This window comes from Coregonus lavaretus, assembly GCF_964263955.1.
Source record: "Coregonus lavaretus genome assembly, contig: HAP1_SCAFFOLD_2576, whole genome shotgun sequence".
In the NCBI taxonomy this organism is placed as follows: Eukaryota; Metazoa; Chordata; class Actinopteri; order Salmoniformes; family Salmonidae; genus Coregonus; species Coregonus lavaretus.
Window position 1 is genome coordinate 1 of NW_028164348.1, and position 72,089 is coordinate 72,089.

Below are 72,089 nucleotides of genomic sequence, written 5' to 3' on the forward strand. Positions count from 1 at the left end.
GCCCGGCAAGGGACCTCTGGCAATCGCCCTGGCACAGGTGTATTCCTCGCAATTGGCCGCCCAGAAAGCCCAGGATGTCAATATTAGCGGTAAACGTGTCAGCATGTTGGAAGGGATCGCATGATCACATAATGAGTAGTTATTTGAGATGCAAGGTGATTTGTAGATCAGTGATTCTGTGCAGCCTGTCTGCAATCTAGTCAATCTCAAACACGCATGGTGGAATCTACTTCAGGCTTTAGACCATAGAGATGCACCCATGGAAAAAGCTTCTCTTTACTGATCCATCCCTATCCCCTTCTCCTTTTCCTTAGACTTCACTGAGTACGTGCTCACCAAGACCGAGGAGGAGGGCGGGGCATTCAACGAGCGCTGCGTGGTGGGTGCATCGTTCTGCGGCGGCACGGGGAAGTTCGCCGAGGTCACGGCCTACTTCAATAACCAGGGCTACCACACGGCCGCCACGGCCCTGATGATGGTGGACAATACCCTGTTCAAGATGCTGGCCGGGCCCAACGCCGCGATTATGACGGGAAACATGCCAATGCCCCGCAACGTCTCCGAGAGTGCTCAGAGTCAGCTGACAGAGTGAGTGGAGGATGGCAGGGATGTAGGGGAGGAAAGGGGAGAGGAAGTGGGGAGGGAGGGATGGTTGGATGGGGGAATGGAAGTGGAGCGGGTGTTATGAAAAGAGAAGAGAAGTTGTAGGGACGGAAAAGAGGGTATAGAAGGAGCACAGGTGTTTTCTTTAACAAATTTGAGAAGAGGAGGGAATGTTTAGTTGGGTACTCTGCATGAGTCACTCTGACTCAGTCGATTATCTTCCTTATTGTTGTTAGATAGAAGTTGACTTTTCCATCAACCACCTTGTTTTGGGTCCCTATTATGGTCTCTCCTTTAAACACCTGCGGTTGACACTTCCGTTACAGCCACTAAATCCCAATTAAACCAGGGAATGTCCCAAATGGCACCCTATTCCTTATATAGTGCACTACTTTTCACCATGGCCCATAGGGCTCTGGTCAAAAGTAGTGCACTATGTAGGGAATAGGGTGCCATTTGGGATGCAGTCCAAGTCAATGAGCTCCCGGCCCTGCTGGCTGGATCGATGGGGAAGCAACAGAGGTTGATGATAAGTTAGGGTCTGAGGGGGAGATATTGACCAACACCATTCATCAGGAGGTGTTTTTTAGAGGTGAGAGGATAGAGAGAGTGGTAGTGGTTCGGTCAGGGAAGGTATATTGATAGGAGGAAGGACTGAGTGAGAGAAGGATGAGAGGATAGAGGTCTGATGAAGATGTTCTCCTGGCTATCAGAATATTTCTAGTTTCATAATACTCCTCCATCTCTCTCTCTCCTTTTCCCTTCTGCCTGCCTACCTCACCACTCAATACATCAGTTGTCTCCTCCCTTACTTTTCTTTCTCTTTTTCTGTCACTCATCCCAGCTCATCCCCTTCTTTCTTTTCCTCCCGTCTCTTTCTCACTTGTTTACCCTCCTCTCTCTTTCATTGCGCTCTCTCTTTCGCTCGCTCTCTCTTTCGCTCTCTCTCTCTTTCTCTCTCTCTCCCCCTCACTCTCTCAATTCAAATTGCTTTTTTGCTTTAGGGACAGTTTAAATAGTAATCCCCCCCCCCCTCTCTCTCTCCCTCACTCCTTCCCTCCTCGACACAGAGGTCAGACGGGATTCGCCATCGCCATCAACCTGATGTACGGTATGGCGTCCCTGTCCAGCACCTTCGCCCTGCTCCTGGTCACCGAGCGCTCAATCAAATCCAAGCACGTGCAGCAGGTCAGCGGCGTCTACCTCTCCAACTTCTGGTTCTCTGCACTGCTCTGGGACCTGGTCAACTTCTTCCTGCCCTGCGTGCTCATGCTGGTCGGTATACCATCTGGATTTACTGAAAGGCCCAATGCAGCTGTTTTTATATCAATATCAAATCATTTCTGGGTAACAATTAAGTACATTACTGTGATTGTTTCCAATGAAAATGCTCAAAAGGAAACAAAAATAGCTTGTCTGTGGAGTGGTCTGAGTGGGGAGGGTAAACTGAAAAATAGCGGCTATCCCCCCCAAACATCCCTCCCTCCCAACAGGTGGTGTTCCGGGCGTTTGCGGTCAAGGCCTTCGTAGCGGACAACCACCTGGTTGACGTGTTATTACTCCTGCTGCTATACGGCTGGGCCGTCGTCCCCCTCATGTACCTGCTCAGCTTCCTGTTCTCCACTGCCGCCTCCGCATACACCCGCCTCACCATTTTCAACATCATCAGCGGCACCGCCACCTTCCTCACCGTCACCATCATGACCATCCCAGGTGAGAGCCAAGGCCAGGATACTAGATACTAGCGTTTCACACTACCGTGCCGACCCAAACCAAACTGTGCTGGCTCTGATATTTTCAGGATGGTCCAGCGACTGTGGGGATGCGTAGCCAGTGCCAGCCTGGTGCTCTTATTTGCTTCACAACTGGGGATTAGGCTGGCAAAATACGCTGTGGAAATACATTTGATGAATTTCCCTTACCTTGATTCTCTTTTCTCATTACCTCTCCTCCTTCCCCTCCTTCCTCCTCTCCTCCTCCTGTTTCCCCTCCTCTCCTTCTCTCCTCTCCCCTCCTCCCTCCTCTCCTCCTCCTGTTTCCCCTCCTCTTCCTCTCCCTCTCGTTTCCCCTCCTCTCCCTCTCCCCTCCTCCCTCCTCTCCTCCTCCTGTTTCCCCTCCTCCTCTCTTCTCCCCCTCTCAGAGCTAAAGCTACAGGACCTGTCTCGTATCCTGGACAAGGTGTTCCTGCTCTTCCCTAACTACTGCCTGGGCATGTCCTTCAGCCAATTCTACCAGAACTACCAGTTCATCACCTTCTGCACCTCCAACCCCATGGCCACGGGCGTCTGCCGTTTATTGAGTGAGTAGTGCACGATGCTCTGCTACAGCAGGGAGAGAGAAACCGTAGCTGTATTACATTTACATTTTACATTTTAGTCATTTAGCAGACGCTCTTATCCAGAGCGACTTACAGTTAGTGAGTGCATACATTATTTTTGTTTGAGTATTTTTATTTTTTTCATGCCCCCCCTTGGGAAACGAACCCACAACCCTGGCGTTGCAAACACCATGCTCTACCAACTGAGCTACATCCCTGCCTGCCATTCCCTCCCTTACCCTGGACGACGCTGGGCCAATTGTGCGCCGCCCCATGGGTCTCCCGGTCGCGGCCGGCTACGACAGAGACGAAAAGGGGGAAAAGGGGGGCCGCTTTCAAGCCGAAGAACACCATCCCAACCGTGAAGCACGGGGATGGCAGCATCATGCTGTGGGGGTTCTTTGCTGCAGGAGGGACTGGTGCACTTCACAAAATAGATGGCATCATGAGGAAGTAAAATTATGTGGATATATTGAAGCAACCTCTCAAGACATCAGTCAGGAAGTTAAAGCTTGGTCGCAAATGGGTCTTCCAAATGGACAATGACCCCAAGCATACTTCCAAAGTTGTGGCAAAATGGCTTAAGGACAACAAAGTCAAGGTATTGGAGTGGCCATCACAAAGCTCTGACCTCAATACTATGGAAAATATGTGGGCAGAACTGAAAAGGCGTGTGCGAGCAAGGAGGCCTACAAACCTGACTCAGTTACACCAGCTCTGTCAGGAGGAATGTATCACAGTGTCCGTAGTTCAGTAGGACTACCTATTGTATTAGTAGTTTTTTGGGGAGTGGGTGGGGACCAAAAATTTAGAGTATTATTTTATTGGACAATATACAAATGTTATTGAGAAAGATAATTTGAAAAATGTAATGTTATTGCATAAATATATGTATTGGTTCTCTTAATTTTGATAGGAGAGATACAAATGTAATGAGTAAAAGGTTGTTTGTTGAAATTTGTTGATGTGAAAATAAAAATTTACAGATTTTAAGGTTGTCGTTAGATTTGGGGTGGGGTGGGGTCGCCACAATAAAAAAATAAAAAAAGGTGTCTCCAGAAATTCCTGCGTAAAAAATAAATAATGGGGTCCCCGCTGAAAAAGTTTGAATACCACTGTGCTACATGATATGTAGTTGTAGGAATATTGTGTTGATGATGATGATCACAATAATGTTGATGAGAATGATTCTGACTACGATGATGGTAATGAGGATGATGAAGAACCTGTCCTGCCATTTTCTATTTAACCCTTCGTAGCCCTGACTAGTCTTGTTGCTCCTCCCTCCTCCAGACATCACGTACCAGGAGAACTACTTCTCCATGTCGGAGCCGGGGGTGGGCCGTTTCCTGGTGGCCCTGTCCCTGCAGGGTGTAGTCTTCATCACCCTCCTCTTCATCATCGAGATGCAGTGTGTCAAAACCCTCCGCCGCTTCCTCACCCACCTCGCCAGGAGACGTAAACAGGTCAGCAGGGGAGGGGCCAGAGAGTTGACCATAGGGTGCTGCCTCATGCCCCAGGTGGGCGGAGTTTTCACTTTATGACCAATGGAATTGTCGAAAATGTGCATACTCCGCCCACCTGGTGCCCTGAGCGAGATGAAACTAATGCCCCCTTTGTTTCTGTAGGGCTGTATACAAGAGGAAATTATACACATTTCTTTGAAGAATTTCAGATTTCTGAAAAGCTGGTATATTTTGGTGTGGTTGGGTACAAAATTCAACATAATGTTCCCTGTTGCAAATTCTTACAGCTGTATTATGCCAGTAGTATAAAAAGAGCCAATTGATAGTAATAGTCTGTATGTGTCTCCTAGCTGCCTCTGATAGGGGATGTGGCCCTACTGCCGGAGGACAGGGACGTAGCGGAGGAGAGGAAGAGGGTTCTGGAGTGTCAGCCCATAGTAGAGTCTATGGTGGGGAGCCCTCTCATACTGCAGGACCTCAGCAAGGTACAGCACCTGTCTGTTAGTCTGTTCTCCCTCCCAGAGGCATCCAGTAGTGGTGAGGGTCTCTCTCTCTGTCTGTCTGTCTCTCTCTCTCTGTCGCTCTCTCTGTGTCTCTTTCTCTCCTCTCCCTCCAGGTCTACAGCAGTGATCTCCCACCCTCTCCTCTCCCTCCCTCCAGGTCTACAGCAGTGATCTCCCACCCTCTCCTCTCCCTCCCTCCAGGTCTACAGCAGTGATCTCCCACCCTCTCCTATCCCTCCCTCCAGGTCTACAGCAGTGATCTCCCACCCTCTTCTCTCCCTCCCTCCAGGTCTACAGCAGTGATCTCCCACCCTCTCCTCTCCCTCCCTCCAGGTCTACAGCAGTGATCTCCCACCCTCTCCTCTCCCTCCCTCCAGGTCTACAGCAGTGATCTCCCACCCTCTCCTCTCCCTCCCTCCAGGTCTACAGCAGTGATCTCCCACCCTCTCCTCTCCCTCCCTCCAGGTGTACAGCAGTGATCTCCCACCCTCTCCTCTCCCTCCCTTCCTCCAGGTCTATAGCAGTGATCTCCCACCCTCTCCTCTCCCTCCCTCCAGGTGTACAGCAGTGATCTCCCACCCTCTCCTCTCCCTCCCTTCCTCCAGGTCTATAGCAGTGATCTCCCACCCTCTTCTCTCCCTCCCTCCAGGTCTACAGCAGTGATCTCCCACCCTCTTCTCTCCCTCCCTCCAGGTCTACAGCAGTGATCTCCCACCCTCTTCTCTCCCTCCCTCCAGGTCTACAGCAGTGATCTCCCACCCTCTCCTCTCCCTCCCTCCAGGTCTACAGCAGTAATCTCCCTCCCACCCTCTCCTCTCCCTCCCTTCCTCCAGGTCTATAGCAGTGATCTCCCACCCTCTCCTCTCCCTCCCTTCCTCCAGTTATACAGCAGTGATCTCCCACCCTCTCCTCTCCCTCCCTTCCTCCAGGTCTATAGCAGTGATCTCCCACCCTCTCCTCTTCCTCCCTTCCTCCAGGTCTACAGCAGTGATCTCCCACCCTCTCCTCTCCCTCCCTCCAGGTCTACAGCAGTGATCTCCCACCCTCTCGTCCCCCCAGGTCTACAGCAGTGATCTCCCACCCTCTTCTCTCCCTCCCTCCAGGTCTACAGCAGTGATCTCCCACCCTCTCCTCTCCCTACCCCCAGGTCTACAGCAGTGATCTCCCACCCTCTCCTATCCCTCCCTCCAGGTCTACAGCAGTGATCTCCCACCCTCTCCTCCCCCCAGGTCTACAGCAGTGATCTCCCACCCTCTCCTCTCCCTCCCCCCAGGTCTACAGCAGTGATCTCCCACCCTCTCCTCTCCCTCCCCCCAGGTCTACAGCAGTGATCTCCCACCCTCTTCTCTCCCTCCCCCCAGGTCTACAGCAGTGATCTCCCACCCTCTCCTCTCCCTCCCCCCAGGTCTACAGCAGTGGTGAAACAGTATTGGCGGTAGACAGACTCTCTCTAGCAGTGGGGAAAGGAGAGTGTTTTGGCCTGCTGGGTTTCAATGGAGCAGGGAAGACCACCACCTTCAAGATGCTCACAGGGGACGAGACCGTCACCTCTGGTGATGCCTACATTGACGGCTACAGCATCCTGAGGGATGTCAAGAAGGTAGGAGAGCGAGAGGGAGGTAAGGAGAGGGAGAGAGAGAGGGAGGGGGAAATTAGCACTTTCGAAAAATTATTTAAATTGTTTTTGTCACATACACCGGATAGGTGCAGTGAAATGTGTTGTTTTACAGGGTCAGCCATAGTAGTATGGCATCCCTTGAGCAAATTAGGGATAACTACCTTGCTCAAGGGCACATCGGCAGATTTTTTATCTTGTCGGCTCGGGAATACTCAAATCTCTAAGCTAACTGCCGCCCTTACTTGAAAGTTCATTAGGGCACACCATAACAAAGCATTTTGCAACAGAAAACAACAACTAGCATTTCCTTTTGAACACGTACAGATAGGACCTTCTCAATTAGGGGCTGTTTTCTTACGCTTTGTGCCTCCTGAACACGAACCAGTTCTAATATACGATGAAACTCACAAAATCACCTTGCATGACACCACCCTCTCTCCCATGTGTCGTAGGTACAGCAGCGGATTGGCTATTGCCCGCAGTTCGACGCTGTCCTGGATCACATGACAGGAAGAGAAACGCTGTGCATGTACGCTAGGCTCCGGGGGATACCAGAGAAATACGTGTCGGGCTGCGTGGAGAACGTGCTACGGTCCTTACTACTAGATCCCCATGCTGACAAACTGTGCCGCAGCTACAGGTCAGCATTCAGGGGAGAGATTAGGGGGGGAAGGGGTTGGGTGTGTGTGTGTTGGTTTTGGGGGTGAGGGGACAGAGTGTGTGTGTGTGTGGGGCAGTTGCTGGTCATGGAGTCCTTTTCTTGCTCTATATTTGTTGTGCTCCTTCTGTCCCTCTAGACATAGCATGTCCCATAGTGTACACTCCTCCTTCTGTCCCTCTAGACATAGCATGTCCTATAGTGTACACTCCTCCTTCTGTCCCTCTAGACATAGCATGTCCTATAGTGTACACTCCTCCTTCTGTCCCTCTAGACATAGCATGTCCTATAGTGTACACTCCTCCTTCTGTCCCTCTAGACATAGCATGTCCCATAGTGTACACTCCTCCTTCTGTCCCTCTAGACATAGCATGTCCTATAGTGTACACTCCTCCTTCTGTCCCTCTAGACATAGCATGTCCCATAGTGTACACTCCTCCTTCTGTCCCTCTAGACATAGCATGTCCTATAGTGTACACTCCTCCTTCTGTCCCTCTAGACATAGCATGTCATATAGTGTACACTCCTCCTTCTGTCCCTCTAGACATAGCATGTCCTATAGTGTACACTCCTCCTTCTGTCCCTCTAGACATAGCATGTCCTATAGTGTACACTCCTCCTTCTGTCCCTCTAGACATAGCATGTCCTATAGTGTACACTCCTCCTTCTGTCCCTCTAGACATAGCATGTCCTATAGTGTACACTCCTCCTTCTGTCCCTCTAGACATAGCATGTCCTATAGTGTACACTCCTCCTTCTGTCCCTCTAGACATAGCATGTCCTATAGTGTACACTCCTCCTTCTGTCCCTCTAGACATAGCATGTCCTATAGTGTACACTCCTCCTTCTGTCCCTCTAGACATAGCTCACGAATGTCAAGAGATTGCGGAGTACAAACACACTCCCTTTCCTCCTTCCTCCCTCCTACATACATCTCTCCATCTCGCCCCCCTCCCTCTCCCTCCCCATCCCTTCCTATCCCTCTCGCTCTTTCCCTCCTTTACCCCCTCCCCTCTCTCTCTCTTCCCCCCTCTCTCGCTCTCTCCTTCCATCTTTCCCTTCCTATCCCTCTCTCTTTTTCCCTCATCACCTCTCTCTCTCCCTGCAGTGGGGGCAATAAGAGGAAGCTGAGTGCGGCTGTGGCTCTGATTGGCGGACCCCCGGTCATCTTCCTGGACGAGCCATCCACCGGCATGGACCCAGTTGCTAGGCGACTGCTGTGGGACGCCGTGACGCGCACCCGAGAGTCTGGAAAGGCCATCATCATCACTTCTCACAGGTGAGCATAGCGCGCACACACACACCATCCTCTTCATCGCTAACATGATCATCCTAATTTCTTCATCATCTTCCACCTTCCAGTACAGCCATTACTGTGTTTCAGGAAGGAACAGAGAGACTCAGAGATTAAAATAGATGTTGTCATGCTTGGTGTCTTCTTTTTATCTTTCTCAATCTTTCTCCCTCTCCTCTCTTTTTCCCACTGTTCTTCCCCTTCTGTCTTGCTCTCTCTGCTGTAGTATGGAGGAATGCGAGGCCCTGTGCACCAGGCTGGCTGTGATGGTGAACGGTCAGTTTAAGTGTCTGGGCAGTCCCCAGCACCTGAAGAGTAAGTTTGGCAGCGGCTACACACTGCTGGCTAAAGTACGAGTCGACAAGGAGGTGGAGGACAGCGACCTGCAACTCTTCAAGGACTTCATCGAGAGCACCTTCCCAGGTCAGAGACAAACACACACACACACACACACTTTTCCCACATTTAGTTACGTTACAGCCTTATTCTAAAATGTATTACATTGTTTTTTCCCCTCATCAATCTACACACAATACCCCATGATGACAAAGCAATTTTTTTTATTTTTTTTATGTTTGCTAATAAAAAATTTATAAAAAACTGAAAGTATTCAGACCCTTTACTCAGTACTTTGTTGAAGCACCTTTGGCAGCATCGAGTCTTCTTGGGTATGACTCTACAAGCTTGGCACACCTGTATTTGGGGAGCTTCTCCCATTCTTCTCTGCAGATCCTATCAAGCTCTATCAGGATGGATGGGGAGCGTTGCTGCACAGCTATTTCCAGGTCTCTCCAGAGATGTTTGATCTGGTTCAAGTCCGGGCTCTGGCTGGGCCACTCAAGGACATTCAGAGACTTGTCCTGAAGCCACTCCTGCGTTGTCTTGGCTGTGTGCTTAGGGTCGTTGTCCTGTTGGAAGGTGAACCTTTGCCCCAGTCTGAGGTCCTGAGCAGGTTTTCATCAAGGATCTCTCTGTACTTTGCTCCGTTCATCTTTCCCTTGATCCTGACTAGTCTCCCAGTCCCTGCCGCTAAAAAACATCCCCACAGCATGATGTTGCCACCACCATGCTTCACCGTAGGGATGGTGCCATGTTTCCTCCAAACGTGACGCTTGGCATTCAGAACAAGGAGTTCAATCTTTCTTACATCATTTACATTTACATTTTAGTAATTTAGCAGACGCTCTTATCCAGAGCGACTTACAGTTAGTGAGTGCATACATAATTTTTTTGTTTTTCATACTGGCCCCCCGTGGGAATCGAACCCACAACCCTGGCGTTGCAAACACCATGCTCTACCAATTGAGCTACATCCCTGCCGGCCATTCCCTCCTCTACCCTGGATGACGCTCCCGGTCGCGGCCGGCTACGACAGAGCCTGGATTCGAACCAGGATCTCTAGTGGCACAGCTAGCACTGCGATGCAGTGCCTTAGACCACTGCGCCACTTGGGAGGCACATCAGACCCGAGAATCTTGTTTCTCATGGTCTGAGAGTCTTTAGGTGCCTTTTGGCAAACTCTAAACAGGCTATCATGTGCCTTTTTACTGAAGAGTGGCTTCCGTCTGGCCACTACCATAAAAGCCTGATTGGTGGAGTGCTGCAGAGATGGTTGTCCTTCTCCATAGAGGAACTCTAGAGCTCTGTCAGAGTGACCATCGGGTTCTTGGTCACCTCCCTGACCAAGGCCCTTCTCCCCTGATTGCTCAGTTTGGCTGGGCGGCCAACTCTAGGAAGAGTCTTGGTGGTACCAAACTTCTTCAATTTAAGAATGATGGAGGCCACTGTGTTCTTGGGGACATTCAATGCTGCAGAAATGTTTTGGTACCCTTCCCCAGATCTGTGCCTCGACACAATTCTGTCTCGGAGCTCTACGGACAATTCCTTCGACCTCATGGCTTGGTTTTTGCTCTGACATGCACTGTCAACTGTGGGACCTTATATAGACAGGTGTGTGCCTTTCCAAATCCTGTCCAATCAATTGAATTGACCACATGTGGACTCCAATCAAGTTATAGAAACATCGCAAGGATGACTAATGGAAACATGATGCACCTGAGCTCAATTTCGAGTCTCGTAGCAAAGGATCTGAATACTTATAAGGTATTTCTGTTTTTTTTTGTTGTTTTTTTTTTACATTTGCAAATATTTCTAAAAAAACGTTTTAGCTTTGTCATTATGGGGTATTGTGTGTAGATTGATGAGGGGAAAAACGTATGTAATCCATTTTAGAATAAGGCTGTAACGTAACAAAATGTGGAAAAAGTCAAGGGGTCTGAATACTTTCCGAAGGCACTACACGCACGCACGCACGCACTCACCCCACCCCCCGAGGCGATCCAAGATGTATGACTGTCAATGGTTTAGGGGGTTGGTCTAACATGACATCAATTCCTTCTCTCCACAGGAAGTCTACTGGCAGATGAACACCAGGGTATGGTGCACTACCACTTGACTGACAAGACTCTCACCTGGGCACAGGTAACTATCTCTCTTTCTCAGCCGGTCCCTATTCACTCCTTAACCCTTCTCCTTGGCCCTAACATGTCAGCCAACCTGCCTTTTTAGATTTTAGATAGGGCTCCCGAGTGGCACAGCGGTCTAAGGCACTGCATCTCAGTGCTTGAGGCGTCACTACAGACCCCCTGGTTCGATTCCTGGCTGTATCACTACCGGCCGTGATTGGGAGGCCCATAGGGCGGCGCACAATTGGCCCAGCGTCGTCCAGGTTTGGCCGGTGTAGGCCGTCATTGTAAATAAGAATTTGTTCTTAACTGACTTGCCTTGTTAAATAAAAGTTTAAAAAAGACAAAGAGTGTAATGACTCTAGGCACTAAGTGTATTTGCAATTGATTTGTGTCTGACTGCTCCAGACTATTGAAGTTGTCAGAAACAGCTTGTGATTTCAGTCTAAGCACTGACTCACCCTATGTGACTCACCCTGTTACTCACCCTATGTGACTCACCCTGTTACTCACCCTATTGTTACTCCCCCTATGTTCCCCATCTTTCTCTCCCCTCTCTTTATCCCCCCGTTCTCCCCCAGGTGTTTGGCACCCTGGAGGCAGCCAAAGAGAAGTACAACATCGACGACTACGCTGTGAGCCAGATCTCCCTGGAACAGGTGTTCCTCAGCTTCGCCCAGTTCCAGCACTGCAGCAGGAAATAGATGGAGCGAGGAGGAAGAAGAGGGGGGGAGCTCCATCTCTCTGTTTCTCTCTCTTTCTCTCTGTCCATCCGTCGTGTGCATCTCTCCACTCTGTGTGGATGACCTGTGTACATGGACTCGACTATGTGACGCGCCACTGAGCTATGCTCAGCTCTTGATCTACACACACTTACATACATATACACAGACAGACAGACACTGTGCAGTGATGGAGCAGAGGTTGAATCCCTGGACACCTGGACTTCAACGTGGCCGTGTTCTTGGACCGCCACACAGACTGGACACGTTGATCCAAGCCTGGGTCTTAACCATCAACCACTCCTTTCTCTTCTGTTCAATCAGTTTGTGTGTGTTGGACATTTAGGCCAGTCCAGAGGGAATGTTAGGGAGTTTGGTTTAGGGGGGGGGGTCTGCTATATGACCAAGTAACCAATCTTAGATGTTACATATTTCTTGTCTTTGACGTTAAAAGACCATGTATACCACTGGATACCACTGGATACCACTGGATACCACTGGATACCACTGGATATGAGTGGTCTACTGAGAGTCTACTGTGTGACAGACAGGGTTGCCTCCTTTTGTGCACTTGTATGCAGTGTTGTGTTATTTATGATTTTTGTCTCCTCATATGATTCTTACTTTGGTCCTAAAGAATTGTGCCCAGTGGGTATTGTTCGTCACTGATATGATTGAAATATACAATGAAGCATTTCAAGTGAGGCAATTGTAAAACAAATCAACACAATGGTAGTAGCCCTTATAGCCTTATCAGAAACGATTGAAAGGGTGGATTTTTTTTTTTTTTTTTTGGGTAAATGCCATGCGCTAACGCTTGCTCATCCTTTTTGGTCAGATGTAAATGATGTAATAGATTCATGGTACTGAAGCCACTTCCTGTAGGAAATCATTAGATTGGTTTGCAGAAACGTTGCAGGAACGTTAGCTAACAATTGCATATCTGAAATAACAACAACCTCTCTGCACTGCATTGCATGGCACAAAAAAAATTTGCTTGGTATTGAGATGCCCTCAAACCATCATCAAAATTCCTAATTGCAAGATTCACAAAGAAAAAATGTCTCTCGAAGGATTTGAGCATGTTGGACTGTTTGGTTCCTATGCTTAGCATTGGGTCTGTCCACTGACTGAAGCACAACTTCCCTTTCTAAGGGCTACAGTAAGTTTGATGCAGTGTCATAGTTACAGAATCACTAAATACACCTGTTGAGTTATATATTGGTGAACATGTTGTCATTCCTGACCTATAACAGTTAATTATTTGACTTTAAGGGATAGGTCAACGACTTTGTAAAATGTGAAATCGCTGAACTATCCCTTAAAGTGAGGCATATTTTGGTTTGTTTACCCACACAAATGTAACTGCAGCTTAAGCATTCCATGTTAACTTTATTTGTTTGTGTGCTGTCCCTTGACTGCTGTCAATTATACTACTACAGTACTACAATGTTATTCCTGAAGGCTGAAACAAAATGACGTTTTTGCTTATGAATGTGTAGATGCATTACAGCTATGGACCAATGCACTGTTACATCCTCTTAATATAGAGCTTGGAGTACTTTACTATAGAGTAAAGTAACACACCGTCCACTCAACAAATCAGTCACCTTTTTCCGTCCATTGGCTGTTGTTCTTTTCATTTGCAAAGCCTTTCTTAATGTAATTGAATGAAGAGGTTGAATGAAGCGAATGCAAGGTTTAAAGACAGTAGCTTCCACTGGAATGAAAGTATTTCTGTCCAGACAGAGAATTCCTGCTTCTTCTTGTCCCAGCATTCCATTTATTTATTATTTTTGCTTTGTGGAAAATGATTAGGCCTAGTCCAATATTTACTCCTCTTGTGTCTAGACATGCTAACTCTCCTATGTTATCCCAATGCTACACTGGTCGATGTGGTTATGTATCTGAACTATCAACAGTAATTATGGGAGAATAGTGTAAACGTCTTAAAGGGATAGTTTACTTTTTTTGTTGACGTTTCTTACAAAAGTGAACTGTCCCTTTTAAAATAATGTTTCTGATAATGGTTAACTTATCAATGCAACTGACTGTAAAACAGCCTCACACATGTGAGAGTCATTGTAACTTGTGAAGAAACGACCATGGTCTTGTATTGCTTTCTGAACTGATGTTATTGTTAACAAACACCTATGTATTGCTGAAGGTGACATTCCTACTCATAGCTCACTCAATCTAACGAGTTGACGCTGTCTTTTTTTAAAAGCACTCTTGAAGTGAACCACTGTAACAATAGCTGTTTCTGGGATGGTTGAACTTAAGCAACTGCGTAGGATAGTTGACAAACTGATAGTTAGGTGTTACAGACAACACTTATTTAGAGGCAGACGTTCATGCTTGGAAGACAAAAAGTAGGGCTTATTGATTATACAGGGCTCTGTCCTGACAAATTATGTTTTTGTTACGTTTCTACATATCATATAGATGCACAGTTCACCTATATGGACATGTCTTACATCTACTTCTTGAGAATCAACCCAAATGTCACATTTTGAGTTAAGTTAAAGAGAACTTGAAAACATTGTGATGATGATGCAAATGATTAGGATAAAGTACAATGTATCATATTTAAAAAAGGGAATCTTCATCATTGAAATCGTATGTACTGTATCATGGAACTAACCTTGTCTACTGTATAATACTGCTATTCTTTTTTTAATTAAATTTGCTCTATGCAAATAGAAGCAAAAACAAGTATTCCTTTACTTTAGAAACACCAAACCTTCATTATACATGATCAATTATGAGGTATTTCTCATTTTAAGACAGCGGTTCTATAACCTTATAAAACTGGACCTGCTGGACTCAGCCAGGAGTACACTGTGGTCATACAGTGAGGGAAAAAAGAATTTGATCCCCTGCTGATTTTGTACGTTTGCCCACTGACAAAGACATGATTAGTCTATAATTTTTATGGTAGGTTTATTTGAACAGTGAGAGACAGAATAACAAAAAAATCCAGAAAAACGCATGTCAAAAATGTTATAAATTGATTTGCACTTTAATGAAGGAAATAAGTATTTGACCCCCTCTCAATCAGAAAGATTTCTGGCTCCCAGGTGTCTTTTATACAGGTAACGAGCTGAGATTAGGAGCCCACTCTTAAAGGGAGTGCTCCTAATCTCAGCTTGTTACCTGTATAAAAGACACCTGTCCACAGAAGCAATCAATCAATCAGATTCCAAACTCTCCACCATGGCCAAGACCAAAGAGCTCTCCAAGGATGTCAGGGACAAGATTGTAGACCTACACAAGGCTGGAATGGGCTACAAGACCATCGCCAAGCAGCTTGGTGAGAAGGTGACAACAGTTGGTGCGATTATTTGCAAATGGAAGAAACACAAAATAACTGTCAATCTCCCTCGGCCTGGGGCTCCATGCAAGATCTCACCTCGTAGAGTTGCAATGATCATGAGAACGGTGAGGAATCAGCCCAGAACTACACGGGAGGATCTTGTCAATGATCTCAAGGCAGCTGGGACCATAGTCACCAAGAAAACAATTGGTAACACACTACGCCGTAAAGGACTGAAATCCTGCAGCGACCGCAAGGTCCCCCTGCTCAAGAAAACACATATACAGGCCCGTCTGAAGTTTGCCAATGAACATCTGAATGATTAAGAGAAGAACTGGGTGAAAGTGTTGTGGTCAGATGAGACCAAAATCGAGCTCTTTGGCATCAACTCAACTCGCCTTGTTTGGAGGAGGAGGAATGCTGCCTATGACCCCAAGAACACCATCTCCACCGTCAAACATGGAGGTGGAAACATTATGCTTTGGGGGTGTTTTTCTGCTAAAGGGACAGGACAACTTCACCGCATCAAAGGGACGATGGACGGGGCCCATGTACCGTCAAATCTTGGGTGAGAACCTCCTTCCCTCAGCCAGGGCATTGAAAATGGGTCGTGGATGGGTATTCCAGCATGTTAATGACCCAAAACACACGGCCAAGGCAACAAAGGAGTGGCTCAAGAAGAAGCACATTAAGGTCCTGGAGTGGCCTAGCCAGTCTCCAGACCTTAATCCTATAGAAAATCTGTGGAGGGAGCTGAAGGTTTGAGTTGCCAAACGTCAGCCTCAAAACCTTAATGACTTGGAGAAGATCTGCAAAGAGGAGTGGGACAAAATCCCTCCTGAGATGTGTGCAAACCTGGTGGCCAACTACAACAAACGTCTGACCTCTGTGATTGCCAACAAGGGTTTTGCCACCAAGTACTAAGTCATGTTTTGCAGAGGGGTCAAATACTTATTTCCCCTCCATTAAAATGCAAATCAATTTATAACATTTTTGACGTGTTTTTCTGGATTTTTTTTGTTATTCTGTCTCTCACTGTTCAAATAAACCTACCATTAAAATTATAGACTGATCATGTCTTTGTCAGTGGGCAAACGTACAAAATCAGCAGGGGATCAAATACTTTTTTCCCTCACTGTATATACTATGTTAACACCTATATGCGTCGTTTGCTAATCAGAACATGACCCGTCTATATACCCTCAGTAGTTACAACCCATTTATTTCTCTGGTGTTTTCAGAGGCGAAGGCACAGAAACTTTGACTAGGGACATAACTCTTGCAGGACCAGTTATCTGACCTCCCTATTCCATGCTGTATTGCCAGATTAGCATACAGTGGGGAGAACAAGTATTTGATACACTGCCGATTTTGCAGGTTTTCCTACTTACAAAGCATGTAGAGGTCTGTAATTTTTATCATAGGTACACTTCAACTGTGAGAGACGGAATCTAAAACAAAAATCCAGAAAATCACATTGTATGATTTTTAAGTAACAATTTGCATTTTATTGCATGACATAAGTATTTGATACATCAGAAAAGCAGAACTTAATATTTGGTACAGAAACCTTTGTTTGCAATTACAGAGATCATACGTTTCCTGTAGGTCTTGACCAGGTTTGCACACACTGCAGCAGGGATTTTGGCCCACTCCTCCATACAGACCTTCTCCAGATCCTTCAGGTTTCGGGGCTGTCGCTGGGCAATACGGACTTTCAGCTCCCTCCAAAGATTTTATATTGGGTTCAGGTCTGGAGACTGGCTAGGCCACTCCAGGACCTTGAGATGCTTCTTACGGAGCCACTCCTTAGTTGCCCTGGCTGTGTGTTTCGGGTCGTTGTCATGCTGGAAGACCCAGCCACGACCCATCTTCAATGCTCTTACTGAGGGAAGGAGGTTGTTGGCCAAGATCTCGCAATACATGGCCTCATCCATCCTCCCCTCAATATGGTGCAGTCGTCCTGTCCCCTTTGCAGAAAAGCATCCCCAAAGAATGATGTTTCCACCTCCATGCTTCACGGTTGGGATGGTGTTCTTGGGGTTGTACTCATCCTTCTTCTTCCTCCAAACATGGTGAGTGGAGTTTAGACCAAAAAGCTCTATTTTTGTCTCATCAGACCACATTACCTTCTCCCATTCCTCCTCTGGATCATCCAGATGGTCATTGGCAAACTTCAGACGGGCCTGGACATGCGCTGGCTTGAGCAGGGGGACCTTGCGTGCGCTGCAGGATTTTAATCCATGACAGCGTAGTGTGTTACTAATGGTTTTCTTTGAGACTGTGGTCCCAGCTCTCTTCAGGTCATTGACCAGGTCCTGCCGTGTAGTTCTGGGCTGATCCCTCACCTTCCTCATGATCATTGATGCCCCACGAGGTGAGATCTTGCATGGAGCCCCAGACCGAGGGTGATTGACCGTCATCTTGAAATTCTTCCATTTTCTAATAATTGCGCCAACAGTTGTTGCCTTCTCACCAAGCTGCTTGCCTATTGTCCTGTAGCCCATCCCAGCCTTGTGCAGGTCTACAATTTTATCTCTGATGTCCTTACACAGCTCTCTGGTCTTGGCCATTGTGGAGAGGTTGGAGTCTGTTTGATTGAGTGTGTGGACAGGTGTCTTTTATACAGGTAACGAGTTCAAACAGGTGCAGTTAATACAGGTAATGAGTGGAGAACAGGAGGGCTTCTTAAAGAAAAACTAACAGGTCTGTGAGAGCCGGAATTCTTACTGGTTGGTAGGTGATCAAATACTTATGTCATGCAATAAAATGCAAATTAATTACTTAAAAATCATACCACGTGATTTTCTGGATTTTTGTTTTAGATTCCATCTCTCACAGTTGAAGTGTACCTATGATAAAAATTACAGACCTCTACATGCTTTGTAAGTAGGAAAACCTGCAAAATCGGCAGTGTATCAAATACTTGTTCTCCCCACTGTATGTCATACAACCTGGAACCTATGGGCCGGTTTCCCAGACACAGAGTAAGCCCTAGTCCTGGACGTAATAGCATGTCTAATGGATATTTTTTTGTCTAGGACTATGCTAAATCTGTGTCTGGGAAACCGACCTATGTCCTACAACCTTTATTTGGCTTGGGTTATTCTTTCACTCCCCTGAATAGAAAAGTAGGGGTTGGTCATTCATATTACCAGGAAGCGTGGAGAAAAGTCTTTAATAGTTGTGAGCGGGATTTGTGTCAGTTCTTTGTTCATGTTGTCGTGACGTGCCTTTCTCACAATCTGCTAATTGCTTCTTCAGAAAGTGAAACACATTCAGACCTAAAAGACAATCAAGATTAACCTGTATTGCTACTTCCTCTTATTCAGTTTTGTGATTACATTTAATCAGTGAGTTCTCTGTTTCTCATTATAGACGGATAACTAAATGAGATAATTACAGATAACTCCTGAGTGGCACAGTGGTCTAAGGCACTGCATCGCAGTGCTAGCTGTGCCACTAGAGATCCTGGTTCGTGTCCAGGCTCTGTCACAGCCGGCCGCGAACATGTATGCATTCACTAACTGTAAGTCGCTCTGGATAAGAGCGTCTGCTAAATGACTAAAATGTAAATGTAATAATGATATTGACGTGATATCCATGTTCTAAATTCTGTTGAGAGGCTGTTCCGTTATGTTGAGCAATATGGTCAGCATATACAGTGCCTTCGGAAAGTATTCAGACCCCTTTCCCACATTTTGATATTTTACATCCGTATTATAAAATGGACTAAATGAATAAAAATCCTCAGCAGTCTACACACAATACCCCAGAATGAAAAAGCAAAAACAGGTTTTTAGAATTTTTGCAAACGTATTAAAACCATTTGCTATGAGACTCGAAATTGAGCTCCGGTGCATCCTGTTTCAATTGATCATCCTTGAGATGTTTCTACAACTTGATTGGTGTCCACCTGTGGTAAATTCAATTGATTGGACATGATTTGAAAAGGCACACACCTGTCTAGATAAGGTCCCACAGTTGACAGTACACGTCAGAGCAAAAACCAAGCCATGAGGTCGAAAGGAATTCTACGTAGAGCTCCGAGACAGGATTGTGTCGAGGCACAGAGCTGGGGAAGGGTACCAAAAAATTCCTGCAGCATTGAAGGTCCCCAAGAACACAGTGGCCTCAATCATTCTTAAATGGAAGCAGTTTGGAACCACCAAGACTCTTCCTAGAGCTGGCCGCACGGCCAAACTGAGCAATCGGGGGAGAAGGGCCTTTGGTCCTCTAGAGTTCCTCTGTGGATATGGGAGTTCCTTCCAGAAGGACAACTATATCTGTAGCACTCCACCAATCAGGCCTTTATGGTAGAGTGACCAGACGGAAGCCACTCCTCAGTAAAAGGCACATGACAGCCCACTTGGAGTTTGCCAAAAGGCACCTAAAGACTCTCAGACTATGAGAACCAAGATTCAACTCTTTGGCCTGAATCCCAAGCTTCATGTCCGGAGGAAACCTGGCACCATCCCTACGGTGAAGCATGGTGGTGGCAGCATCATGCTGTGGGGATGTTTTTCAGCGGCAGGGACTGGGAGACTAGTCAGGAATGAGGGAAAGATGAACAGAGCAAAGTACAGAGAGATCCTTGATGAAAACCTGCTCAGGACCTCAGACAACGACCATAAGCACACAGCCAAGACAACGCAGAAGTGGCTTCGGGACAAGTCTCTGAATGTCCTTGAGTGGCCCAGCCAGAGCTCAGACTTGAACCTGATCGAACATCTCTGGAGAGACCTGAAAATACAGTTGAAGTCGGAAGTTTACATACACTTAGGTTGGAGTCATTAAGACTTGTTTTTCAAGCACTATAGTTTTGGCAAGTCGGTTAGGACATCTACTTTCTGCATGACACAAGTAATTTTTCCAACAATTGTTTACAGACAGATTGTTTCACTTATAATTTACTGTATCACAATTCCAGTGGGTCAGAAGTTTACATTCACTAAGTTGACTGTGCCTTTTAAACAGCTTGGACATTTCCAGAAAATGATGTCATGGCTTTAGAAGCTTCTGATAGGCTAATTGACATCATTTGGGTCAACTGGAAGTGTACCTGTGGATGTATTTCAAGGCCTACCTTCAAACAGTCCCTCTTTGCTTGACATCATGGGAAAATCAAAAGAAATAAGCAGAGACCTCAGAAAAAAAATGTAGACCTCCACAAGTCTGGATCATCCTTTGGAGCAAATTCCAAACGCCTGAAGGTACCACATTCATCTGTACAAACAATAGTACGCAAGTATAAACACCACGGGACCACGCAGCTGTCATACCGCTCAGGAAGGAGACGCATTCTGTCTCCTAGAGATGAACGTACTTTGGTGCAAAAAGTGCAAATCAATCCCAGAACAACAGCAAAGGACCTTGTGAAGATGCTGGAGGAAACAGGTACAAAAGTATCTATATCCACAGTAAAACGAGTCCTATATCGACATAACCTGAAAGGCCGCTCAGCAAGGCTACGGTTTGCAACTGCACATGGGGACAAAGATCTTACTTTTTGGAGAAATGTCCTCTGGTCTGATGAAACAAAAATAGAACAGTTTGGCCATAATGACCATCGTTATGTTTGGAGGAAAAGGGGGGGGGGGGGCTTGCGAACCGAAGAACACCATCCCAACCGTGAAGCACGGGGGTGGCAGCATCATGCTGTGGGGGTGCTTTACTGCAGGAGGGACTGGTGCACTTCACAAAATAGATGGCATCATGAGGAAGGAACATTATGTGGATATATTGAAGCAACATCTCAAGACATCAGTCAGGAAGTTAAAGCTTGGTCGCAAATGGGTCTTCCAAATGGACAATGACCCCAAGCATACTTCCAAAGTTGTGGCAAAATGGCTTAAGGACAACAAAGTCAAGGTATTGGTGTTGCCATCACAAAGCCCTGACTTCAATCCTATAGAAAATGTGTGGGCAGAACTGAAAAAGCGTGTGCGAGCAAGGAGGCCTACAAACCTGACTCAGTTACACCAGCTCTGTCAGGAGGAATGGGCCAAAATTCACCCAACTTATTGTGGGAAGCTTGTGGAAGGCTACCCTAAACGTTTGACCCAAGTTAAACAATTTAAAGACAATGCTACCAAATACTAATTGAGTGTATGTAAACTTCTGACCCACTGAGAATGTGATGAAATAAATAAAGCTAAAATAAATAATTCTCTCTACTATTATTCTGACATTTCACATTCTTAAAATAAAGTGGTGATCCTAACTGACCTAAGACAGGGGATTTCTACTTGGATTAAATGTCAGGAATTGTGAAAAACGGAGTAAATGTATTTGGCTAAGGTGTATGTAAACTTCCGACTTCAACTGTAGCTGTGCAGTGATGCTCCCCATCCAACCTGACAGAGCTTGAGAGGATCTGCAGAGAAGAATGGGAGAAACTCCCTAAATACAGGTGTGCCACGCTTGTAGCGTCATACCCAAGAAGACTAGAGGCTGTAATTGCTGCCAAAGGTGCTTCAACAAAGTACTGAGTAAAGGGTCTGAATACTTATGTAATACTGTTTTTGCTTTGTCATTATGGGGTATTGTGTGTAGATTGATGAGAAAAAAACAACAAATTTAATCAATTTTAGAATAAGGCTGTAACCTAACAAAATGTGGAAAAAGTCAAGGGGTCTGAATCCTTTTGAAGGCAGTGTAAGCTCATGCTTTTCTTTTCTGTATCGGGGGATAGGTGTGCTTCATGTTTCCCTGGCTAGGTCCATGGCTGAAAAAGTGGAAACTTATGTTGACATCAACAAGAAGGAGATAAAGGAGTTGATCAAGGGCCTAAATGAGACTCGCAACCCTCAGATGTGTAGTGGCTTTGTGGACTTGTTCCTTGTCCGAAAGCAGACCCCGGAGGTATGGAGAGTTAACGCAGTAACTTTCATCAGTGGCATCACATATTGCCTAGGGGCCCTAGTTTCACTTTTAGTTTCATAGTTCAGTTTCAGTTTTTATAATTATTTCAGTTTACTAGCTAGTTTTAGTTTACTATAATAACCTTGGAGTTGTCATCATCATGTGTGTTCTTTGAATCAGCCATGTGACTTCTATATGTTATCTGTGGGTCTGTGTCTGTCAGGATGCAGGCCCCATGGACTCCTTCTACCACGACGATAACCTCATGTATTCTGTGATGAATCTGTTTGCTGCTGGTACCGGCACCACAGGGACAACCCTTCGATGGGCGCTGCTGCTCATGACCCACATACAGTGTAAGGACCAATAGATACAGCCAGATACAGATTGAAGATCATGCATAACTACGACAAATAACATTTCTGTCACATACAACAAAACACATTTCTGTGTAGCTTTACCTATGTAGTTCTGCTTTAGAATTTCACAGACCTTCCTAGTTCTTGTTTGAAGGTCCCTTGAGGTTGAGGTTTAACTTTATAGTAACTTTGGTCCTCCCTCCTTTCTGTCTCAGACCGGGTCCAGGAGGAGATCAGCAGTGTCATAGGAAGTCGTCAGCCCTTGGTAGAGGACAGGAAGAACCTGCCCTACACTGATGCAGTGATCCATGAGACCAAGAGACTGGCCAACATTGTACCCATGTCCATGACTTACACCACCAGCTGAGACGTCACCTTCCAGGGATACTTAATCAAAAAGGTCAGATACCTGGTTTTCCTCATACATTTGCATGTAAATCCCATGACTATAATGTATTGGTTATTGTAAAGACAAATCTCTTACACTGAAACTGCACTGTCATACTAGAAACACCAGATATCTGATTTTAATCTGTAATGTTTAAAAAATGTATACAATTAGAGATCATTGAATTGCTCTGTAAGTAACCCCATCTTTTAGCAAATGTTGTAATGTTGATGTCAATCATCTCTTATACTCTGGATTTGTCTCTAATTCTATTGGTTGTAAGGGACGTCTGTGTTTCCTCTGCTGACCTCCGTCCTGCAGGACAAAAGCGAATGGGAGAGCCCCCACAGCTTTAACGCCGCTCACTTTCTGGATGAGCAGGGACGATTCATCAAGAGGGCCGCCTTCATGGCCTTTTCTGCAGGTATTAATAACTCCTTCAATGTACCTTTGTAGCACGAGGCAGGAAGTAGTTCTAGAATAATCTATTGGACAGACTTCATGTTATCTCCCATGTCTTTTTCTCACAGGTCGTAGTCTGGCCAGGATGGAGCTCTTCCTCTTCTTCACCTCCCTCCTGCAGCGCTTTCATTTCTCTCCTCCTCCTGGAGTAACAGAATATGATCTGGATCTCACACCATCTGTGAGGTTCACCCTCAATCCTTCACCTCACACCAGCTGTGTGCTGTGAGCTGGGTCTAAGGAGAGAGTTTGAGGAGTGAATCTCGGTCCAATGCACATAAAGGACAAGACACACCATAATAAATATCGATCATGTGTAGTAGTTCACCTGTTGGGTATTGATGAACATTGACGATTTTAACATGTTGAATCATTAGGAAATTAACAGAACATTACAGCTGATGATCAGGTCAGAGGCAATATAGTGCTTTAACCGTTCAGCTGATGATCAGGTCAGAAGCAATATAGTGCTTTAACCGTTCAGCTGATGATCAGGTCAGAGGCAATATAGTGCTTTTAACCGTTCATCAGGACAGCATTTCTATTGTTGTTGCTAGTTCTACTTCCTGTGATGCCCTTATTGGAGATTACAATCATTATAATGGAAAAACAAGACATTTACTTTTAAGAAAATGCCCCATGGGGACAAATAAAGTTTATTAAATGCAATTGAATGTTGAGAATTCCTTGTCATTGGATGACACCTCAGTAATATAGATCTGCACTTGATCAGGGGCCATAGAGTGCTTGTCATCATTATCAGGTTCAGTCAAAACCTTGCTGCAGTCCTTGGTGACCGCTAAATTAATATCAGTAGAGTGGGCATCACTGTTTGGCTCAATCTCCGAGGGAGGGATGTCGACATCCTCCCTGGCCAGGAGGAGTTGGATGGTGGCAGTTAAATATCTGTGTGCCAGGGGTTGCCATTCGTTGGAGTCAGGGAGCTCTCCCTCTGGGCTTTTACAGAGGAAGCTTCCACCATGTTTGCCAGTCTGTGGGGTGACAGTGAATGGAATATCTCCTGTGGTGGAGTCAAGGTCCTCCATGAGTTGGTCCACCATGAGGTGTTGGTAGGCCAATGAGACCCCATGGACAATTGGTTCCCACTGGTCCCATTGGTCAGAGGACTCTACTCCTGAGCCTCCAGTGTTGAAGGTTCCACTACTAAAAAGTGGGGAGGACGGGGAGCAGTCATGGACCCATTCAGTGTTGTAAGATAGTGCAGACGCGTATTTGTCACCAATGATCTTGTGCCAATTTTGATAGAGATTTGATTCTTTCAAAACCCTCAGCATACTTCCTGTTGTCCCTTCTGAAAGAGACACCATGGCAACACAGTATAAGCAAACAATTGAGTTTCACCTGTTTTTTTACGAATGAAGTGTGAAAGTTATTACTATTCTATAAGTCTCAGTGCTGCTGTTTGAGACAGCCTATATAGCATTAGTAAGATCTCGAGGTCGAAATGAAGTAAAACCAGTAGTTAACCAAATACTAACTAGGCCTAAATGGATACAATCAAAATCCTCACATGATAGGGAAATGTGATGTGTGGCCCGGTGGACAACATTGAGCGTACCCACAGGAGTAAACAAGGAAGATAAGCGCAGGAAATTCAGTATAAAATGTTGTGCTTTACTGTAATGTTGACATTAAATCAAATCAAATCAAATCAAATTGTATTGGTCACATGCGCCGAATACAACAGGTGCAGACATTACACTGAAATGCTTACTTACAGCCCTTAACCAACAGTGCATTTATTTTTAACGAAAAAAGTAAAAATAAAATAACAACAAAAAAAGTGTTGAGAAAAAAAGAGCAGAAGTAAAATAAAATAACAGTAGGGAGGCTATATATACAGGGGGGTACCGGTGCAGAGTCAATGTGCGGGGGCACCGGCTAGTTGAGATAGTTGAAGTAATATGTACATGTGGGTAGAGTTAAAGTGACTATGCATAAATAATTAACAGAGTAGCAGCAACGTAAAAAGGATGGGGTGGGGGGGCAGTGCAAATAGTCCGGGTAGCCATGATTAGCTGTTCAGGAGTCTTATGGCTTGGGGGTAGAAGCTGTTGAGAAGTCTTTTGGACCTAGACTTGGCAATCCGGTACCGCTTGCCGTGCGGTAGCAGGGAGAACAGTCTATGACTAGGGTGGCTGGAGTCTTTGACAATTTTGAGGGCCTTCCTCTGACACCGCCTGGTATAGAGGTCCTGGATGGCAGGAAGCTTGGTCCCAGTGATGTACTGGGCCGTACGCACTACCCTCTGTAGTGCCTTGCGGTCGGAGGCCAAGCAGTTGCCATACCAGGCGGTGATGCAACCAGTCAGGATGCTCTCGATGGTGCAGCTGTAGAATCTTTTGAGGATCTGAGGACCCATGCCAAATCTTTTCAGTCTCCTGAGGGGGAATAGGCTTTGTCGTGCCCTCTTCACGACTGTCTTGGTGTGTTTGGACCATGATAGTTCGTTGGTGATGTGGACACCAAGGAACTTGAAGCTCTCAACCTGTTCCACTACAGCCCCGTCGATGAGAATGGGGGCGTGTGTCACGCCCTGGCTCTGGGGACAATGTTATGTTGAGCCAGGGTGGGTAATTCTATGTTTGTATATCTATGTTGGTCTGATTGGGAGCCATATTTAACTGTCTGTCTTTTCACTTTGTGTTTGTGGTTTCTTGTTCGTGTTGGTTTGTGTTGAAACCATAGACGTCACGTTTTTCGTTTGTTGTTTTGATCGTGTGATCAGTAATAAATATAATTATGTTCACCTTCAACGCTGCGCCTTGGTCCTCCTTAGACGATCGTGACAGAAGAAACCACCTAAACCAGACCAAGCAGCGTGTCCAGGAGCCATCGCTGGCAGATCTCCGTGGCAACCTCGACTGGGTCAAGCCTAGTGAGGAGCAGAGAGGGTGGACTTGGGACCAGTTGAGGAGGAGCTTCGACTGGGTCAAGCCCATTGAGGAGCTGAATGGCGGGAGTTGGAGACAGAGGAGCGAGAATTGGGCGAGAACGATGGAGGCCTGGCCCACGGAGAGGAGAGACCCCCAGAGAATTTTTAGGGGGGGGCTCACGACGTCGGGGCAGCAGGAGGCCGCGATAGAGCGGTCCAGCGGGTTGGCAGAGGAGGCCGCCAGGTTACGAGAGTCACTGGTCACCAGGGGGAAGGAGGTTGTAGAGGCACGGCGAGAGGTACTGGCGTGTGTTGCCAGTCCGGTCCGGCCTGTTCCGGATCCCCACGTAGGGCCAGTGGTGTGTGTTCCCAGTACGGTCCGGCCTGTTCCTGCCACTCCCACCAAGTCTGTGGTGCGTTTCGTCAGCCCTGTCCGGCCCGTTCCTGCTCTCCGCACCAAGTCTGTGGTGCGCGTCGCCAGCCCAGTCCGGCCCATTCCTGCTCTCCGCACCAAGTCTGTGGTGCGCGTCGCCAGCCCAGTCCGGCCCATTCCTGCTCCCCGCACCAAGTCTGTGGTGCGCGTCGCCAGCCCAGTCCGGCCCATTCCTGCTCTCCGCACCAAGTCTGTGGTGCGCGTCGCCAGCCCAGTCCGGCCCATTCCTGCTCCCCGCACCAAGTCTGTGGTGCGCGTCGCCAGCCCAGTCCGGCCCATCCAAGCTCCCCGCACCAAGTCAGTGGTGCGCGTCGTCAGCCCGGTCCGGCCCATTCCTGCTCCCCGCGCCAAGGCAGTGGTGCGCTTCGTCAGCCCGGCTCGGCCCGTTCCTGCTCCCCGCACCAAGTCAGTGGTGTGCTTCGTCAGCCCAGTCCGGCCTGTCCCTGCTCCACGCACCAAGCCTACGGTGTGCGTCGTCAGCCTGGTAAGGCCCGTTCCTCCTCCACGCACCAAGCCAGGGGTGCGCGTCGTCAGTCCAGCACAACCCGTGCCTGGGTCATGTCCGGAGCCGGATCCGCCGCCGAGGCGGAGTGCCCACCCGGTCCCTCCCCTGTTGTGGTTGGTTGGCGCGGTCGGAGTCCGCGCCTTTGGGGGGGGGGGTACTGTCACGCCCTGGCTCTGGGGACAATGTTATGTTGAGCCAGGGTGGGTAATTCTATGTTTGTATATCTATGTTGGTCTGATTGGGAGCCATATTTAACTGTCTGTCTTTTCACTTTGTGTTTGTGGTTTCTTGTTCGTGTTGGTTTGTGTTGAAACCATAGACGTCACGTTTTTCGTTTGTTGTTTTGATCGTGTGATCAGTAATAAATATAATTATGTTCACCTTCAACGCTGCGCCTTGGTCCTCCTTAGACGATCGTGACAGCGTGCTCAGTCCTCTTTTTTTTCCTGTAGTCCACAATCATCTCCTTTGTCTTGGTCACGTTGAGGGAGAGGTTGTTGTCCTGGCACCACATGGCCAGGTCTCTGACCTCCTCCCTATAGGCTGTCTCATCGTTGTCGGTGATCAGGCCTACCACTGTTATGTCGTCGGCAAACTTAATGATGGTGTTGGAGTCGTGCCTGGCCATGCAGTCATGGGTGAACAGAGAGTACAGGAGGGGACTGAGCACGCACCCCTGAGGGGCCCCCGTGTTGAGGATCAGTGTGGCAGATGTGTTGTTACCTACCCTTACCACCTGGGGGCGGCCCGTCAGGAACATTACATTACAAACAATGCATTCCATTCTATGGCATGAGCCGCTGTGCTTTACTCTGCATCATTTGAATGAACATTCTATGTTCCCATGGAAATCCAGCATTAGTTGATAGAACATTCCAAATTACAATGCTGTATGCTATACAGTTACTAGAGGGCCTGTCATAAACCCTCAACATTCCAGAATGTTTTGAAAATGGCAGCCATATTGATCAGGGAGAAATCCTACCAGTCTAATTGGAATAAATTGCAGTAGAGGGATAATCTTGATTTTACTTCTGCAGGAAAATAATATTAAGACTTGATATATCAGAAAATGTGTAATAGAATTGTCAACCTGAAGTGTTGTCATATAATTAGAAATACTGTTCATACAGGTTTTATATCAATTTTCTGTATAAATAGCCTCTAAAATACAGTATATGTAAACAGACCATAAATGTCTTATTGTTTTATTGGAATGCTTTGAGTGCTATTATATGATACAATATCAGTACTTGTTGCATTTACAACTAGTCCAATTCATATCATCAACTGATTTCACCCATTGTATGGCTGTGGATTGACTGCATTGTTTGAATGGAATTTCATATTGGCAGTTAATTTGAAAAATGTATGGAATTGTTCCATTAAAACTGGCTGGCTAGCTAGCTAACAATAATACAGAGCAGATAAATTATTCAAATTCATTATTTTACACACTATCTTATCCAGTGGCAATTTTAGCATGTAAATCTTGGTGGGGCAAAAAAAATATGCATGCCAGCAAAGCCACTGCACAACACAACACAACACTAAACAATACATGAATTGCACTATAATGGTGACAAATTGTGCCCACAAACTGTTCGGGCCTGAAGCTGTCCCAACAGCAGAGTCCAAACAGCAGTCCCAACTCCTTACCACTGCTACACCTGGCTATCAGCGGAGCCTTGTCTGGCAGCGAAACAGTTCATTCAGCCTCATTTACTGCCTTTTAAAAATATATAGCTGATATGGCTGACTTGCTTAACCAAATGTGGTTTCTACTGACAATTGAGATGTACAAACTATGGCATAAGGGGACGACAAGAGGATAAGAGGAAATCCGTAATTTCGATTAAGACATTAATGAGCGAGCTAGGATAGACGTCGTCAATATAACTACTTGTTCAGCACTTTTGAAATGTACAGCGACAGAATTCAGAACATGGGCCTTTCTTACAGTATTCTCCCTGTACACCAAGTCAGAACCGTAGGATACATAAAGGGGACATATAAGCAGACAATGAAAGCTCTTACAATTTTTTATGATTACATTTCTCTAAAACAGGCTATAGGCTACATGTGCACCATCAAGTCAGAACAGTAGGCTAAGTTATGGGGGGGAAAGGGACCAAATGATTAGTGTGAGGCACATGGGCTACTAACAGCTTACTACACAACCTACACCTAGTATTACTTTCTTAGCTACAGTATAAATATCTCCCTGGCATATTACATAATTTATGCAGCAGCATACAATACATTTTTGGACTCACCTTGTTGTGCTGTGCTCACTTGAACAGGAAGGTGGCGCGGCGGTCCTTCGTGGGAAAATCTTGTCATCAAAGTCTGGTGTTCTCTGGATTTATGGTGCTTTCATGACAACTGGAAACTCTGAAAAAAACAAGGTCGAATCATGATGACGTCAGTGATCTTCAGGTCGTAGCTCAAGAAAGAGGCCCGAATTCCCGATTTACAATTCCGAGTTGGATGAACGTTCAAAACGTATTTTCCCAGTCGGAGCTCGTTTTTTCCCGAGTTCCCAGTTGTCTTGAACTCACTGAAATCAGATTTCCCAGTTCCGAGTTCAGTTGTTTTGAGCGTGGCAGAAATCATGCTTGATTGACAGCATGGCTAATGCTGAATGTTTATCATTTTCAACTTGGAAAAGAGACCCTTAAACCCAGACTTGGGACCACACACCCACTCAACTGAATAGCAGGCTAGTGAGTGCTTTGCAATGCTTGCAGTTAGCCACTCATTCCATTGTTGAATTTACGATTTCCAACTTGTTGTGTAATGTTTATGTCCAATGGCCGATGAGCATCGATACGTTTTATCTATAATTTCTCTTCATTATTTATCTTTATATGACAAGGATTTAAAAGCATTTGCCAGTAGATTGTCGACTTGATTCATAATGATAACTTAAAAAATATTACAATAAATATTACAAATTACAATACAATAACAAAAAACCTAGGACATCACTGCACGTATATTTTCTCTGAAGAAACATAAAATAACATTTAAATAAAATAAGGTCAGGGGTTAGAGTTGTACAAACCTATGATAGAGTTACAGAATACAGTGTTTTTTCTGTTATTGATTAATTCTAGTGATTTTATTATATATTGGATTTCAAGTAAAATATATATTGCATTTGTGGACAGATTTCAAATATTTGTTTTTGTGTATATAACATTTATCGGAGCGAATGAAGAAATTAATGACTAATTCAGTAGTTTGTTTTCATTTGATTAACAACATATTACATCTTTCATTGTAAATACATGGGTCTTATTGATGAAATAAAAAATGTAAATGCTTAACTCGCTCCAAAATAACTTCACAGAGTCACACATAAAAAATAAAGTATAATAGTTTCCCCTTCTTTGTCACAGAAAAGGCATATGTCCTCTTAAGTCCATGAATTTAGACAAGTTATTGCAAGGGTATATTTTGTGCAAGATTTTAAAGCGAATTTCTTTCACCTTGTTTTATATACAAAATGTGTGAAGGAGCAACCAAGCTTTCTTCCATTCAATTTCAGTAATATATGCATTCCAGAAGAATTTCCCTCTAGAAGAGATCTTGTTCTTGGAGTTAAAGATATCTTATGAATATATTATTACATTTATTATCCAGCAGGGGGCAACCTCCTAACATAAATTGTGCATCTAGCTTGACATGTTCTCCAAAACTGCCTAAACATCTGAGTGCAAACACACCAAATAATGTGCATGACACAAGTGATACAAGCATGGATAATAAGTGTGTGTGTGTGTGTTTGTTGTGTGTGTGTGTGTGTGTGTATATAAATAGCGGTATAGCTTTATACATTACCAGAGGGTTTCGCTCCTGGTGTTTGTTTTCCCCTACCGTCTTCATTGAGATAAACATTGTCCCCAGATATCTCCATGGTCTACCACTGTCTCAATTTGACAGTCGTCCAGTGAGTCTGGGACTTATATATGACAGTAATCACGATGCACAGGAAACTGCAGGGTTGGTTAGGAATGGATTACATGTTACAGGTATTACGTAATCAGATTACAGAAATGAAGTAATTTATCAACCCAGATTACTTTTAAAATACAGTTCCAGTCAAAAGTTTGGACACACCTAATCATTCAAGGTTTTGTCTTTATTTTTACTATTTTCTACATTGTAGAATAATAGTGAAGACATCAAAACTATGAAATAACACATATGGAATCATGTAGTAACCAAAAAAGTGTTAAACAAATCAAATTATATTTTATATTTGAGATTCTTCAAAGTAGCCACCCTTTGCCTTGATGACAGCTTTGCATACTCTTGGCATTCTCTCAACCAGCTTCACGAGGTAGTCACCTGGAATGCATTTCAATTAACAGGTGTGCCTTGTTAAAAGGTAATTTGTGGAATTTCTTTCCTTCTTAATGTGTTTATGCCAATCAGTTGTGTTGTGACAAGGTAGGGGTGGTATACAGAAGATAGCCCTATTTGGTAAAATACCAAGTCCATATTATGGCAAAAACAGCTCAAATAAGCAAAGACAAACGACAGTCCATCATTACTTTAAGACATGAAGGTCAGTCAATCTGGTAAATGTCAAGAACTTTGAACGTTTCTTCCAGTGCAGTCGCAAAAACCATCAAGCGCTATGATGAAACTGGCTCTCATGAGGACCGCCACAGGAATGGAAGACCCAGAGTTACCTCTGCTGCAGAGGATAAGTTCATTAGAGTTACCAGACTCAGAAATTGCAGCCCAAAAAAATGCTTCACAGAGTTCAAGTCACAGACTCAACATCAACTGTTCAGAGGGGACTGTGTGAATCAGGCCTTCATGATCGAATTGCTGCAAAGAAACCACTACTAAAGGACACCAATAAGAAGAAGAGACCTGCTTGGGCCAAGAAACACGAGCAATGGACATTAGACCGGTGGAAATGTGTCCTTTGGTCTGGAGTCCATATTGGAGATTTGTGGTTCCAACCGCCGTGTCTTTGTGAGACGCGGTGTGGGTGAACGGATGATCTCCGCATGTGTAGTTCCCACCGTAAAGCATGGAGGAGGAGGTGTTATGGTGTGGGGGTGTTTTGCTGGTGACACTGTCTGTGATTTATTTAGAATTCAAGGCACACTTAACCAGCATGGCTACCACAGCATTCTGCAGCGATATGCCATCCCATCTGGTTTGGGATTTGTGGGACTATCATTTGTTTTAGGATGATGCCGCCAACACAATACTTAAAAATAGAGAGGGTTTCACTCTGTGTTGTGTTGCATTGGATTTGACCCAACCCTGTAGTTTTTAATTTAGGCCAAAAAGTTAATTGATTTGACGTGTTGTCTTGCAGTGTTATTTAAAAGCCTTGTTGCAAACAGAATGGGCAATTTGGAGTGGATTTTTTAACAGAGGCTTCTTTCTTTTCACTTTGTCATACAGGCCAGTAATATGGAGTTAATACAATGTTGTTAGCCCTTTGTGTTTTAAAGTATTGTGGTGGCAGCATCATGTTATGTGTCTGGAGAGTTTGTTAGGATCGAAGGAAATACCTCAGTCTTCTGAAAACCTAACCCTGGGATAGGGTTCCATTTTTCTGCGGGCAATTACACACATTTTTATGCAAAAGACACACCAAAATGGCTTTCCAAGAGATGTCGAGTGTTCCTGAGTGGTGTAGCCTGTCCTGACTTAAATCTGCTTTAAAAAAATCAGAGACAAAGTTTAAATATCGCTGTCCATCAATGATCCCCAACCAAATGTACTGATATTGAGCAATTTTGACAGAAATTATGGCTATATGTTGCCCAAAGAGTCTTGCAAAGTTGATTGAATCTTAATGAAAACGATTCACAGCTGTAATGGCTGCCACCAAGTATTCACTCAGGGGAGTGGAGACTTATCCAATTATGATATTTCAGTTTAAAAACATATATTATTATTTATTTTTTCTTACACTGAAACAGACATGATTTATTGAGAAAACAGAGTCAAAACAGAGTGGCCTGAATAAGCAGACTGTACCTGAATTGATGCGGTGCCTAGAAGGCATATGCTCTTATAGGCCCTATCTGCCATGCCTGTGAATAGGGGGTCAGTGTATTCAAACCTGCTGCCATAGACAATGGCCGAGATTATGTTGGAGACGACATAAATCACAGGCTGGGTGGTGTCAAATGCCTTACCTGTGATAGACAAAACATTGAAATCAATTGCAAAACAAGCTTTCCAGAACCCACACGATCACTAAACAAGCCAATTAGCTATTTAGTAATACTATGATTTGCATAGCCAGATTTGTACCTAGAAATCACCTAGAAATACATCATGCTACTTCTACTACTACAGTGTAGAGATACCTATATTGCTTTTACCGTCATGTTTTTCAAACACTTCAATCAGGTAAGGGATTTCCTCTAAGATTTTGTCTTCACTCCCTTTGTTGCCCATCCCAAAGTCTCTAAGGTTCGTCAGGGCAAAGCGCCTCATCTCTTTCCATGAGTCTCCATTGGCAAACAGAATCCCTGTAAAGAAGGTAGTTTGTTTCCATGACAATTCAAAGTGTAATAATAATAATAATAATATAGTAATATATACATTAATAAAATATATGCCATTTACTATAATGTACCAAGAAAATTCATAATTTTCCAAATGATCCCTGCAACCTTTCTGGTAACCAGTTAAGTCATCATAGACATATATATATTATTTGCAGAGGATTAGAATAAGACCATTTGTTGGAATTGTGGAACCAGGCAGATCGCTGCGTTCACCATTCTATTTCACCTCAAGTATCTGGCATTCCTCCTCATTGAAACCGTTTGAGCCTACAGTCCAATGTGACAAATCTGTGGTATTATTCAAAACTAACTTGTTAGCGATTGGATCACTTTCAACCAATCAGACGACAGCCTGATTGGACCAGACATTTTCTGGCTTATTCCAAACACCCTATTGGTCCAAACTGATACATATACACAGTAAACAAAATGGTGAACGGAGCAATCAGGCTAGAAAAATACTTTCAATAGCTTGTAATGCATTTCATATCCAAATCATCTCAAACTGTCAGAAATATATTGTGTAGCTCAATAGAGTTGCTTTAAAGTAACTGTCCAGTGAAAATCTCACTTTAATATTTTAGTTTTTTTTGTGGTACTTTTCTCCCAAATTTTGTGATATCAATTGGTAGTTACTGTCTTGTCCCATCAGTGCAACTCCCGTACGGACTCAGGATAGGCGAAGGTCGAGAGCCATGCGTCCTCCGAAACACGACCCTGCCAAGCCACACTGCTTTTTGACACACTGTACGCTTAACCCGGAAGCCAGCCGCACCAATGTGTCGGAGGAAACAACTGCCGCCGAAGTCAACGTGCAGGCGCCCGGCCGGGCACAGGAGTCGCTAGAGCGCAATGGGACAAGGAAATCCCGGCCGGCCAAACCCTCCCTAACCCAGACGAAGCTGGGCCAATTGTGCGCCGCCTCATGGCTCTCCCGGACACGGCTGGCTGTGGATCAAACCCAGTTCTGTAGCGACACCTCAAGCACTGCGATGCAGTGCCTTAGACCGCTGCGCCACTCGGGAGGCCATAAATCTCACTTTTAAAAGTTAATTTGTTAACTCATACCCACTATATTGTTGAGATCCTACAGTACACTCGTATTTTTGGCCAAAGTATAAATTGGACAACAAACACGTCAAATACCCCTTTTCAAACAGACCGTTTAAAAAATGCTTGCTATTTCCTCATAGAGGATGATGTCATCCTCCTGAGGAGAATGAACTGGCCAATCAGTGGTCTACTCACACCATTCTCTTGTTGGGGGCATTCCAACACAGAAAATCAGCTTTTTAACATGATTTACCATTTTTTGGGAAGTAAAACTATTTCACTCATATTGTAATTAATTATAGGTCATATTTCATAGAAATCTGGAAACACAGGACAATTACTTTAAGATGATTTGGACATGAAAGGCAAAACATGCTAATATGGATGACATTGATTTGCATTGGATTTTGGACAAGTTAGTATTTGGAGACAGTGGCCAGGTAAACAAAACCAAAGCATGGATTGTTGTCTTAGATTGTTCATAGACTGCTTACATGGTAAGGAAACCAATTAGACATGTTGTAATTTGAGTGAACTATCCCTTTAAGAATAAGAGTAAAATATCATTACCATGTCCTTGGTTGAAATCATAGAACACAGGAGTGATGTCCCTGTCCCCAAAGTCCTCTGCCTGGTTGACCAGTGCCTGCTTGACCGTCTTGTATCCTGCCAGAATAACCACTTTCTTGGGTCCAAAGTGAACCGTGAAGATGGAGCCATATTTTTTGGAAAGCTGGACATATAAAGCATACATAAAGTACACAATAGACTCAGTTATGTCTCGTAATGATATATGAATAAGCACAAAACTGGACATCACATATGGCTTGTTAAACAAGTTTCAGTCCTGAAAACAGTGGTTTACAGTTACAGTTGAGGGCAGACCTGGGTTCAAATACTATTCACTTACATAAACATTTCAAAATAAGTATTTAGACAAAGTTTCTTATTGGAAATACATTTGGAAAGAATTGGGATGTATGTACAACTGCTTCTATTTGAAGTAGTTGTTTTCAGCTGTGTATTAGAAAAAACAAACAAAAAAAACATAGAAAATAGTGCTTTGCTGGTGACACTGTCTGTGATTTATTTAGAATTCAAGACACACTTAACCAGCATGGCTAACACAGCATTCTGCAGCGATACGCCATCACATCTGGTCTGGGCTTACTGGGACTATCATTTGTTTTTCAACAGGACAATGACCCAACACACCTCCAGGCTGTGTAAGGGCTATTTTACCAAGAAGGAAAGTGATGGAGTGCTGCATCAGATGACCTGGCCTCCACAATCCCCCGACCTCAACCAAATTGAGATGGTTTGGGATGAGTCGGACCGCAGAGTGAAGGAAAAACAGCCAACAAGTACTCAGCAAATGTGGGAACTTTAAGACTGTTGGAAAAGCATTCCAGGTGAAGCTGGTTGAGAGAATGCCAAGAGTGTGCAAAGCTGTCATCAAGGCAATGGGTGGCTATTTGAAGAATCTCAAATATATTTTGATTTGTTTAACACTTTTTTGGTTTCTACATGATGCCTTATGTGTTATTTCATAGTTTTGATGTATTCACTATTATTTTACAATGTAGGAAATAGCAAAAATTAAGAAAAACCCTTGAATGAGTAGGTGTTCTAAAACTTTTGACTGGTAGTGTATAGTGTTGAGTCACCCGCACACATAGACACACTGGCTTTACTCAGGTGTAAATACTCTGGGAGGCTAAACCTACCTAACCAGTTTGAATATCAACCATCAGCAGACAATTAAGTAAGTTGAGAGCCTTTGAAAAGATCTGTGAGAGAGTTTTGTGCCTACATGAACAGTCATGTAATATATAGTGTAGGTTAACAGCAAGGATAAACCGCTATGATAAGCCTTGCTCATCTAGATATCAAAAGATAGACCCTTGCAGAGGCTTCTGGGGGGGGGGGGGGGGTCTACTGTACCCCGTGAGTGAAAAGACTGTTCCAAAAAGTAACACACCTCCTCTATACCATTTCTTCTCCAACTTCCCCCTAGCTCTTTTGAGATAAGTTGTCTATTCACTTGCTGGTTAACAGGGAGCTATGTAGGATTAAGAATTGTCAATGATCACAGGCAGGATTTAAGTCCTGCCTCCTGGGTCAGGTTCTACCAGACTTTACATCATATGTTAAATAACCCTGTTTCACAACCCTCAGCAATCACACCTTTTTGACAGAAAGTAACCTACGTTTCGACTGTTGTGTGTTGTTTGCAGAGTTTGGACGTAATCAGCCTCCCATAATGGCAGCACATCGGAAGCCCATGATACACCGGCAATTTTTGAGGCAATATTGCAGAAGAGAGAGTTTGGGCCAAAAGTGTATTTCCACACTGGTTAGACCAGGACGGTAGGGAACTACATTCAGCCGCAGGATGATTTTTTCTTGAGCAGATGGTCGTTGGGCCGGAACATAATAAACCAGCATGGCTACCACAGCATTCTGCAGTGATACGCCATCACATCTGGTCTGGGCTTACTGGGACTATCATTTGTTTTTCAACAGGACAATGACCCAACACACCTCCAGGCTGTGTAAGGGCTATTTTACCAAGAAGGAAAGTGATGGAGTGCTGCATCAGATGACCTGGCCTCCACAATCCCCCGACCTCAACCAAATTGAGATGGTTTGGGATGAGTCGGACCGCAGAGTGAAGGAAAAGCAGCCAACAAGTGCTCAGCATAAGTGCGAACTCCTTCAAGACTGTTGGAAAAGCATTCCAGGTGAAGCTGGTTGAGAGAATGCCAAGAGTGTGCAAAGCTGTCATCAAGGCAATGGGTGGCTATTTGAAGAATCTCAAATATATTTTGATTTGTTTAACACTTTTTTGGTTTCTACATGATGCCTTATGTGTTATTTCATAGTTTTGATGTATTCACTATTATTTTACAATGTAGAAAATAGCAAAAATTAAGAAAAACCCTTGAATGAGTAGGTGTTCTAAAACTGTTGACTGGTAGTGTATAGTGTTGAGTCACCCGCACACATAGACACACTGGCTTTACTCAGGTGTGAATACTCTGGGAGGCTAATGTCACGATCGTCTGAGGAAAAGGACCAAGGCGCAGCGTTGAATGTGAACATATTTATTAAATTTGATGATCACACGATCAAAACAACAAAAGGACGACGTGATAGTCAATGGTCATACACTAACCAAATACAAACAAAATCCCACAACCCCGAATGAAAAACAGACAGTTTAAATATGGCTCCCAATCAGAGACAACCAACGAACAGCTGACACTCGTTGCCCCTGATTGGGAGTCACTAAGGCAAACACAGAAATACACACATAGAATAACCACACCCTGGCTCAACATATAGAGTCCCAGAGCCCGGGTGTGACAGTACCCCCCCCTAAAGGCGCAGACTGCGACCGCGCCTCAACTAGAACCCAACAGGGGAGGGCTGGGTGGGCATTCCTCCTCGGCGGCGGTTCTGGCTCCGGGCTTGCCCACCACCCCCCAATAATCCCCCCATAGCGCCCCTGGTCCGATCTGGCCCCGCTGGTAGGAGCTGAACTGGACCGGGCTGACGATGCGCATCCCTGGCTTGATGCGTGGAGGAGGAACGGGCCTTACCAGGCTGACGTCACGCACCGTAGGCTTGGTGTGAGTGGCCGGAACAGGCCGGGCCGGACTGGCGACGCACACCACTGGCTTGGTGTGGGGAACAGGCACAGGCCGTGCCGGACTGACGACGCACACCACTGGCTTGGTGTGGGGAACAGGCACGGGCCGTGCCGGACTGACGACGCACACCACTGGCTTGGTGTGGGGAACAGGCACGGGCCGTGCCGGACTGACGACGCACACCACTGGCTTGGTGTGGGGAACAGGAGCGGGCCGTGCCGGACTGACGACGCACACCACTGGCTTGGCGTGGGGAACAGGAGCGGGCCGGACCGGGCTGGCGACGCGCCCCACAGGCTCGATGCGAGGAACAGGAACAGGCCGGACCGTACTGGGGACACACACCACTGGCCCTATGCAGGGATCAGGAACGGGCCGGACCGGACTGGTAACACACCCCAGTACCTCTCGCCGTGCCTCCACACTTTCCCTCTCCTCTGTGACCAGTGGCCCCCTTAACCTGGCGGCCTCCTCTGCACACCCGCTGGGCTGCTCTGTCGCGGTCTCCTGCCGCCCCGTCGTCCACGGCGTTAGCCCCTCCCTAAAAATTTTCGGGGCATCTCTCCTACCCGTGGACCAGGTCTCCATGTCCCTCGCCAGCCGTTCGCCCTTCTGCCACAATGTCAAGCCCTTCTCCTCCTCACACGGCTTGACCCAGTCGAGGAGGCGAAGGAGATCTGTTAGAGATCTCCCTGGCGATGGCTCCTGGACACGCTGCTTGGTCACATCTTGGTGGGATTTTCTGTCACGATCGTCTGAGGAAAAGGACCAAGGCGCAGCGTTGAATGTGAACATATTTATTACATTTGATGATCACACGATCAAGACGACGTGATAGTCAATGGTCATACACTAACTAAATACGAACAAAATCCCACAACCCCGAATGAAAAACAGACAGTTTAAATATGGCTCCCAATCAGAGACAACCAACGAACAGCTGACACTCGTTGCCTCTGATTGGGAGTCACTAAGGCAAACACAGAAATACACACATAGAATAACCACACCCTGGCTCAACATATAGAGTCCCAGAGCCCGGGTGTGACAGCTAAACCTACCTAACCAGTTTGAATATCAACCATCAGCAGACAATTAAGTAAGTTGAGAGCCTTTGAAAAGATCTGTGAGAGAGTTTTGTGCCTACATGAACAGTCATGTAATATATAGTGTAGGTTAACAGCAAGGATAAACCGCTATGATATGCCTTGCTCATCTAGATATCAAAATATAGACCCTTGCAGAGGCTTCTGGGGGGGGGGGGGGGGTCTACTGTACCCCGTGAGTGAAAAGACTGTTCCAAAAAGTAACACGCCTCCTCTATACCATTTCTTCTCCAACTTCCCCCTAGCTCTTTTGAGACAAGTTGTCTATTCACTTGCTGGTTAACAGGGAGCTATGTAGGATTAAGAATTGTCAATGATCACAGGCAGGATTTAAGTCCTGCCTCCTGGGTCAGGTTCTACCAGACTTTACATCATATGTTAAATAACCCTGTTTCACAACCCTCAGCAATCACACCTTTTTGACAGAAAGTAACCTACGTTTCGACTGTTGTGTGTTGTTTGCAGAGTTTGGACGTAATCAGCCTCCCATAATGGCAGCACATCGGAAGCCCATGATACACCGGCAATTTTTGAGGCAATATTGCAGAAGAGAGAGTTTGGGCCAAAAGTGTATTTCCACACTGGTTAGACCAGGACGGTAGGGAACTACATTCAGCCGCAGGATGATTTTTTCTTCAGCAGATGGTCGTTGGGCCGGAACATAATTGTTATAATTTGTACATTGCACACTGACCGCAAGTAAGCCCAAGCAGATATTATATTCGACAATACCATAATAATTTCATACCTTGATTACATTGAGACAGATCACATACATGTAACTGCCAAAATAATGTAAGCACAAGTACATGAGGGATACAAAGTATATCGAAAGCAGGTGCTTCCACACAGGTGTGGTTCCTGAGTTAATCAAACAAATAACATCCCATCATGCTTAGGGTCATGTACAAAAATGCTGGGCAGGCCATTAGATGCCATGGCTATGCCTCCATAGGATGACAATGTCCCTATCCACAGGGCACGAGTGATCAGTGAATGGTTTGATGAGCATGAAAATGATGTAAACCACATGCCATGGCCGTCTCAGTCATCAGATCTCAACCCAATTTAGCTCTTATGGGAGATTCTGGAGTGGCGCCTGAGACTGTGTTTTCCACCACCATAAACAAAACACCAAATGATGGAATTTCTTGTGGAAGAATGGTGTCGCATCCCTCCAATAGAGTCCCAGACACTTGTAGAATCTATGCCAAGGTGCATTGAAGCTGTTCTGGCTCGTGGTGGCCCAATGCCCTATTAAGACACTTTATGTTGGTGTTTCCTTTATTTTGGCAGTTACCTGTATGTCTATTTATTTGTGGGAGTATTTGGGAACAGATTTCCTAAACTAAAGTAATTTTGAGCTGAATTCCTTTCGTCCAACAACAAAAATCCTATTTGGGTGTCAATCACACATGTTTTTTATACTTTTTTAAATTTGAATCCCCATTGAGTGATTGCACTTCTTGCCCACTAGTCAAACATGTAGACTTACAATATATTGCTCTGGCAATTTAATAGCGCTATTTTTGATAAAAAATTATAATAATACCAATAATAAGCCAGTCCCTTCAGGATTTCACAGGTATTTAAACAAATATTTGCGGGCAAAAATGCTTGATTTCGCTACGGCAGTTCTGACATTTTGCAGGGAATTGTTGATTTTGCTAAAAAATTGCGGACTCCTGGAGGGGCAGCATGGAATTTATACTCTGAGAGTATTCCTGAATTCACGGTTCATCCACAACCTGTTGATGCCATGATCAAGATTGAACATGACTTCAAAAACAGGTTACACATACAGCCGTAAACAAACTTGCATATGTACAAATATGATAGTACTCAGACATGCTCTGCCTCATGGCTCATCTGTCCCCTGACATCCAGGGAATTTCTGTGTTATTTTTGTTATAGACCAGATGGCTGGGAGCTTATATTTTCCTCACAGCCTAGCAGTGATCCATTTAGCTGAAAGCAGATGTCAGAGGTGATGTGACTGTAGGGCAGGGCAAACACATGGACATACAGACCCATCTGTCTTTAAAGACAAATCCTATACATAATACACTGAGTATTCAAAACATTAAGAACACCATCTGACCAGGTGAATCCAGGTGAAACCTATGATCCCTTAATGATGTCACTTGTCCGTTGGGGGGGACGGTGACAAGTGACATCAATAAGGGATCATAGTTTTCACCTGGATTCACCTGGTGTTCTTAATGTTTTGAATACTTTTATATACACAGTTTTATATACACAGTCATACTTTTTTTTCACAACCCCAATCTCACAAATACTTCTCTGATTAGCTGTTTAAAGAACACATTTATCTCATTCACCTATAGATTTGCACGTACACCTTTAGGTTCCTAACCTAAATAATCTATAGTCACTCAATGGCCAGAGATGTGGATCTGATTACAAATGAGATGAAAGCCTGCCATACCTTTCTAGATTTGTCAGTAGCGCCTTGGGTAGTGAACCTCATTTTATCAAGTTTAAGGAGAGATAAGACAAACTAACCCATCGAGAGTGGGAGGGTGGGGCAGCAGATTTCCACTCAAATCCTCTAAAATCCCAATTAAAATTAAATGTAATTCAAACGTAATCGTTCTTGGGTAGACTTCTGCCTTAGAGTACACGCAATATACAAATAAATATAGGACTATGATGAAAAAGCATACTTTTTAATATTGTATTTTAATAAACGATCTGTATATGCAGGGCTAAGGTGACTTGGTTAGTTATGCTTCCCTCTATTCAAGAAGAGGTTTTCAGACTTTTACAGAGATTGGAAATGTACTCTGTCTTTGGAATGTGTAAACTGACCTTTGTAACCTCAAGCGGCAGAGGGATCATCGGGTTCCTGCCTGACCTGTTCTTTCTCCCACTGTCTGCACTGCAGATAGTTTTACCAGACCATTTACCTGATCATCATTGACTCACACTAAACAAATAAAATGTCAAATGTGGAACACTTTCAAGTGGCTAAAAAGTTATTATATATGATTGGAGATGGAAATATATGTCAATCAGTAATGTATTACATTTTTGATATGATGTTTATAGAGTTTTCAAACTATATGGACAATGGAGGGGGATTTCTGAAGATCTTTAGTAACACAATCAAATCCCAAATATAATTAGATTTAACCTCATTCTACCTATATAGTCCTCACCATCCATCTGGTGATCGATTAAAGTTTATATGTGTCAATCTGGTCTATCAGCATAATTTAAAAAAATGTTTTCCCTCATTCCATTTCTCCGGGCATATAAATGCTTTTCGATGTATTACAGTTTTTGGAAAGACCAGGAAACAAATCATATGGAGGGTTTGTCAATGACCTGCAGGTGTGATCATGTGAGTTTCACAATTATATGATTGTTGTTTAGCTCCTCCTCTGAGGTGTTACCATCCCTCTTCTCATCCTGCACCAATAGGGTGGGGTGGGGAGGTTATACAAATAGCATTCCTTGGGGAAGCTGTTGTCGTGGAAGTTCTCTGAGCACAAACACTTGTTCCATAACAGAGCATAGTGTGTTGTGTCTTTTTAGCCCAGTATAAGGTTTAAGAGCTCAATTTGAAGATGTCTCTTATAGAAGGTCTTCTCCAGACATCAAGCACGATGACACTGCTGGGGGCTGTGCTGTTTCTCCTTGTCCTCTACCTCCGTTCTTCTGGTTCCAGCGCTGAGGAACAGGGGAAGGAGCCTCCAGGACCCAGGCCACTGCCCCTGCTTGGCAACATGCTCCAGCTGGATCTCAACAGGCCCTACTGCACTCTCTGTGAGGTAAGAAGAAGTAATGCGTTGCTTTTATAGAAAACCATGTTGAGGTTGTTGATATGATCTGTGAGATTGTTTTATCTCACTTTATAGTTTTCTTGCTATTTCACCAGGTTTTAAAAGTTCAGTAAGTAAACTGATAGAATTAACTCTGTGCATGCTTTTAGCTGGTTAATGTTGTTTAATATTCTATTCTGCTCCCGACGGAGCAGCAGTCGGGAGAGGACGTGTTTTTCTCTAGCTCTCTAGCTGGAGGTAAGGAAACTTCTCATTTGGTGTTGAGTATAGCTTAACCATGTATTAGATCGTAGGTTGGTAGTTAGTTGTAGTTAGGTATTGTATTTATTATAGGTTAGTATTGTTGTTATTGTAGGTTTCCGTAGGTTATTGTAGGCTAGTATTGAAGCACGAGGCTAGCTAGCTAGCGGGTAGCTACTGGTAACGATTAGCAACGATTAGCAACGGTGGAGAGCTTCCCATATGGTGTTGAGTAAAGCTTAACCATGTATTAGATCGTAGGTTGGTAGTTAGTTGTAGTTAGGCATTGTATTTATCATAGGCTAGTTTTGTTGTTATTGTAGGTTTCCGTAGGTAATTGTAGGTTAGTATCGAAGCACGAGGCTAGCTAGCTAGCGGGTAGCTACTGGTAACGATTAGCTGTTCCCACTGTTAAATGTGCTGCTAGCCAAACGTTTAATTTTTGCTGCGTTCTGCGTTATGTAAGGAACTAGACACGGACATTAATTATCTGTTTAGTGTGCTAACACACTCTTGGCAGTTTGTTGTAACCAAGTATTGGTGCTAAATTGTGTGTTAATGGATGCTAGCTTGCTAGTTAGCTACGGCGTCATAGCTAGGTATCGTGGGTAGCTACTGTGTCTTGGCAGTGTCTTCCGCCGTGCCGGCTGTAGCACGAAGCGAGCTAATTAGCCGTTTTTTCGAACAGAGTCAGAGTCAACACAGTAGCCATTGTGTGCCGGGTGTAGCACGAAGCTAGCTAGCTAGCCGTTCTTCAAACAAAGCCAACACAGTGGCCATTGCTAGCTACCCAGCACGACCAGCGAACGGTACGGTAGTAGCTAATTACAATATACTTGTCCTAGCTAGCCAACGTTGAATCATTGCTGCGTCATGAAAGGAACTTGACACAGACACGAATGATCTGTTTAGTGTGTTATCACACTTTTGGTGGTTTGCTGTGACCAAGTGTTTGTGCTTGGCTGTGTGTTACTGGATGCTGGCATGCTGGTTAGCTAGTTAACACACTATTGGTGGTTTGTTGTGAGTATTGGTGCTTAACTGTGTGTTTAAACTGTGTGTTATTGGATGCTAGCATGCTAGTCAGCTATGGTGTCATAGTTGGCTAGCTGAATAAAGTGGGTTGAGTCTATTCCTTTAAACATTGAACAACTGTGGTTCACAACAATTCTGATTTCTAAAGGTGGAAGTTGGGGGAGTTTTTGTTCGGGTGGTTCAGTGAAACAATTTTAGTTTCTGAGGTAGAAGTTTTTGGTGAGGGAGGCCCCCCTCTCTCCTCTCCCAGATGCTTAGCTCATTTCATTCCGATCTCCTCTGCATTTTTGTAGCCATTTGCTACAGCCTGTCAACTATGCCTCTGCCTATCCCTGTTCTCTCCTCTCTGCACAGGCTACACAAACAACGCACAACACCGCGCGGCTGCTGCCTCTCTAACGTGGTGGTCCCTGCACGCACCCTCACCTGGAGTTCCAGGTCGCAGGCAGCCTCTGGAACTGCCGTTCTGCTGCCAACAAAGCTGACTTCATCCCAGCCTATGCCAACCTCCAGTCCCTCGACTTCCTGGCGCTGACGGAAACATGGATCACCACTGAAAACACGGCTACTCCTACTGCTCTCTCCTCGTCTGACCATGTGTTCTCGCATACCCCAAGAGCATCTGGTCAGAGGGGTGGTGGTACAGGAATCCTCATCTCTCCCAAGTGGACATTCTCAATTTTTCCCCTAACCCATCTGTCTATCTCCTCATTTGAATTCCATGCTGTCACAGTCACTAGCCCATTTAAGCTTAATATCCTTGTCATCTATCGCCCTCCAGGTTCCCTTGGAGAGTTCATCAACGAGCTTGACGCCTTTAAGTTCCTTTCCTGAGGATGGCTCACCCCTCACAGTTCTGGGGGATTTCAACCTCCCTATGTCCACGTTTGACTCATTTCTCTCTGCCTCCTTCTTTCCACTCCTCTCCTCTTTTGACCTCACCCTCTCACCGTCCCCCCCTACTCACAAGGCAGGCAATACGCTTGACCTCATCTTCACTAGATGCTGCTCCTCTACTAATCTCACTGCAACTCCCCTCCAAGTCACCGACCACTACTTTGTTTCCTTTTCTCTCTCGCTCTCCTCCCACACTACTCACTCTGCCCCTACACAGATGGTAATGCGCCGCCGCAACCTTCGCTCTCTCTCTCCCACTACTCTCTCCTCTTCCATCCTATCATCTCTTCCCTCTGCTCAATCCTTCTCCCTCCAATCTCCTGATTCTGCCTCCTCAACCCTCCTCTCCTCCCTTTCTGCATCCTTTGACTCTCTGTGTCCCCTATCCTCCCGGCCGGCTCGGTCCTCCCCTCCAGCTCCGTGGCTTGATGACTCACTGCGAGCTCACAGAACAGAGCTCCGGGCAGCGGAGCGGAAATGGAAGAAAACTAAACTCCCTACCGACCTGGCATCTTTTCACTCCCTCCTCTCTACATTTTCTTCATCTGTTTCTGCTGCTAAGGCCACCTTCTACCACTCTAAATTCCAAGCATCTGCCTCTAACCCTAGGAAGCTCTTTGCCACATTTTCCTCCCTCCTGAATCCTCCCCCCCCCCCCCCCCTCCTCTCTCTCTGTGGATGACTTCGTCAACCACTTTGAAAAGAAGGTTGACGACATCCGATCCTCGTTTGTTAAGTCTAATAACACTGCTGGTCCTGCTCACACTGCCCTACCCTATGCTTTGACTTCTTTCTCCCCTCTCTCTCCAGATAAAATCCTGCGACTTGTGACTGCAGGCCGCCCAACAACCTGCCCGCTTGACCCCATCCCCTCCTCCCTTCTCCAGACCATCTCCGGTGACCTTCTCCCCTACCTCACCTCGCTGATCAACTCATCCTTGACCGCTGGCCATGTCCCTTCCGTCTTCAAGAGAGCGAGAGTTGCTCCCCTTCTCAAAAAACCAACACTCGACCCCACTGATGTCAACAACTACAGACCAGTATCCCTTCTTTCTTTTCTTTCCAAAACTATTGAGCGTGCCGTCTTTAGCCAACTCTCTTGCTATCTCTCTCAGAATGACCTTCTTGATCCAAACCAATCAGGTTTCAGGACTGGTCATTCAACTGAGACTGCTCTTCTCTGTGTCACGGAGACTCTCCGCACTGCTAAAGCTAACTCTCTCTCCTCTGCTCTTGTCCTTCTAGACCTGTCTGCTGCCTTTGATACTGTGAACCATCAGATCCTCCTCTCCACCCTCTCCGAGATGGGCATCTCCGGCGCGGCTCACTCCTGGATTGCGTCCTACCTGACCGGTCGCTCCTACCAAGTGGCGTGGCGGGAAGCTGTCTCCGCACCACGTGCTCTCACCACTGGTGTCCCCCAGGGATCGGTTCTGGGCCCTCTCCTTTTCTCCCTATACACCAAGTCACTTGGCTCTGTCATATCCTCACATGGTCTCTCCTATCATTGCTACGCTGACGATACACAACTAATCTTCTCCTTTCCCCCTTCTGATAACCAGGTGGCGAATCGCATCTCTGCATGTCTGGCAGACATATCAGTATGGATGACGGATCACCACCTCAAGCTGAACCCTGGCAAGACGGAGCTGCTCTTCCTCCCGGGGAAGGACTGCCCGTTCCATGATCTCGCCATCAAGGCGGTGACCCGCTCCTGCAGGTTCATGCTCTACAACATTCGGAGAGTGCGACCCTGCCTTACACAGGAAGCGGCGCAGGTCCTGGTCCAGGCACTTGTCATCTCCCGTCTGGACTACTGCAACTCGCTGTTGGCTGGGCTCCCTGCCTGTGCCATTAAACCCCTACAACTCATCCAGAATGCCGCAGCCCGTCTGGTGTTCAACCTTCCCAAGTTCTCTCACGTCACCCCCCTCCTCCGCACACTCCACTGGCTTCCAGTTGAAGCTCGCATCCGCTACAAGACCATGGTGCTTGCCTATGGAGCAGTGAGGGGAACGGCACCTCTGTACCTTCAGGCTCTGATCAGTCCCTACACCCAAACGAGGACATTGCGTTCATCCACCTCTGGCCTGCTGGCTCCCCTTCCTCTGCGGAAGCACAGCTCCCGCTCAGCCCAGTCAAAACTGTTCGCTGCTCTGGCACCCCAATGGTGGAACAAGCTCCCTCACGACGCCAGGACAGCGGAGTCACTCACCACCTTCCGGAGACATTTGAAACCCCACCTCTTTAAGGAATACCTGGGATAGGATAAAGTATTCCTTCTAACCCCCCCCCCCCCCCAAATTGTAAAGTGGTTATCCCACTGGCTATAGGGTGAACGCACCAATTTGTGAGTCGCTCTGGCTAAGAGCGTCTGCTAAATGACGTTAATGTGCCCTTGAGCAAGGCACTTAACCCTAATTGCTCCTGTAAGTCGCTCTGGTTAAGAGCGTCTGCTAAATGACTAAAATGTAAATGTGTATTTCAATAGATATGTCCTGCCCAAGTAGCATGGTCCCATATCTGTTTTTTTGCTGGGACCAGGCTATGGACAAAATACTTTGTGACGGTGACCAAAGCCTTGCAAGCAAAGAGATGACAGGCCACTTTAGACTATTGAGATGCACCCTAGGAATATCCCTTCAGGGATCTTGTTAACAAAACAGACCAGGGTTCAAATACATAGAGTATGTAAGTATTTGTTTTTGACACTTTTCTGTTTTTTTGAGTATTTTCTAATACAGAGCAGAAAACAACTACTTCAAATAAAAGACAAGTAGTTGTAAATACATTACATGCCAATACTTTCCAAATGTATTTCCAATAAGAAACTTTGTCTAAATGTTTTTGTAAGTAATTAAATTACAGTGAATAGTATTTGAACCTAGGTCTGACTTCAACTGTAAACCACTGTCTTCACGCTGTTTCTTGACTGAAACATGTCAAACAAGCCAGTTTTGTGCTTATTCATATATCATTACGAGACATAACTGAGTCTATGGTGTACTTTATGTATGCTTTATCTGTCCAGCTCGCCAAGAAATATGGCTCCATCTTCACGGTTCACTTTGGACCCAAGAAAGTGGTTGTTCTGGCAGGATACAAGACGGTCAAGCAGGCGCTGGTCAACCAGGCAGAGGACTTTGGGGACAGGGACATCACTCCTGTGTTCTATGATTTCAACCAAGGACATGGTAATGATATTTTACTCGTATTCTGGCTAGGTCACATTCTTAAAGGGATAGTTCACCCAAATTACAACATGTCTTATTGGTTTCCTTACCCTGTAAGCAGTCTGTGAACAAGCTAAGACAGCAATCCATGCATTTGTTTGTTCTCCAATTTATGCTTTGGCCACAAATGCAAGTATAGGATGAGTCAACAACATTATGTGGGTATGAGTTAACAGAATATGAACTTTTAAAAGTGAGATTTTTCACTGGACATTTACTTTAAAGCAACTTTATTGAGCTACACAATCAATTTCAGACACTTTGAGATGAGTTGGATATGAAATGCATTACAAGCTCTTAAAAGTCTTATTTTAGCCTGGTGGAACCAGCTTGATTGCTGTATTCACCATTCTGTTTAATTGCATGTATTAGCCTTTCCTTTCTCCAATAGATGGGCGTTTGGAATAAACCAGAAAATGGCTGGTCCAATCAGCGCCCTCTCAGAAACAGTGGTTGGGTTTAGGACAAAAACCAATGTTGCAAAATACTGTGCTTGAATTAGGCTGTCCTCTGATTGGTTGAAAGTGTTCAAAATGCTGACAAGTTCGTTTTGAATAATACCACTAATTTCTGACATTTCAGACTAGAATGGAGAATGCAGAGATCAGGCTGTTTCCACAATTCCATCAAATGTTCTTCTTCTAATCCTCTGCAAATAATATAAATGTATAAGATGTCTTAAATAGTTACAGATGATCATGACCAGAAAGGGTGCAGAGATAATTTGGCAGATTATACATTTTCTTGGTACATGTTAATTATTAAATGGCATATTTTATTAATGTATATTACTTTATTATTATTATTACACTTTGAATTGTCATGGAAACAAACAACCTTCTTTACAGGGATTCTGTTTGCCAATGGAGACTCATGGAAAGAGATGAGGCGCTTTGCCCTGACAAACCTTAGAGACTTTGGGATGGGCAACAAAGGGAGTGAAGACAAAATCTTAGAGGAAATCCCTTACCTGATTGAAGTGTTTGAAAAACATGACGGTAAGAGCAATATAGGTATCTCTACACTGTAGTAGTAGAAGTAGCATGATTTATTTAAAGGTGATGTGTAGGCCTAATTGCCTGGTTAAAAATCGGGCTATTTTTAACCATATTATTAGTAAACAGCTATTTGGCTTTCTAAGTGATCGTCTGGGTTCTGGAAAGCTTATTTTGTAATTTATTAGATGTTTTGTCTATCGCAGGTAAAGCATTTGACACAGCACAGCCTGTGATTTATGCCGTCTCCAACATAATCTCGGCCATTGTCTATGGCAGCAGGTTTGAATACACTGACCCCCTATTCACACGCATGGCAGATATGGCCAATGAGACCACACGCCTTACAGGCTCCGCATCAATTCAGGTACAGTCTGCTCATTCAGGCCATTCTGTTTTTACTGTATTTTCTAAATAAATAATGGCTGTCTCAGTGCAATCAATACAACTAGGAAACAGAATACCTGACTTTGCTGATAGCTACTTTATTGAGGAAAAGTGTACTTACTATGCCTGTGATATGTGGTTGTCCCACCTAGCTATCTTAAGATGAATGCACTAACTGTAAGTCGCTCTGGATAAGAGCATCTGCTAAATGACTAAAAAAATATTTTTTACAAACTATAGAATTGTAAATAATATTGTGTATAATATGGGCACCGATATACAAAATCTATATCAATATCAGTTGCATTATTTGATTCCATATCGATATCATATCGGTTTATATAAAATACATTGCAACTGTGTGAATGTTCACTTTTCTGTTCACTTCCATGGCTCTTTGAAGTTCAGACAACTGTTTGCAGGTTGTCCATTGGGCCAGGTGTGAATGTTCTGGTAGCATAATATTGTATTCAAGCTGGTTAGTTAGGGAGGCCTAAATTATAGCTAACTAACCAGCTTGAATACAATAGGAAGCCCATCCACAGTTGATGGACCATCAACAGGCAGTTAAATATGCTAAGTTGAGAGCCTGTGAGAAAGTCTGTTAGAGGATTTCGTGTATGCACGAAAAGTAATGTATACTTTTTACAGAATAGTAAAAAGAACAAACCGATATTACAATATGCCTTGCTCATATCAACATAAAACGATATCGATATCATATTGAATGATCAATATTGGTGCCCACCACTAATAACTACATATTTATGCATATATATTTAATTTATATATAAAATATATAATTACATTTGTATTTATGTATTTAATAATCTAATTATAGTTATGTGGTATGGTATGGTGTGCTATGTTGTATGTAGTAATGTTATAATTAATTAATATAAGCAGATATGAAAATATAGTTTTAATGTGTATTCTACCTCTCTGTATAGATGTACAACATGTTTCCCTGGTTGGGCCCGTGGATAAAGGACCTGACGCGTCTGAAAAAGAATGTTGCTGATATGAAGATGGAGGTGACAGAGCTGGTGAGAGGCCTGAAAGAGACTCTGAACCCTCAGATGTGTAGAGGCTTTGTGGACTCATTCCTTGTCCGAAAGCAGACCCTGGAGGTAAGAAGAGTTCATGCAGAATCTGCATCTCACTCATACATAACAAAGTGTTGCATCAATATTGCTCAGTATAACTATACAGAATATAATTAATCAATAAGGTCCGAGGGGGTGTGGTATATGGCCAATTTACCACAGCTAAGGGCTCTTCTTAGGCACGACGCGAAGCGCAGTGCCTGTATACACCCCTTAGCCGTGGTATATTGGCCATATACCACAAAACCCAGAGGCGCCTTGTTGGTATTATAAATTGGTTACCAACATAATTAGAACAGTAAACAAGTAATTCTGCGTCATACCCATGGTATATTGTCTAAAATACCACGGCTTTTGGACAATCAGCATCCTGGAACCAAATTCCCCAGCTGAGGGAGGATAGAACTAGAGTTTTCTCCGTATCAGTAGAATCATATGTAAACTCACAGAGACTCAAACACTAAAACAGTTCCTCAAGCTGATTTAAAAGAATGTGTTGATTATCTGTTTTGTTTGCTTTGTTTGTTATTTTCCATGTTATGTCTATCTCTGATAAACCACACAGGAAAGGGCTATCAATAGCCCATATTAAAATATGTAGCCTTAGAAATAAGGTTAATAAAATCAATAACTTGCCAACATCAGATAACATTAATATAGTAGCCATTTCTGAGACTCACTTAGATAATTCCTTTTATGATACAGCAGTAGCAATACAAGGATATAACATCTACAGAAGCGACAGGAATGCCTATGGGGGAGGTGTTGCAGTACATATTCAGAGCCATATCACTGTAAGGCTTAGAGAGGATCTCATGTCAAGTGTTATTGAAGTGTTGTGGTTGCAGGTTCACCTCCCTCCTCTAAAGCCTATTATTTTAGTGTGCAAGTTGAGGAGATTAAATTACTTGGTGTTATTTTAGACTGTAAACTGTCATGGTCAAAACATATTGATTCAATGGTTGTAAAGATGGGGAGAGTTCTGTCTGTGATAAAGAGATGCTCTGCTTTTTTGACACCACACTCCACAAAGCAAGTCCTTTTATAAGAAACATTAATGTGTTGGAAATTCCAAATTGTTTGCATAGTCAATTTACACACAGCACTGACACACACACTTAAGGCATCTGCATGCTTCCCATCCGAAACAGTTCTGAACAGTTTGTGCAGATATATAGGGATTCTTTCCTGCACAACATTTTTTCTCGAGGGCAGCCGAAGTTCGGGAGCCAAAGTCTATGTCCCTTTGTCGGTCATTGGTCAACAATAGCCGCTATTCAATTGAGTGTTTGTTGTCATTCAACGATAGACGACTCGATACTGCCCCAAACATCTTAGTTAGATGTAAAATTGCGCGACTAAGATCTCCTCTGCGAAAAACTTAAACATTTATGACAGATTTCTTGAGATTAATTCAGACTCTTTTCAGGAAGTGTATACTGGCTATGCCGTCTCAAGATGGACAAACAGTACTATTGCCGCTTTTTCTCGTTTTTCTTTTAAGGGAGTATGCAAGCAAACTCGCTTGGTTCTCCTGGCGGAGTTCGACTAGGAGCAAGCTGAACCAAAGCATGCGGAAGCCTTTACCCCAGTCCAGAACAAATTCAAGGAAACGTACAGTATTATACAGAGACATGATTGCATGGAACTCCCTTCCATCTCATATTGCGCATGTGAACAGCAAACCAGGTTTAAAAAAATAAATAAAGCAACACCTTACGGCACAACGCCTCTCCCCATGTTACCTACTTTGTGTGTGTGTATGTACTGACATGTATGTGTAACTGATAGACGCACACAGGCACACTACATGTTCATGTTTTTAAATGTATGTAAATTGTACATTATTTTGTCTGTAATGTCTTTTTTGTTATGTGTTGGACCCCAGTAAGACTAGCTGTCGCCATTGATGTCGGCAAATGGGGGTCCTAATAAAATCGAATCAAATCTGTGAACTCCTTAAGTAATTTTTGTACATAATTCATATGTCATCTGCGGGTCTGTTTCTGTTAGGAATCTGGCAATATGGATTCTCTCTACCATGACAACAACCTGGTATTTAGTGTTGCTAACCTGTTCGGTGCTGGTACCGACACCACCGGGACAACCCTGCGCTGGGGTCTGCTGCTAATGGCCAAGTACCGCCATATACAGGGTAAGGATTTATATAAACACAAACGAACGCACGCACGCGCACACACACACACACACCACAGGAGGCTGCTGAGGGGAAGACGGCTCATAATAATGGCTGGAATGGAGTAAATGGAATGGTATCAAACATATGGAAACCATGTGTTTGATGTGTTCGATACCGTTGCATTAATTCTGTTCCAGCCCGTCCTCCCCAATTAAGGTGCCACCAGCCGCCTGTGACACACACACACACACACAGATTACACACACACACAGATTACACACACACAGATATAAAACAGTAAAGCACTCATGGTGTTACAAGTTATAAACATTGGCAAAGGGCCAAATTGAAGCATAGATTATGAAACTAGATAAGGATGGCTGGGTTAACAAAGGTTAAACGTTAACTCAGGTTTATAATCTATGCTTCAATTTGGCCCTTTGCCAATGTTTATAACTTGTAACACCATGAGTGCTATACTGTTTTATATCTGTGTGTGTGTAATTCCCCCCCCCCCCCCCCCCCCCTTTTTGCCCTCAGAACAGCCTCAATTCATTCACCCTCTGAATGGCACAAATACACAATCCATGTCTCAATTGTCTCAAAAATATATTTTTAAGCTGTCTCCTCCCCTTCATCTACACTGATTTGAAGTGGATTTAACAAGAGACATCAATAAGGAATCATAGCTTTCACCTGGATTCACCTGGTCAGTCTATGTTATGGAAAGAGCAGGTGTTTTTAATGTTTTGTATACTCAGTGTACGTTTCACTGCAGTAACTCCAATCCCTCCCTCCATTCTGTCTCAGACCGGGTCCAGGAGGAGATCAGCAGGGTCATAGGAAGTCGTCAGCCCTTGGTAGAGGACAAGAAGAACCTGCCCTACACTGTTGCAGTGATCCACGAGACCCAGAGACTGGCCAACATTGCACCCATGGCCATCCCTCACATCACCAGCCGAGACGTCACCTTCCAGGGATATTTCATCAAAAAGGTCAGATACCTGGCTGTCCAAATCTGTTTTAGTTTGTGACCAACTTTATTTTTTCGTATTGTCTTTTTTTTTTCGAAGGGAGGTTACAGGTTCAAAAAACTATAAAATAAATGCATACAAAGATAACCCCAACCCATTACCCCCCTCAGTACCCATCCATCCGCCCGCATCCTCTCTCCCCACCTGGAAACCATGCCTCCCACCCCGCCTGTATAAATTGATGGTTCGGATTACGGGATGCCAAGGTCATATTTTTCTATATTCTGTTCCAGTTAAAGGATTGTTCAGATTGAATTAGATCTGTGGACCATACTTTTTTAATGGCTATCTCAGAATATTAGCTTTCCAAAAGTTGTTTATACAGTATCTCACAAAAGTGAGTACACCCCTCACATTTTTGTAAATATTTGAGTATATCTTTTCATGTGACAACACTGAAGAAATGACACTTTGCTACAATGTAAAGTAGTGAGTGTACAGCTTGTCTAACAGTGTAAATTTGCTGTTCCCTCAAAATAACACAACACACAGCCATTAATGTCTAAACCGCTGGCAACAAAAATGAGTACACCCCTAAGTGAAAATGTCAAAATTGGGCCGAAAGTGTCAATATTTTGTGTGGCCACCATCATTTTCCCGCACTGCCTTAACCCACTTGGGCATGGAGTTCACCAGAGCTTCACAGGTTGCCACTGGAGTCCTCTTCCACTCCTCCACGACGACATCACGGAGCTGGTGGATGTTAGAGACCTTGCACTCCTCCACCTTCCGTTTGAGGATGCCCCACAGATGCTCAATAGGGTTTAGGTCTGGAGAAATGCTTGGCCAGTCCATCACCTTTACCCTCAGCTTCTTTAGCAAGGCAGTGGTCGTCTTGGAGGTGTGTTTGGGGTCGTTATCATGTTGGAATACTGCTCTGCGGCCCAGTCTCCGAAGGGAGGGGATCATGCTCTGCTTCAGTATGTCACAGTACATGTTGGCATTCATGGTTCCCTCAATGAACTGTAGCTCCCCAGTGCCGGCAGCACACATGCAGCCCCAGACCATGACACTCCCTCCACCATGCTTGACTGTAGGCAAGACACACTTGTCTTTGTACTCCTCACCTGGTTGCCGCCACACATGCTTGACACCATCTGAACCAAAGAAGTTTATATTGGTCTCATCAGACCACAGGACATGGTTCCAGTAATCCATGTCCTTAGTCTGCTTGTCTTCAGCAAACTGTTTGCGGGCTTTCTTGTGCATTATCTTTAGAAGAGGCTTCCTTCTGGGACGACAACCATGCAGACCAATTTGATGCAGTGTGCGGCGTATGGTCTGAGCACTGACAGGCTGACCCCCCACCCCTTCAACCTCTGCAGCAATGCTGGCAGCACTCACACGTCTATTTCCCAAAGACAACCTCTGGATATGACGCCGAGTACGTGCATTCAACTTCTTTGGTCGACCATGGCGAGGCCTGTTCTGAGTGGAACCTGTCCTGTTAAACCGCTGTATGGTCTTGGCCACCGTGCTGCAGCTCAGTTTCAGGGTCTTGGCAATCTTCTTATAGCCCAGGCCATCTTAATGTAGAGCAACAATTCATTTTTTCAGATCCTCAGAGAGTTCTTTGCCACGAGGTGCCATGTTGAACTTCCAGTGACCAGTATGAGGGAGTGTGAGAGCGATGACACCAAATGTAACACACCTGCTCCCCATTCACACCTGAGACCTTGTAACACTAACGAGTCACATGACACCGGGGAGGGAAAATGGCTAATTGGGCCCAATTTGGTCATTTTCACTTAGGGGTGTACTCACTTTTGTTGCCAGCGGTTTAGACATTAATGGCTGTGTGTTGAGTTATTTTGCGGGGACAGCAAATGTACACTGTTATACAAGCTGTACACTCACTACTTTACATTGTAGCAAAGTGTCATTTCTTCAGTGTTGTCACATGAAAAGATATACTCAAATATTTACAAAAATGTGAGGGGTGTACTCACTTTTGTGAGATATTGTATATTATAGAGATCAGTCCTTTTGGGAGCCCAGATAATTTATTTATAAATCCCGTGACTGGATGGTTCGGTAGTTGGGTTTCTCAAGGGACTCCATAGGCCAGCATAGCTGACTTTAGTTGTAAATATAGAAAAAGTTAGTTGCCTGGTAACGTGTATGCATCTTTCAAATCTTGGAATGTTCTCAAACCATTACTGTCCATGATATCGGTAAGGGTACGGATTCCACATTTGGACAATTTGGGGGATGCAAAAAGCCGCGCTCCAGATCACAACACATTATTGTGAAATATTGGAATATGGGCATGCCATTAAGAAATATATAATTCTGCCTGAAATTGCAATCCACTCCTTTTGAGTGTGCACTCCTTTTGAGTGTGCACATTTATTAAACCAAGTTTCATCACTCATCACTTTTACTCTGAAAATAAGCGGTCCTAAGCTTCACTCTCACTGCAGGGGACGTCTGTGATTCCTCTACTGACGTCCGTCCTACAGGACGATAGCGAATGGGAGAGCCCCCACACCTTTAACCCCTCCCACTTTCTGGATGAGCAGGGACGATTCATCAAGAGGGACGCCTTCATGGCCTTTTCTGCAGGTATATCAACTTCATCATATAACAATGTATTTCATTGCAAGAAGTAGAGAAACTGTGGTAGCCTTTTGGACAGACTTCATGCTATTTTCTATATCTTTGGTCTCTCTCGCAGGTCGTAGGGTGTGTCTGGGGGAGAGTCTGGCCAGGATGGAGCTCTTCCTCTTCTTCACCTCCCTCCTGCAGCACTTTCATTTCTCTCCTCCTCCTGGAGTAACAGAAGATGATCTGGACCTGACACCATCCGTGGGGTTCACGCTCAATCCTTCACCTCACCAGCTCTGTGCTGTGAGCCGGGTCTGAGAAGCAATGACAATTTTAACATGAAAATATTGGTGGGACAAACAAACAAGCTAATATGCATTGAAACCACTACACTACATATTAAATGCACCATCATAATAACCAATCCCAGAAATGAGTTTGCGCGACACACACAAACATTATTATATTTTGTTTATGATCGGTTCATAGGCTACTTCCAATATCTTTTTAGATCTAATTGCACGGAAGACCACAGTAGTCGAACATACTTTTATAGAGTAAAGTTTATTTTACTTCATTTTCAGCATCGGTCTGCAGTATTGCTAATCATTGTTAGACTATTGGGACGCAGCCCAAACACGTTCTGAGTGCAGTTGCATCTGCCTGCCTGCCTGTTAACAAGATGTTCCTGTTAAGAATAAAGCAACAAAGTTTATAAAACTTCTCCTTCGCTTCAACCATTAATAAAACAGTCTGACATCAGGATAAATCCATTAGAATTCAACCACCCCCCTGCTGCCATGGCGGATGCTATTGGTGCTATATCTGAGTGTTTAACACCTTTTCTGTCTTCGGAGTTGGTCATTTTAGGGGATTTGACTCTGGATTGGCTATCAGATCAATTTAAGATGATATGCATTGATTTTTATCTGACTCAATTGATCTCAAAACCCACATGGCCAAACGTGAAAAACCCTGTTAACTCTTCATTGATTGATTTAATTCTTACTAATAACCCCCATAAATATTTGTCTAGTGGAGTATTTGCATATGATCTCAGTGATTATTGTCCCATAGTATGTATTAAGAGATACAAAACAGCAAAATACTAATCCTCGTTTAATTAAGAAGAGAAATGTAGCAGTTTTCTGCTTAAGGGTTTTTACATGACATGTAACTCTGTTGTTTTTATCGCACTGCTTTGCTTTATCTTGGCCAGGTCGCAGTTGTAAATGAGAACTTGTTCTCAACTGGCCTACCTGGTTAAATAAAGGTTAAATAAAATAAAATAAAAAATGTTCTACTCTGATTTAACCACTGTCTCCTGTATTCCTGACCATGAGTTGGCTCTAGAAAATGTCTCCTCCATATTTATTCCTGTAGCAGATAAACACGCCCCTTTTAAACAATTCAGAGTCAAAGATAGATTGAACCCTTGGTTTTCTTCTGAGTTCTCTGAGCTCATTCATATGAGAAATCAGGCCTGGGCCAATTCAAGGACAACTGACTCCGTAGTGGACTGGCAATCTTTCAGACAATTGAGAAACAGATGTAGTATCTCGATTAAGAAAGCTATATCTAGCTACTTTTTAAGTTCCATCTCAGACTCTGCTGGTGATCTTTCTACATTTCAGAAAACAGTAAATACACTGAAGCGTACACATTCCTCCTCTTCCCTGCCTAAGCAAGGTTCTGTCTGACTCTGGCATTATAACTGAGAAGAATTGGATAAGTGATGCTTTTAATCATCATTTTATCTTGGTAGGCTTTTTATTTGAGAGAAAAGATGGTGTAGTTGACCCTGGTCAGTCAACCGACTGCTCTTCCCTCTGCCAGGCTCTAGCTGACTCAACGGTTAACCCGTCAACTTCTAGTGAATCTTTGTTTTCATTTAAACAATTTACTATTTGTGATGTGCTAGATGCCTCGCTTAAAATTGATGTAAAAAAAAATCCACTGGGGCTGATATGCTTGATCCATTTTGGCTGCAGCTCTCTTCCCTCCTGATTGCTGAATCATTAACCCATATTTTTAACCTGACAATTATATCTGGTACTATCCCAAAGGTTTGGAAGGCGACCCATGTAGTCCCCCTTCACAAAGGTGGTGACCCTTGTGACCTAAATAATTAATTATCAGCCTATTTCTAAACTTTTAGCCTAGCTAAAATATTAGAATCCTTGATTAATTCAATTCTCAGGTCATAGCAGTATCTCTGCTGCATCCTTAGTTATAAATGAAGTGTTTATCTGTATGGATAAAAGGCAACATTGTGCTTCCCTCTTTATTGACCTGCCAAAGGCTTTCGATACTGTTGATCATTCACTACTCATTCAGAAGCTTTCCTCAATTGGCCTAGATCTGGCTGCATGTAACTGGTTTAAAAATTACTTGACAGATAGAACTCAATGTATACAGTATCTACTGATGGTGTTAAATCAGGTTTCCTGGATATTATGAAAGGTGTCCCCCAGGGGTCGATTCTAGGTCCTGTACGTTTTACTGTTTATATTAACAATATTGACTTGTAACGTGCACTTCTATGCCAATGATACTGTTGTGTATGCTATTCCCCCACGGTTGACCAGGCTCTATCTGAACTACAGTCTGCCTTCATTGTATTACAGAAAAAATCTATTGACCTGAAATTAGTACTGAATGCAGGTAAAACTAAGTATATGTTGTTCTCTAGAGCACATTAAAATAAGTCTGATGATTGAAGCATATGTACTTTGGATGGTGTCCATATTGATCGTGTCCCTGCTTACAAATATCTGGGCATCTGGATAGATGAAAAGCTGTCTTTTAAAAAGCATATTGATGAGTTAGTTGAGAAGCTGAGAATAAAAATGGGTTTCTTCTAAAGAAATAGGTCCTGCCTCTCGCTAAATAGTAGAAAGCAGGTTATTCAGTCGACGTTCCTATCGGTCCTAGACTATGGCCACATCATCTATATGAACGCAGCTGCCACTTCATTAAAGCCGTTAGATGCAGTTTATCATAGCGCACTGCGCTTTATTACGGGTGGCGATTTTAGTACTCATCACTGCAAGTTGGTTGGCCCTCTTTGATGTCACGTAGGTTGATACATGGCTATGCTTTCATTTATAAAGCTATTTTACACAAATTCTCACTGTACCTAACATCATTACTAAACTTTAAACATATGAGTTACCACACCCGGTTTCAGGGATGGCTAACTCTGGAAATTCCTTTGGTCTCTACTGAGTTAGGTAAATCAGCTTTTAGTTGTCTTGCACCTTATTTGTGGAACAATCTTCAAAATGTTCTTACATTTGATGTTCTGTTGCCTCTAGGGCAATTCAGAAAGCTGATTGAGGACCTTATTACTGATAAATGTGTTTTTTTTTTATGACGTGTTTTTTTCATTTCTTTTTATTTATTTATGTAATTCAGGGCTCATCTGAAAAAGAGACCGTGGTCTCAGTATGACTTCCTGATAAAATAAAGGTAAATTAAATAAATTAAATGAGACATCCATGTTTTCATTACTGGAAAAGATAAACGGTTGAGATTGATATAATTTTAATCTTACAAACAGGGTTTTCAAACTAGTTTATAAATTCTTTATATTTTTTTTTTATTTGTCCATAAAAATTATGTAATTTATTTTACTTTAAACATCAATTATCTAACACTTAAACTCAATTTTCCCCCCCATATTTGCATATGTTGTAGCTTAGACCCTATTTTACATTATTTGAGGTTTTTGTGTTGTGCCCGTCATTGGTTGAGACATAACATGCTCTTGAATGCAGGCTGAGTGTCATGTTTTGGCTAATAAATGTACTAAAATGGGAAAGAAATAGACATTTCAACTTTCAAATGGTACCACAAAGATGGTTGGAGGTCCACACATCAGATAATGTTGACTTGAATGAGAATATCTTTTGTTTTAAATTTTACTGTCACTCTTTAATAGGAAACCTATGGAAATCATAGAAATATAGACAATAGAATAGACATTACCATTTCAGTTGACATTTGATGGTGGATGGACAAGCGGCCATCTTTGTAATTAGAAGTTAACATTTAAATTCAATTTACATTTCAATGGTGTACCAGCTAAATTGCAGTGCTCTGAAGGGATAGGTCCATTCTATGAATTATATTTCTATGATTGAAATGAGGGGTAGAAGGATTACTTTATCCTATCCCAGGTATTCCTTAAAGAGGTGGGGTTTCAAATGTCTCCGGAAGGTGGTGAGTGACTCCGCTGTCCTGGCGTCGTGAGGGAGCTTGTTCCACCATTGGGGTGCCAGAGCAGCGAACAGTTTTGACTGGGCTGAGCGGGAACTGTGCTTCCGCAGAGGTAGGGGAGCCAGCAGGCCAGAGGTGGATGAACGCAATGCCCTCGTTTGGGTGTAGGGACTGATCAGAGCCTGAAGGTACGGAGGTGCCGTTCCCCTCACAGCTCCGTAGGCAAGCACCATGGTCTTGTAGCAGATGCGAGCTTCAACTGAAAGCCAGTGGAGTGTGCGGAGGAGCGGGGTGACGTGAGAGAACTTGGGAAGGTTGAACTTGGGAAGTTGTCAACCGTGATGGCGAGATCATGGAACGGGCAGTCCTTCCCCGGGAGGAAGAGCAGCTCCGTCTTGCCAAGGTTCAGCTTGAGGTGGTGATCCATCATCCACACTGATATGTCTGCCAGACTTGCAGAGATGCGATTCGCCTCCCGGTTATCAGAAGGGGGAAAGGAGAAGATTAGTTGTGTGTCGTCTGCGTAGCAATGATAGGAGAGGCCATGTGAGGATTAGACAGAGCCAAGTGACTTGGTGTATAGCGAGAATAGGAGAGGGCCTAGAACTGAGCCCTGGGGGACACCAGTGGTGAGAGCACGTGGTGCGGAGACAGCTTCTCGCCACGCCACTTGGTAGGAGCGACCGGTCAGGTAGGACACAATCCAAGAGTGAGCCGCGCCGGGGATGCCCAGCTCGGAGAGGGTGGAGAGGAGGATCTGATGGTTCACAGTATCAAAGGCAGCAGACAGGTCTAGAAGGACAAGAGCAGAGGAAAGAGAGAGTTAGCTTTAGCAGTGCGGAGAGCCTCCGTGACACAGAGAAGAGCAGTCTCAGTTGAATGACCAGTCTTGAAACCTGACTGGTTTGGATCAAGAAGGTCATTCTGAGAGAGATAGCAAGAGAGTTGGCTAAAGACGGCACGCTCAAGAGTTTTGGAGAGAAAAGAAAGAAGGGATAGAGTGTTGTTTTTTTTAGAAGGGGTGCAACTCTCGCTCTCTTGAAGACGGAAGGAACATAGCCAGCGGTCAAGGATGAGTTGATCAGCGGGGTGAGGTAAGGGAGAAGGTCACCGGAGATGGTCTGGAGAAGAGAGGAGGGGATAGGGTCAAGCGGGCAGGTTGTTGGGCGGCCGGCCGTCACAAGTCGCAAGATTTTATCTGGAGAGAGAGGGGAGAAAGAAGTCAAAGCATAGGGTAGGGCAGTGTGAGCAGGACCAGCAGTGTCATTTGACTTAACAAACGAGGACCTTCTTTTCAAAATGGTTGACGAAGTCATCCACAGAGAGGGAGGAGGGGGGGAGGGGGAGGAGGATTCAGCAGGGAGGAGAAGGTGGCAAAGAGCTTCCTAGGGTTAGAGGCAGATGCTTGGAATTTAGAGTGGTAGAAAGTGGCCTTAGCAGCAGAAACAGATGAAGAAAATGTAGAGAGGAGGGAGTGAAAAGATGCCAGGTCCGCAGGGAGTCTAGTTTTCCTCCATTTCCGCTCGGCTGCCCGGAGCCCTGTTCTGTGAGCTCGCAATGAGTCATCAAGCCACGGAGCTGGAGGGGAGGACCGAGCCGGTCGGGAGGATAGGGGACATAGAGAGTCAAAGGATGCAGAAAGGGAGGAGAGGAGGGTTGAGGAGGCAGAATCAGGAGATTGGAGGGAGAAGGATTGAGCAGAGGGAAGAGATGATAGGATGGAAGAGGAGAGAGTAGCGGGAGAGAGAGAGCGAAGTTTGCGAAGGCGCATTACCATCTGAGTAGGGGCAGAGTGAGTAGTGTTGGAGGAGAGCGAGAGAGAAAAGGATACAAAGTAGTGGTCGGAGACATGGAGGGGAGTTGCAGTGAGATTAGTAGAAGAACAGCATCTAGTAAAGATGAGGTCAAGCGTATTGCCTCCCTTGTGAGTAGGGGGGGACGGTGAGAGGGTGAGGTCAAAAGAGGAGAGGAGTGGAAAGAAGGAGGCAGAGAGAAATGAGTAAAAGGTAGTTGTAGGGAGGTTGAAGTCCCCCAGAACTGTGAGGGGTGAGCCATCCTCAGGAAAGGAACTTATCAAGGCATCAAGCTCATTGATGAACTCTCCAAGGGAACCTGGAGGGCAATAAATGACAAGGATGTTAAGCTTAAATGGGCTAGTGACTGTGACAGCATGGAATTCAAATGAGGAGATAGACAGATGGGTCAGGGGGAAAATAGAGAATGTCCACTTGGGAGAGATGAGGATTCCTGTGCCACCACCCCGCTGACCAGATGCTCTCGGGGTATGCGAGAACACATGGTCAGACGAGGAGAGAGCAGTAGGAGTAGCAGTGTTTTCAGTGGTAATCCATGTTTCCGTCAGCGCCAAGAAGTCGAGGGACTGGAGGGTAGCATAGGCTGAGATGAACCCTGCCTTGTTGGCAGCAGAACGGCAGTTCCAGAGGCTGCCTGAGACCTGGAACTCCACGTGGGTGGTGCGTGCAGGGCCTCAGATCAATACACAGTTGTCAATGACAGTGGGCAGGTCGTGTAGTGACATACTGCTAATTGGCAATTCTAGTGGGGTGTAGTTACTGCACTCCGCAGACAGACATTATTGCCCAAGGGGGCTGAAGCTGCATGACCATACCAGTATGTGCTGCGGTCCGAGCCTTTGAGAACGCAGCAATCACACTCAACCAATTGTGCACAACCAGAGAAGATCAATGAGAGGTGTCCCTTGGCTAGCCACGCTTTGAGACTGGGACGGAGGTTCTCCTTCCAGCAAGACAATGACCCTAAGCATACTGCTAAAGCAACACTAGAGTGGTTTAAGGGGAAACATTTAAATGTCTTGGAATGGCCTAGTCAAAGCCCAGACCTCAATCCAATTGAGAATCTGTGGTATGACTTAAAGATTGCTGTACACCAGCGGAACCCCATCCAACTTGAAGGAGCTGGAGCAGTTTTGCCTTGAAGAATGGGCAAAAACCCCAGTGGCTAGATGTGCCAAGCTTATAGAGACATACCCCAAGAGACTTGCAGCTGTAATTGCTGCAAAAGGTGGCTCTACAAAGTATTGATTTTGGGGGCGGGGGGGAATAGTTATGCACGCTCAAGTTTTCTGTTTTTTTGTCTTATTTCTTGTTTGTTTCACAATAAAAAATATTTTTCATCTTCAAAGTGGTAGGCATTTTGTGTAAATCAAATGACACAAACCCCCCCAAAATCAATTTTAATTCCAGGTTGTAAGGCAACAAAATAGGAAAAATGCCAAGGGGGGTGAATACTTATTTTTTTTATTTTATTTTTTTATTAAAATCGTTCAATAACTTTGTCTTAAATCTTCCCTGCAAGATATTTGGTTGATCATTGTGGACATTGACAATATCAGATTTGAAAAAAAATACACAATGAACTATACATTTTGATAATATTTTTGTATCACAACACAGAAGTGTAATAGATCTCCAGCTTTGTATTATATATTTATATTGACTGTTTGCTTCCAGTTGTAATGATAAAGAAAATATAACTTGTTTTTCAGTGTTGATGAGGCCACATTTTACATGTGAATAATTAAAACATGCACATAATGGATCTTTAATACGTTTGTAGACTTTATACAGCTGAATAGGAATATCCACAAGACCTGGAATTAACAGACTGTGGTGAAATCGGATATTGCTATTGCATACAAAGTCTATTGTAGATAACAAATGAATGAAAAGTTCCTGCTACATGTGCAGGCTAGGTAAGATTAAGAACGCTGCACTTTATATAAATAATTATTCAAGTGGTCTTAGTTTTTTACAGATACTGTTTAATGAAAAGAACAGCTCCATTTGAAAATGTAAACTAATATTTAACTTAACACACAGGGATTATCAGGGCTGTATTTACTAGGAACCAAACAGAAACAAACGGGCCAAAACTGGGCGGGACTAACCTGAATTTAGCCAATAAGAAACACTTGTTTTCCTTGCTAAACGTTTTCCATTTTACCTGATCTCACTTCAGTTATTATGTTCTTTGATAATGCAATTGACTATTTACCCTTTAATAAAAAATATTCAAAATAAACAAATTATGTGGAAGCATTGCAAAAGTCTCCAAATGGGTTATATGAGAGAGGAATGGAAATGTTTGTTGCTAATAGTAGCCAACTCAGTATTTTTTTATCCTTGCCATGCATTAGCCAAGTTACAATAAAAGCATATAAACTTTTCTACACCTTTGCCTTTATATTTTTGAAAGGTTTTGCGAATGCTTATGCACTGTTCACACTACCAGAATCTACTTTGTTGCTTGTTTAACTGTTCATCACCATTTCAAAGAGCACCTATCGTCTGATTTAGATTGCCAAAGAAGCGCTCCTCCTCTGTTTTGTTAAATAGATCATTATTAGATGTGGTAATGATCTGTAGGAACTGTACTGTTTAAACCTGCTAGAATGAGACAGAGTCTGGACTGAAACTTGTTTAACAAGCCATATGTGATGTCCAGTTTTATTCATATATCATTACGAGACATAACTGAGTCTATTGTGTACTTTATGTATGCTTTATATGTCCAGCTTTCCAAGAAATATGGCTCCATCTTCACGATTCACTTTGGACCCAAGAAAGTGGTTATTCCGCTTTCCGATTTGACACATTGAACTCGATTAGCTTGTTTTGCGATTTATGTGCAAATCATCTTAAAGTAATTGTCCAGTGTTTCCAGATATCTATGAAATATGACCGATAATTTGTTACAATATGAGTGACATATTCTTCCTTCCAAAACAATTTTAATTGAGTATGTTAAAAATAAGCTTTTCTGTGTTGGAATGGTGTGGGCGTACCACAACAACAGAATCGTGTGGGCTTATACCAGTCCTAAAAAATATTAATGCGAGTAGACGACTGATTGGTCAGCTCATCCTCGTCAAGAGGATGACATCCTCTATGAGGAAATAGCAAGCATTTTTTAAATAGTCTGTTTGAGATAAAAGTTGTCGTGTTTTTTATCGAATTTATGTTCGGCCACAAAAGGAGGAGTCAACAACATTATGTGGGTGTAAGTTAACAGAATATTAACTTTTAAAAGTCAGATTTTCACTGGACAGTTACTTTAAAGCTGCAATATGTAACTTTTTGGGCGACCTTACCAAATTCACATAGAAATGTGAGTAATAGATATGCTATTCGCATTGAAAGCAAGTGTAAGAAGCGGTAGATCTGTTCTATGTGCTCTATTTCTATGCTTCCCATTCTTACATTTCATTTTTAAAGCAACTTTGTTGAGCTACACAATCAATTGCAGACACTGAGATGATTTGGATATGAAATGCATTACTAGCTCTTAAAAGTCTTATTCTAGCCTGGTGGAACCAGCCTGATTGCTACATTCACCATTCTGTTTTACTGCATGTATCAGCCTGGCCTTTCTCCAATAGATGACAAAATGAATTTTCCAATCAGCACCCTCTCAGAAACAGTGGTTGGGTTTAGGATGAAAACCAATGTTGCCAAATACTGTGCTTGAATTAGGCCTTCCTCTGATTGGTTGAAAGTGATCCAATCGCTAACCATTTAGTTTTGAATTATAGACATTTTAGACTGTAGGTTCAAACAGTTTCAATGAGAAGGAATGGCAGACTGATACTGGAGGCTAAATAGAATGGTGAATGTAGAGATCTGCCTGGTTCCACAAGTCCATCAAAAGGTTTATGTTCTAATCCTCTGCAAATAATATAAATGTCTATGATTACTTAGCATTTACAGATGATCATGACCAGAAAGGGCGCATAGATAATTTGGCAGATTATTCATTTTCTTGGTACATGTTAATTATTATGAATTAATCAATTAATTATGAAATGGCATATTATTGTGAATTCTATATTATTATTATTTATTATTATTATATTATTACACTTTGAATTGTCAAGGAAACAAACTACCTTCTTTACAGGGATTCTGTTTGCCAATGGAGACACATGACGAACCTTAGAGACTTTGGGATGGGCAACAAAGGGAGTGAAGACAAAATCTTAGAGGAAATCCCTTACCTGATTGAAGTGTTTGAAAAACATGACGGTAAGAGCAATATAGGTATCTCTACACTGTAGTAGTAGAAGTAGCATGATGTATTTCTGTAAAGCTTATTTTGTAATTGATTAGATGTTTTGTCTATCGCAGGTAAGGCATTTGACACAGCACAGCCTGTGATTTATGCCGTTTCCAACATAATCTCGGCCATTGTCTATGGCAGCAGGTTTGAATACACTGACCCCCTATTCACAGGCATGGCAGATAGGACCAATGAGACCATACACCTTACAGGTTCTGCATCAATCCAGGTACAGTCTGCTCATTCAGTCCATCCTGTTTTTACTCTACTTTCTCAATAGATAATGGCTGTTTCAGTGCAAATCAATAAAACTAGGGAAAAAATTTGACAAAATTGAAAGCATTTTCCCCCTGCGCTGCAGACGGCTACATCGGTCATCTAATAGAGGACTATTAAAGGCCCAGTGCCCTACTTTTGTGAAAAAATATGGCATATTTTAAAAAATATACACTACCGTTCAAAAGTTGGGGGTCACTTAGAAATGTCCTTGTTTTCCATGAAAACATACATGAAATGAGTTTGAATAGGAAATATAGCAAAATGCATAGGAAATGTAGTCATTGACAAGGTTAGAAATAAAGATTTTTAATTGAAATAATAATTGTGTCTTTCAAACTTTGCTTTCGTCAAAGAATCCTCCATTTGCAGCAATTACAGCCTTGCAGACCTTTTGCATTCTAGTTGTCAATTTGTTGAGATAATCTGAAGAGATTACTGAAGCACCGGCCACAAATTGGATTGGCTTGATGGGCACTTCTTACGTACCATACGGTCAAGCCGCTCCCACAACAGCTCAATAGGGTTGAGATCCGGGGACTGTGCTGACCACTCCATTATAGACAGAATACCAGCTGACTGCTTCTTCCCTAAATAGTTATTGCATAGTTTGGAGCTGTGCTTTGTGTCATTGTCCTGTTGTAGGTGGAAATTTGCTGCAATCAAGCGCAATCCACAGGGTATGGCATGGCGTTGCAAAATGGAGAGATAGCCTTCCTTCTTCAAGATCCCTTTTACCCTGTACAAATCTCCCACTTTACCACCACCAAAGCACCCCCAGACCATCACATTGCCTCCACCATGCTTGACAGATGGCATCAAGCACTCCTCCAGCATCTTTTCATCTGGTCTGCGTCTCACAAATGTTCTTCTTTGTGATCCGAACACCTCAAACTTCGATTCGTCTGTCCATAACACTTTTTTTTACAATCTTCCTCTGTCCAGTGTCTGTGTTATTTTGCCCATCTTAATCTTTAATTTTTATTGGCCAGTCTGAGATATGGCTTTTTCTTTGCAACTCTGCCTAGAAGGTCAGCATCCCGGAGTCGCCTCTTCACTGTTGACGTTGAGACTGGTGTTTTGCGGGTACTATTTAATGAAGCTGCCAGTTGAGGACCTGTGAGGCGTCTGTTTCTCAAACTAGACACGTATTTGTCCTCTTGCTCAGTTGTGCACTGGGGCCTCCCACTCCTCTTTCTATTCTGGTTAGAGCCAGTTCGCGCTGTTCTGTGAAGGGAGTAGTACACAGCGTTGTACGAGATCTTCAGTTTCTTGGCAATTTCTCGCATGGAATAGCCTTCATTTCTCAGAACAAGAATAGACTGACGAGTTTCAGAAGTAAGTTCTTTGTTTCTGGCCATTTTGAGCCTGTAATCAAACCCACAATTGCTGATGCTCCAGATACTCATCTCGTCTCAAGAAGGCCAGTTTGATTGCTTCTTTAATCAGCACAACAGTTTTCAACAGAGCTAACATAATAGCAAAATGTTTTTCTAATGACTAATTAGCCTTTTAAAATGATAAACTTGGATTAGCAAACACAACGTGCCATTGGAACTCAGGACTGATGGTTGCTGATAATGGGCCTCTGTATGCCTATGTAGATATTCCATAGCTACAATAGCCATTTACAACATTAACAATGTCTACACTGTATTTCTGATCAATTTGATGTTATCTTAAATGGGGGAAAAAATACATTTCTAAGTGACCCCAAACTTTTGAACGGTAGTGTATATTTCTCAGCACCCCTACTTCCCGCGGATGTGAATTTTCTGGTAGCATATTCCTACCTAACTAGTTTGAAAACAATGGGAAGCCTATCCACAGTTGATGGACCATCAACAGGAAATTAAATATGCTAAATTGAGAGCCTGTGAAAAGGTCTGTGAGAGGGTTTTGTCTATGCAGGAAAAGTAATGTATTCTTTTACAGAATAATGTAGGTTAACAGGATGAATAAACCAATATCACAATATGCCTTGCTCATATTTATATAAAACAATATTGATATTATATCGAACTATCAATATTGTTGCCCACCACTAATAATTACATACTGCATTTATGAATATATATATTTAATGTATCTATCATTGAATTTACATTTACACATTTAATAATATAATTATAGTTATGTGTTGTGTATAGTATATTAAATGTAATAATGTTATAAAAAATTAATATAAGATATTGAAATATAGTTTTATGTGTATTCTACCTGTATCTCTGTATAAATGTACAACATGTTTCCCTGGTTGGGTTGACACGTCTGAAGAAAAATGTTGCTGATATGAAGATGGAGGTGACCGAGCTAGCGAGGGGCCTGAAGGAGACTCTGAACCCTGAGACGTGTAGAGGCTTTGTGGACTCATTCCTCGCCCGAAAGCAGACCCTGGATGTATGAAGAGTTCATGCAGAATCTGCTTCTCATGCATACATAATAAAGTGTTGCATCAATATTGCTCAGTATAACTATACAGAATATAATTAAGCAAGTCCCAAGGGGGTGCCTGGATACAGCCCTTAGCTGTGGTATATTGGCAATATACCACAACTCAGAGGTGCCTTGTTGGTATTATAAACTGGTTACCAACATAATTAGAATGGTAAAGTAGTAATTCTGCATCATATCGGCCAATCAGCATCCAGGACCCAAAGTACCCAGTTTATAATACTTATTATGCTATCCTGTGGTGCACTTGGATACTGCAGCAGAACACAACTGTGGTCCTCTGTAGCTCAATTGGTAGAGCATGGCGCTTGTAACGCCAGGGTAGTGGGTTCGATCCCCTGGACCACCCATATGTAAAAATGTATGCACACATGACTAAGTCGCTTTGGATAAAAGCGTCTGCTTTCAATGTGTATTTGACATTGGTTCAACGTAATTTTATTGAAATTACGTAGAAACAACGTTGATTCATCCAGTGTGTGCCCATTATGCATATGACTGAATGCCAGAGGAGGGAGGATAGAACTAGTCATTATCTGTGAATGACTTATAACAGCTCCTTAAGTAACTGTTGTACATCAGTCATGTCATCTGGGGGTCTGTATCTGTTAGGAATCTGGCAATATGGATTCTTTCTACCATGACAACAACCTGGTATTTAGTGTTGCTAGCCTGTTTTGTGTTGGTACCGACCCCACCGGGACAACCCTGCGCTGGCGTCTGCTGCTAATGGCCAAGTACCCCCATATACAGGATAAGGTTTGATAGAACACACACACACACACACACACACACACACACACACACACACACACACACACACACACACACACACACACACACACACCCCCCCCCCCCCCCCCCCCCCCCCCAGGAGGCTGCCGAGGGTAGTACGGCTCAAATTAATGGAATTGAGACGGTTGAGTTAATAAAGGATCAACATTAACTAAGGTTTCTAAGTTTCAATGTATTAACTCCAACCCCTCCCTCCTTTCTGTCTCAGATTGAACCACATACCAGGTTAAAGATCATTCAGATTAACCTTTCACCTCTGGGTTAGAGTAACAGTGGCACTTTTCCTGTCTTTTTTCAAGACCGGGTCCAAGAGGAGATAAGCAGGGTTATAGGAAGTCGTCAGGACAGGAAGAACCTGCCCTACACTGATGCAGTGATCCATGAGATCCAGAGACTGGCCAACATTGCACCCATGGCCATCCCTCACACCACCAGCTGAGACGTTACCTTCCAGGGATATTTCATCAAAAAGGTCAGATACTGTACATGGCTGTCTAATAAAATAAATCAAATAAGGCTGAAATTATTGTAATCCACTCGTTCGGAGTGTGCACTTCATTTATTGAACCAAGTTTAATAACTTTTACTTTGAATATAACAGTGTCCTATGCTTCACTCTCACTGCTAGGGACGTCTGTGATTCCTCTACTGACGTCCGTCCTACAGGACGATAGTGAATGGGAGAGCCCCCACACCTTTAACCCCTCCCACTTTCTGGATGAGCAGGGACGATTCATCAAGAGGGACGCCTTCATGGCCTTTTCTGCAGGTATATCAACTTCATCATATAACAATGTATTTCATTGCAAGAAGTAGAGAAACTGTGGTAGCCTTTTGGACAGACTTCATGCTATTTTCTATATCTTTGGTCTCTCTCACAGGTCGTAGGGTGTGTCTGGGGGAGAGTCTGGCCAGGATGGAGCTCTTCCTCTTCTTCACCTCCCTCCTGCAGCGCTTTAGTTTCACTCCTCCTCCTGGAGTAACAGAGGATGATCTGGACCTCACACCATCCTTGGGGTTGACCCTCAATCCTTCACCTCACCAGCTCTGTGCTGTGAGCCGGGTCTGAGAAGCAGTGGCGTTGATGTTGATGCATCTAAACCACCACACATTAAATGCACCATCATAATAACCAATCCCAGAAATGAGTTTGCGCTACACACACAAACATTATTATATTTTGTTAATGATCGGTTCATAGGCAACTTCCAATATCTTTTTAGCTCTAATTGCACGGAAGACCACGGTAGTCGAGCATAATTTTATAGAGTAAAGTTTATTTTAATTCAGAATAAATATCATGTTCCAGTTAAAAATAAAGCAATAAAGTTTATAAAGCTTCTCCTTCACTTCAACCATTGCATCGTAACAGTTCCATGTGTTATTAAAAAATATCTGACATCAGGGTAAATCCATTTGAATTCAATCACTTTTTGACAGCACCCCTTTTGATTTGAATGAAACCTTACATACGTACACTCACCGGCCAATTTATTAGGTACACCCTGTTCACGAAAATGAGTCACATCAATAGTGAGTCACATCAATTGCTATATAAAGCCGGCAGACAGGTATCGAGACAT

At 43.9% G+C, this 72,089-nt stretch overlaps 1 protein-coding gene and 2 pseudogenes across 3 annotated transcripts; all 3 read left to right on the plus strand.

The window, feature by feature from the left end:
* Window positions 1-4: 4 nt before the first annotated feature.
* LOC311117126 (phospholipid-transporting ATPase ABCA3-like) lies at window positions 5-57,976 on the plus strand (the record flags this gene model as incomplete). Its single annotated transcript, XM_084192113.1, has 22 exons — window positions 5-89; window positions 315-588; window positions 1,674-1,878; window positions 2,097-2,316; window positions 2,744-2,902; window positions 4,214-4,386; window positions 4,737-4,871; window positions 6,295-6,489; window positions 6,960-7,147; window positions 8,274-8,444; window positions 8,686-8,882; window positions 10,867-10,940; window positions 11,506-11,624; window positions 42,936-43,038; window positions 48,254-48,416; window positions 49,304-49,453; window positions 49,657-49,817; window positions 50,788-50,967; window positions 52,957-53,098; window positions 53,894-54,078; window positions 56,541-56,682; window positions 56,795-57,976. Coding segments are annotated over 22 exons (3,609 nt in total), but the record flags the coding sequence as incomplete, so codon positions are not given.
* On the plus strand, window positions 21,666-23,275 carry LOC311117127 (cytochrome P450 2K1-like; annotated as a pseudogene). Its single transcript has 5 exons — window positions 21,666-21,826; window positions 22,050-22,182; window positions 22,401-22,585; window positions 22,856-22,997; window positions 23,104-23,275. The product of its transcript is annotated as a cytochrome P450 2K1-like (transcript).
* An 8,871-nt stretch (window positions 57,977-66,847) lies between the features above and the next one.
* On the plus strand, window positions 66,848-71,575 carry LOC311117128 (cytochrome P450 2K1-like; annotated as a pseudogene). Its single transcript has 7 exons — window positions 66,848-66,947; window positions 67,050-67,210; window positions 69,494-69,657; window positions 70,324-70,470; window positions 70,811-70,988; window positions 71,135-71,275; window positions 71,388-71,575. The product of its transcript is annotated as a cytochrome P450 2K1-like (transcript).
* The last annotated feature ends 514 nt before the right edge of the window (window positions 71,576-72,089 follow it).